Below are 70,787 nucleotides of genomic sequence, written 5' to 3' on the forward strand. Positions count from 1 at the left end.
ACGTCAAGCATCCTTATGAAATTTTTCCACTTCCAACCTCATTTAAGACATGTAATATACCTCATAGAAAAATCATAAACTCAGATTTGAAAGGGAAGTCCTTACCTTGCTCGAAACTCGTCAAACTCGTCGAAACTTACCTCGGAAGTTCCTTTAGCGCGCCTAAAATTTTGTGGCTGTTTGCTAACATTTTGGGCTGCTCCAAGTCATAAATTTTCATTAATAACACCTTCATAACATCGTGGTTCGCCCTAGATAATTAATTCATGGAATGAAATCGGAGACTCACCTTTGTTTCTCCCAAATCCGAGCTCTCTCTCTCTCTAGCTTCAAGTTTCTCTTCTTTCTTTTCTCTAAAATTTTCTTGTAGTTTTTTTTTATAAAGATGAACTTAAGGGATAAGAATGAGTTGAAAAGTCATCAAATATGTATATATATACCACCTTAGGGGGGTGACACATGTCAAGCCCCAAGTGGTGACATGTGTCAAGCCCTTGTTGGGCCAACACATCACACCACCCCTCATGGGATGCCACATGGTAGGTGGGGTACCACCCCCTTACTCCATCTGCTGCCATATGGCACTCACCCATGCTGCCATGTGTCACCTTCTTTTCTCCCTCGTGAGTTTGTAATCTCATCTTACTTTATGAACCTATGTAATCCTTGCTATGTAAGCTTGGTATATACTCCAGTAGCTTAAGTATGTAATATTTCCAAGTTGGAAGCTTACATAAATAAGTCGAGTCCTACGACTCATTATTTGGTCTTCAACTTCTTCTAAATTCTTCTAACTCAATTTCCAATCTTCTCTACTATGGGGTATCTCATTCTCCTTTCCTTAGAGTTGTTTGATGATGTCAAGGATTATTTGGCTCTCATGGTGACTTATAAGAAGCTTAAGAGACTTTTAAGCAACTTAAGAGCTTAAGAAGCTTACGTAACTTAGGAACCTTCCAAGGTACAAAAGTATGGGGTATAACATTTATTTTCAGACTTATGTCCTTTCATTATGTTGCGGTGAACTAGGAGCTTGTCCTATGCCCCATTTATATTAGTAGATGCTACGTTAGACCAGTATGATTTCTTCCATATTTTAGATCTTATTCTTAGACTATTCTCAAGTTGAGTAGTTATGATCAGATTGTCTTACTTTTGCATTTAAGATTTTTCTTTGAATTCATGCTACGTATAACATGCTATGTATGTTAAGAGGCTTGTTTGGAGTCCATAGGGATTCTAATCATCGTGTCACACCCAAGGTATAGCTTGGGTCATGACAAACCTAGTATTAGAGAAAGAGTTTAAGTATCCTAGGATGTCTGACATGCTGCATCGAGTAGAGTCTTATTCATGCGTATGAAGCATGTCACATTCATGAATTAGAAGCTATGAGTCATTTAGGAAACATCACTTCTTTCTTCAGTTTTAAAGTCATGTAATAGAGTTGAAAACTATAAGGTTTTCCTTCTAACTCTTGTTCTTTGCGATTATAGAATCATGCCTCCATAAAAGTTTACATTCAAAGGAATTCCAATTCTAATGTGAATGAGGAGAGACAATCTCCACAAGCTCATAATGATCCCTTAATCGAGCAAGTCTCCTATGATGAGTTCCGAGTGGCTTTTCAAGTACTTACACAAGATATGACGGCTCAAGCCAACCATGAGGTGCTCGCTTCTGTGAATCCAAATATGGGTATGATGGCTAGTAGGGTGTGTGACTTAACAAGAGTAAACCCTATGGAGTTCCATAGTTCTAGGGTGGACAAAGATCCACAAGTATTTATCGAGGGTATTTCTAAGATTGTGGACATCATGGGAGTTTGCCCCATTGAGAATGTGGACTTAGGTACTTACCAATTGAAAGGTGTGGCCTAAATATGGTTTGACCAATGGAAGAAACTGATAGCTAGGGAGGTGGGTCCTTTAGATTAGGAAGAATTCAAGGGTGCTTTTCTAGATAGGTTCTTTGCCCTTGAGTTGAGGTAGGCTAAGGTTCAAGAGTTTATAAACCTGAACCAAGGAAGTATGAGTGTGAGGGAGTATTCTTTAAAGTTCACCCAATTGTCTAAGTATGCTCCGTTTATGGTTGTTGATTCTAGAGCTCATATGACCAAGTTCATTTTGGGTATTTCAGACTTGGTGGTCAAAGAGTGTAGAACCGCCATTTTTATTAGGGAGATGGATATCTCAAGGTTGAAGACACATGCCGAACAAATTGAGGAAGAGAAGCTTAAGAAGAGTGTTTGTGGCAACCCTCTTGGGAGGATGCCACTTCTTAAAACATAGCCTTATATAATACTTGTGAAATCTCATAAGAAGATTAACGTAGGACATATTAATCAAAATCTAGTTGTGAAATTAGCCCCATTAAAGTAGCAAAAGGTATATAATATTTCCATTTAAAAATTAATTTGATCTCAATTTAACCAAATAGGTATTCCAATTTATGGCAGAACAACTTTTCAAAATAATTTAAGAAAATATCTTACAAGGTTTCCATGTATCATTTCATATCACTAGAGCTCATATTATAAACTATTACCAACTTACAAGTACCAAAGTTGACTAGTTCATGCTTATATAAACATTCGAAATCAAATAGTAAATTTAGTACATTACACAACTTGGGTTGACACACCCAAAACAACAAAACATGTCACCAAATTTAAGTTACAAATCATAATGACTTGATCAAACTAACCTTTAAAATTACATATACATGTACAACCTATGGATTATATACATATCCCAAGACTACTATAAAATATAGATGCCTATATGCAATTGCGATCTTCCTTAAAGCTCCCAAAATTCTATCTCCAATGGCCAGCTTCTTGTATCTCCTCGGATATTTCCTACGATAGGAACAACTATCGCTAAGTATAAAGCTTGGTGGTGTAAATACCACAAGTTTGAAGCCTCTATATTCTCCAATTACTTTTTTCAAGTCATGGGCAATAGTACTGAAATATAATGTAACACCCATCAAAATTTTCCCTAAGATTCGAACCCTTCTTGTATTCGGGTAGGGCCGAACTCAAGTATTGTGGAGCATTTACATGAGTTAAGACAAGTCCTTGAGAAATTGAGGAGTGTTGGAGGTGATGTGGGGTCACAGAGAACCCCTAGGACCAAGCTAAGTCCAAAAAGGTTCGTCCTGGCTAAGCTTTAGGATGAGTTCGTAAAAGGGATCGACTTCTAACGACCCTATCTTTTCAAAGATGACAATTTGGGTGGCCCACGACCTATAAAATTAAAGGTCATCGAGTCTTCTTTCCAACGCCACCAAGAATGTAATTTTTGGAGTTCGGAGTCAAAAGATATGATGATCCTAAGATGAACTAGCACAGTAGAGTTTTTAGGTCTGGGTTGCAATTGCTGGAAAACTGGGCTTGGCGCCGCAGTGGTGCGATGCGGCACTATCGCGCCAGAAATATGCCTCAGTAGTTTGGGCTCTGGCGCGGCGCACCACTAAAAGTTATGCAGGGTTTTTCAAGCCAAATTTCCAAGACCTAGGAGCAATGGCCTTAGCGCTATAAGGGCACGATGCGCCACTATCGCGCCAAGAATGTGCCTCAGTAGTTTGGTCCTTGGCGCGGCGCGCCACTATGAGGTGTGCAGGTTTTTAGGCAAAATCAGCCTGGCGTTGCAATGGCGCGAAGCGCCACTATCGCGCCAAGGGCATTTTAGCCTATTTTCAGAACTTTTAAGGAGGGGAAATTTGGGAACTTACCCAAATTATATATGTATTACCCTTGATATTTTGGGAACACATTTTTACAGCCTCACTCTCTCTCTAAAAGCCCTAAGAGCATCTCTCTCTCTTTCTTCTTCTTCTTCTCCATTTCCAACAAGAGATTGTTCCAAGAGCTTCAAGACTTCAAGCTTTCCATTGAAGACCCAACAACAAGGTTTATTCAAGAGTCTATTCTAAGGTATGTAAGGCTATCCAAAATATGGGTTGAGTCCACCCATGTGCCCTACTCTTGCGTTAAAGTTAGATGTCCATGAAAATAGAGTTTCTTGGTATGGTCTATGTTTGAATGAGTTTTATCCCCTATTTATTGGATGCTATATGTGTTGATGTTGTTGAGCTAAGAAGTTCCTAAAACCTTCATGATAGTATGAGTTGATGGAGATGACTTGCTATTATGTTTTGTTGATCTCTTTAGCCATGTAACTATGTTGCTTAAGTTAATTTCCTTAAATGTACTATTCTACTTGTATTGTTGAGCTAAAGTCATAGAGTTGTGATGAGTCTTGAGGTGATATCATAAATGCTTACCTAAATGAGGCTTGATTGAGTAAATTGGAGGATAGAATTGATGAGTGGACGAGGTCCTAAATGGAAATTGCCATTATGACTTAGTCGAGTTGAAATGAGAATAGAGTTGATGAGTTGGCAATGTCCCACATGAAACTAGCCGTGAGGGCTTATTTGAGATGATTGGAGGGAGTCTTATGAGCATAAAGTCATGGGAGGAGTATCGAGCACCGAGGCGGGAGAGAGTATAGTCCGTACTCGAACCCCAGGAACTACGCCGCCAATGTAGGTAGGGATAGAACCATTAAAGTCGGATGCTTACCATGAGATCGAACCGTTAAAGTCGGATGTTTCCCATTTATTTGTCCTGAAATGATAGGACTTGACTAATCAATGGTATCCATGATTAGAGAGGCATTCATGCCCTGGCAAGGTATGGACGGACGTAGAAACAACATCTGATTGTGGTACTATCACCGGCTCATAGGTGATGCTTGTCAAATAAGAGAAACTCTCATTTAGGTCTTGATAGTACTCCGAGTCAGTTGAGTTGAGTAGCTTATGAGTTAGTCCCATCTAAAACTATTCTTGTTAGACTTAGGACATTTGAGTGAGTTGTCATGTATGTATGAGTTGAGACCCTGAGTTTATGTTGATGTTTCCTTGATGTTTGTTTCATCCGGCCATTTTACATATTCGTACATTCCATGTACTGACGCCATTTGGCCTGCATCGTTTCATGATGCAGTGACAGGTACCAGAGATCATCAACCAGCGCATTGTTGATTTTCTACGCATTTCCAGCTACGTGGTGAGTCCTCCTAGCTTCCGAAGGATCTTGAGCTCCCTGTATAGCTTCATGTTGTCCCCTTTATTTTGATTGTGGTAGCCATGGGCTTGTCATTGGCACCTTCTAGACTTTAATAGAGGCTTCATAGACTAGAGTGTGGGGAGTTTAGACTGTTATTATGGGGAGTCCTATTATACTTATTTTGTTGAGTTAAACATGTTTGGCCTTCAGCCCCCATATTGTAAATAGCATGTTATAATTGAGCCTTCCTTTGAGCGTATATGACTGAATGACGGAATGATTGGGTTAGGTGGTTTGCTTGACGGTCAAAAATGGCTTTCAAGTGCCGGTCACATCTAGGGTACCCTCCCGGGGCGTGACAAACATGGTATCAGAGCCCAGAGTTCAAGTGTCCTAGGGAGTCTATGAAGCCGTGTCTAATAGAGTCTTGTTTATGGGTGTGTTGTGCACCACACTTATAAGCAGGAGGCTATAGGACATTAGGAATTGTTTCCCTTCTTTCATACTCTGAATTCGTGCGATGGAGTTAAACTCTATGAAACTTCCGTTCTAATTCGTGCGTTTATACGTTACAGATAATGCCTCCAAAACGTACTGCTAGCCAGAGGTATGCCGATAATGCAGAGATGCCCCAGTTTGAGGTACGCCCAGCAAGGGCTAGAGGCTGACCTGTGAGGTATACGGAGGCGCCCCAAGTGCCATCTACTCCACCTGCACCCACGTCAGAGGCAGAATTTAGAGGGGCGATTGCAATGCTTACTTAACTAAAGGCTGCCCGAAATGGTAACCAGAGTTCGCCGACTCTTAGCTCTAGTTCCCAAGACTCGTCTGCTGCCGCCAGAATTCAAGACTTTCTGAGAATAAATCTGCCGGCATTCACGGGTTCTAAGATTGATGAAGACCATCAAAACTTTATCGACGAGATGTGGAAAATTCTGAAAGCTATGCATGCTACGGAAATTGAGGAGGTTGAGTTAGTGTCTTATCAACTCAAAGATGTGGCAAACATTTGGTATAACCAATGGGAGAAAGGTAGAGGTGAGAATGCTGAACCTGCTATGTGGGATGAATTTGAGGGAGCCTTTCTTGACCACTTCTTTCCCTGAGAGTTGAGGGAAGCAAAAGTGGAGGAATTTGTAAATCTAAAATAGGAGGGTATGACTGTTAAGGAGTATGGCCTGAAGTTCATCCAGTTGTCCAGGTATGCTCCAGAAATGATCCCAGATATGAGGTCAAAGATGAGGAAATTCGTCTCTAGATTAGGGAGGCATGTGAAGAAGGAGTACAAAGCAGCATTGTTGATCTCGGACATGGATATTTCGAGACTAATAGTGTATGCTCAACAGGTAGAGGATGAGAAAAGAAAATACTGAGAGGAGCATCTGAGCAAGAAGGCAAAATCAGCGGGCCATGAGAATGAATAGAGGCAAAACAAGGGCAACAAGTCCTTCTTCCAGAAGAGGCCTCCCAATTATGCCTCATCTACCGTAAGTGCACCCATGCCGCAGAACAGGTATGACCGGTAAGGATAGAGTCGCCAGAATTTCAGACCCTAGGGTTCTCAATCCCAAGCCAGTGTAACTCAAGGTTCGAGGGGGAAGCCACTATGCGGCAAGTGTGGTAGGCTCCACTTGGGAGAATGTAAAGCGGGAAGAGTTGGTTGTTATAAATGTAGCCAAATGGACCATTTTCAGAGGGAGTGCCCAACAGGGGGAAATAAAGTCCAGCATTCTGCCACCGCACCACCGGCTAGGGGTAATCAGAGGGGAACTACTTCAGGTACGAGTGGAGGTACAAACCGCCTGTATGCCATGGGTAGTCGCCAAGATCAAGAGAACTCTCTAAACGTCGTGATGGGTATGATTCGAGTCTCTTCTCTTGATTGTTATGTGTTAATGAATCTGGGTGCCACCCTATCTTTTGTGACTCCTTATGTGGCTAGTAAATTCGATAAAGTTCCTGAATATCTTTGTGAGCCCTTTTGCGTAGCTACTCCTATCGGTGATTCTGTCTTAGCTGAAAGAGTTTATAGAGGTTGCATTGTGTCAATCCATCATAGGGACACCTTGGACTACCTAGTTGAGTTGGACATGGTCAATTTTAATATGATTCTTGGCATGGACTGGCTTTATGTCTGTTATGCCTCTATTGATTGTAGAACTCAGGTTGTCAAATTCAAATTCCTGAATGAAGCTGTCATAGAGTGGAGAGGTAGTCCTGTTATGCCTAAGGGTAAGTTTATTTCATACATTAGGGCTAGGAAGCTAATCTCAAAAGGGTGTGTTTATCACATTGTCCGAGTAAAAGATGACAATATTGAGTCTCCATCCCTTGAGTCGGTTCTGATTATCAACGAGTTTCCGGATGTTTTTCCTGAAGATCTGCCTGGAGTCCCTCCTTATAGGGAGATCAACTTTAGGATAGATGTTCTTCCTGATACCCAGTCTATCTCAATTCCTCCCTATAGAATGGCTCCATCTGAGTTGAAGGAGTTGAAGGAGCAGTTGAAGGACTTGTTAGATAAGGGGTTCATTAGGCCTAGTGTCTCACCATGGGGAGCTCCGGTCCTATTTATGAGTAAGAAAGATGGGTCCCTTAGAATGTGTATTGACTACAGGCAACTGAATAAAGTCACCGTAAAGAACAAATACCCTCTCCCAAGAATAGATGATTTATTTGATCAACTTCAGGGTATCACGTATTTCTCAAAGATAGACTTGAGATTCAGCTACCATCAGTTGAAGGTGAGGGAATATGATATTCCAAAGACTGCTTTTTGGACTCGTTATGGCCACTTTGAATTTTTGGTCATGTCCTTTGGGTTGACAAATGCCCCCGCAGCTTTTATGGATCTCATGAACCAGGTGTTTAAACCATATCTTGATATGTTTGTGATTGTATTCATAGATGATATTCTGGTCTACTCCAAGAATGAAGAGGAGCATGCCTACCATCTTAGAGTCATTTTACAAACCTTGAGAGACCAGGTATTGTATGCGAAGTTCTCTAAATGTGAATTTTGGCTTGGATCAGTGGCCTTCTTAGGCCACATTATATCTAGAGATTGCATTCAGGTTGACGCTCAGAAGATTGAAGTGGTGAAGAATTGGCCCAGACCCACATCCCCGACGGAGATAAGAAGCTTCTTGGGTTTGGCCGGCTATTATCGAAGGTTTGTAGAGGGATTCTCATCCATATCATCACCATTGACTAAGCTGACTCAAAAGAAGGCTAAGTTCCAATGGTCCGATGCTTATGAGGAGAGTTTCCAGAAATTGAAGGCCAAGCTAACCACTGCTCCTGTTCTAGCATTGCCCAATGGAACAGAGGGCTTTGTAGTCTACTGTGATGCATCCATAATTGGCTTGGGTTGTGTGTTGATGTAAAGAGGGAAGGTGATAGCCTATGCTTCGAGACAGCTTAAGGTTCATGAGCGAAATTACCCAACTCATGACCTTGAGCTGGAAGTTGTGGTGTTTGCGCTTAAAATTTGGCGCCACTACTTGTATGGAGTGCATGTTGATGTATTCACCGATCATAAGAGCTTACAATATGTCTTCAGCCAGAAGGAACTCAACCTGAGGCAAAGGCGATGGCTCGAGCTACTCAAGGACTACGACATGAGCATCTTCTACCATCCAGGTAAAGCTAATGTTGTTGCTGATGCTCTTAGCAGGTTGTCCATGGGTAGCACTGCCCATATGGAGAAGGGAAGGAGGGAATTAGCGAAGGAGGTACATAGATTAGCCCGATTGGGAGTTCGACTTGAAAAGAACAATGAAGGTGGAGTAAACGTTCGAGATGGGCTACGTCTTCACTTGTAGCAGAGGTAAAGAAGAAACAAGATCAGGATCCCATCCTCCTCTAGTTGAAGGAAGTTGTTCACAAACAAGGGGTGATGGTTTTCACCAAAGGGGGAGATGGTGTGTTGAGGTACCAAAGTGGATTGTGTGTACCTGATGTTGGTGATGCTCGAGAAAGGATTATGGCCGAAACGCATAGTTCTAGGTACTCTATTCATCCAGGCTCCACGAAAATGTATCATGACTTGAGGGAAATCTATTGGTGGAGTGGGATGAAGAGGGATATTGTGGAATTTGTTTCCAAGTGCCCGAATTGCCAACAGGTGAAGGTTGAGCATCAAAGGCCATATGGTTTAGCCCAAAACATAGAAATTCCAGAATGGAAGTGGGAGATGATCAACATGGACTTTATTACAGGCTTGTCGAGGTCCCAAAAGCAACACGATTCCATTTGGGTGATTGTGGATAGAATGACGAAATCAGCTCACTTCTTAGCGGTTAAGACTACTGACACCACAGAAGATTATGCAAAGTTGTACATTCAAGAGATCGTCAGATTGCATGGGGTCCCTTTGTCTATCATCTGAGACAGAGGAGCTCAATTCACTTCCCAATTTTGGAAATCCTTTCAGAAGGGACTGGGTTCGAGGGTGAACTTGAGTATAGCCTTCCATCCCCAAACAGATGGCCAGGCAGAGCGCACCATCCAGACATTGGAAGATATGTTGAGGGCATGTGTGCTTGACTTCAAGGGAAATTGGGATGACCACTTACCTCTCATAGAGTTTGCGTACAACAATAGCTATCATGCAAGCATTCAAATGGCTCCTTATGAAGCTTTATATGGGAGGAGGTGTAGATCTCCCATTGGGTGGTTTGAAGTTGGTGAAGCCGAGTTGATTGGGACTGACCTTGTTCACCAAGCCATGGAGAAAGTGAGAATTATTCAAGATAGGCTAAAGATAGCCCAAAGCTGCCAAAAATCTTACACCAACGTGAGGAGGAGAGACTTAGAGTTCGAGGTGGATGATTGGGTGTATTTTAAAGTGTCACCCATGAAGGGTGTCATGAGGTTTGGAAGAAAGGGGAAGCTTAGTCCTCGATATATTAGTCCTTACTAAATTTTGAGGCAGATTGGGAGTGTTGCTTATGAGTTGGAATTACCCTCGGAGTTAGCTTCTATTCATCCAGTATTCCACATTTTGATGTTGAAGAAGTGCTTAGGCGATCCTTCATTAGTAGTCCCCATTGATAGTATTGGAGTTAAGGATAGCTTATCCTATGAAGAGGTTCCGGTCCAAATTCTTGATCGCCAAATTCGCAAATTGAGGAACAAAGAGATCGCCTCAGTCAAAGTCCTGTGGAGAAACCAACTTGTTGAGGAAGCCACATGGGAAGCGGAGAAAGCCATAAAATCTAAATATTCACATCTATTCGTGCCTACCGAGGAGAATGTTGACGGTAATGTCTATCATCTTGACTTGAATTTATTTATGCATTTTGAGTCTTGATTGATAATTGTTTAAGAATTTGATTGATTGAATGACTGAATTCTTGATTTTGATTTGCGCCCCGAGTCCATTCTTGGTTACTCGTCATTCGAGGACGAATGATCCCAAGGGGGAGATAATGTAACACCCCTCAAAAATTTTCCCTAAGATTTAGACCCTTCTTGTATTCGGGTAGGGTCGAACTCGAGTATTGTGGAGCATTTGCATGAGTTAAGATGAGTCCTTGATAAATTGAGGAGTGTTGGAGGTGATGTGAGGTCACAGAGGACCCCTAGGACCAAGCTAAGTCCAAAAAGGTTTGTCCTGGCTAAGCTTTAAGATGAGTTCGTCAAAGGGATCGACTTCTAACGACCCTATCTTTTGAAAGAAGACAATTTGGGTGGCCCACGACCTATCAAATTAAAGGTCGTCGAGTCTTCTTTCCAATGCCACCAAGAATGTAATTTTTGGAGTTCGGAGTCGAAAAATATGACGATCCTAAGATGAACTAGCACAGTAGAGTTTTCAGGCCGGGGTTGCAATTGCTGGAAAACTGGGCTTGGCGACGCAGTGGCGCGACGCGCCACTATCGCGCCAGAAACATGCCTCAATAGTTTGGGCTCTGGCGCGGCGCGCCACTAAAAGTTGTACAGGGTTTTTCAAGACAAATTTCTAGGACCGAAGAGCAATGGCCTTGGCGCTGTAAGGGCGCGACGCGCCACTATCGCGCCAAAAATGTGCCTCAGTAGTTTGGTACTTGGCGCGGCTCGCCACTATGAGGTGTGTAGGTTTTTAGGCAAAATCAGCCTGGCGCTGCAATGGCGCGACGCGCCACTATCGCGCCAGGGGCATTTTAGCCTATTTTCAGAACTTTTGAGGAGGGGCAATTTGGGAACTTACCCAAATTATATATGTATTACCCTTGGTCTTTTGGGAACATATATTTACAGCCTCACTCTCTCTCTAAAAGCCCTAGGAGCTTCTCTCTCTCTCTTCTTCTTTTTCTTCTCCATTTCCAACAAGAGATTATTCCAAGAGCTTCAACACTTCAAGCTTTCCATTGAAGACCGAACAACAAGGTTTCTTCAAGAGTCTATTCTAAGGTATGTAAGGCTATCCAAAACATGGATTGAGTCCACCCATGTGCCCTACTCTTGCGTTGAGGTTAGATGTCCATGAAAATGGAGTTTCTTGGTATGGACAATGTTTGAATGAGTTTTCTCCCCTATTTATTGGATGCTATATGTGTTGATGTTGTTGAGCTAAGAAGTTCCTAAAACCTTCATGTTAGTATGAGTTTATATAGATGACTTGTTATTATGTTTTGTTGATCTCTTTAGCCATGTAACTATGTTGCTTAAGTCAATTTCCTTAAATGTGCTATTCTACTTGTGTTGTTGAGCTAAAGTCATAGAGTTGTGATGAGTCTTGAGGAGATATCATAAATGCTTACCTAAATGAGGTTTGATTGAGTAAATTGGAGGATAGAATTAATGAGTGGACGAGGTCCTAAACGGAACTTGCCATTATGACTTAGTCGAGTTGAAATGAGAATAGAGTTGATGAGTTGGCAATGTCCCACATGAAACTAGCCATGAGGGCTTGTTTGAGATGATTGGAGGGAGTCTTATGAGCATAGAGTCATGGGAAGAGTATCGAGCACCGAGGCGGGAGAGAGTATAGTCCGTACTCAAACCCCAGGAACTACGCCGCCAATGTAGGTAGGGATAGAACCGTTAAAGTCGGATGCTTCCCATGGGATCGAACCGTTAAAGTCGGATGTTTCCCATTTATTTGTCCTGAAATGATAGAACTTGACTAATCGATGGTATCTATGATTAGAGAGGCGTTCATGCCCTGGCAAGGTATGGACGGACGTGGCAACAACGTCTGATTGTTGTACTATCACCGGCTCATAGGTGATGGTTGTCGGATAAGAGAAACTCCCATTTAGGTCTTGATAGTGCTCCGAGTCAGTTGAGTTGAGTGGCTTATGAGTTAGTCCCATCTAAAACTATTCTTGTTAGACTTAGGACACTTGAGTGAGTTGTCATGTATGTATGAGTTGAGACCCTGAGTTGATGTTGATGTTTCCTTGATGTTTGTCTCATTCGGCCATTTTACATATTCGTACATTCCATGTACTGACGTCATTTAGCCTTCATCATTTCATGATGTAGAGACAGGTACTAGAGATCATCAACCAGTACACCATTGATTTTCTACGCATTTCCAGCTACGTGGTGAGTCCTCCTAGCTTCGGAAGGATCTTGAGTTCCCTGTATAGCTTCATGTTTTCCCCTTTATTTTGATTGTGGTAGCCATGGGCTTGTCATTGGCACCTTCTAGACTTTAATAGAGGCTTCATAGAATAGAGTGTGGAGAGTTTGGACTGTTATTTTGGGGAGTCCTATTATACTTATTTTGTTGAGTTAAACATGTTTGGCCTTCGGCCCCCATATTGTAAATAGCATGTTATAATTGAGCCTTTCTTTGAGCGTATATGACTGAATGACGGAATGATTGGGTTAGGTGGTTCGCTTGACGGTCAGAAATGGCTTTCAATTGCCGGTCACGTCTAGGTTACCCTCCCGGGGCGTGACACATAATAAGCAAATCAAGTAAACAAATATATCCAGAGTATCAAGTTTGATGTTTAAAGATTTAAGTGCCAAGAAATCCTAGAACCATCTTTACAAGAGATTAAATAACAAGTTTCGCCCAATATATACGTCATGTAGTCACACCAAACATAATCAAGTATCAAGAAGGAACGGAGCCCTATAACAAGAAGAGTCAAGACCCAATAATCAAAAGAATTAAGAACCATATTAAAAATGACTTTCTAGTTCGTACTTAAAATGGACAACTTCCATACATAAGACAAACAAAAATCCAGATTCAAGATTGAAAAAGGTCTGAATAAAGAGGCATATCAATAGTGACAACATTACAGCCACAAGAAGGACAAAGTACACAAGAATTCCCAGTGATTTAGCAATCAATACAAGTGAGCGAGTCAAACAAATGCCTTGCAAAAGATACCAACATGACAATACAAAGTGACAAGAAGTAAACAATGTATCAACATAGTTTTTTTAATATACCAGCATGTAAAAACATTATAAGTACAAGTTAATACATGAACCTTGGCTTTTTAGCACATAACAGCCCTACCACAGTTCAAATTATGGATCAACAAGTGCGTCAATTCCCTCAAACAAATTCCTTTAGCTTGTACAAGAGTATAAATACCTTGAATACATAATCAGATACTCATTTCATATTTAGCAATCTAGCAGGTGAAAACAAACAATATAGATATCAAAATCTAGCTATGTTTGTGCAAATCACACCAAATTCTCAAAAGCGTAAATCTGAAAAACCTGACTGCCTTATATTGTGATTAAATTGTATATAGATAAACAGTAAAACTAGACTTTTTATCCTTCATAAAAATTGTAGATAGATATCATGGGGTTGGAAATAATTTAAAACCATCACAAAATGGATTTTATACAAAAAGATATGCTTAAAATACCAACAATAGTATATAAGGATTTCTAAATAAAAATATGGACAGAAATTGTCCTATATTGCATCCCCTTATTCGAATCAATAACAGCAGAATTAGGTTCCAACATAAATAAAAGTTGTAGGTATATGTATTAGCTTTTTAAAACATATTTATTCACTAAAAAAATCTCTACACAATGATATATTCAAAAATTACTAACAGCTACACAGTTTCAAAAAAGAGTTTGGCTTACTTACCACAAGTGAGAGATTGCCTTGTATTCTAGCTGGAAGAACAAGTTTTCCTAGATGATTTTATGAGGAAATATGATTTAGAGAGAGTTAAAAGAGGTTTCCTTAGCCTTAAGGAACTTAAATTGGAGAGGAGGTGTGAAAATACATCTTACCAAAGTGACGTTGATCACTTAGTATAGTTAGAAAGTAAGGATTGCTCAAAATGAAAGTTGGTTGCCCAAAATTCTTAAAATATCCTACTTCAACTACTATTATTAGAAAGATATATATGTATATGATGTCATTTACATTTACTAAATTACCATAAGATAATCCTTTATAATACCGTCATAATTTAAGAAAATCAAGTTTTTCTCACGTAACAAAATTCGAGTCAAGGAAATCATGATGTAGGAGTTGTTTATATCAAGAAATAACCTCTTGAAGTATGAATATTATCTTATATAATTGGGGCATTACAGGGCTTGGGAGACTAAGAGGGCTCATACCGATAGTGGTTCATCTCTTACTAGTGCTCCGGGGTTTAAGTCTAAGAAGGATAGACGTCCCTTCCCCACTTGTCAAAAATGTGATAAGAATCACCTAGGGGAGTGCATAGCCGACAAGGATAGTTACTATGGGTGTGGTGAGGTTGGACATAAGATTAGAGATTGTCCAAGGGCTTCTAGGAGTAGGGAGATTACTAGTTCTACTTTTTTGGATCACCCGACTCAACAAAGTATGCCATTTGATCCTAGTGGTGGTCAGTGGCAAAACAAATTGTATGCCCTTCAGACTCGATAGGATAGGGAGAGTTCCCCTGATATAGGCACTTGTTTATGATGGATTGTTTGGTTTTGATGTTAATCGTAGTATGATTAAGGCTAAACGCAAAGTTAATAAGACTTCTTGAGAGATTTCCATTTTAGATGAAGTATTAGCTCCTCATGTCTAATCCTCCAAATTCATGCATTTTAGTTATTCTCATGTTTCCATATGCATGCATGTTCATGAAATGACTTTTAAAGACATGTTTTAGCTTTGGGTTGATTATTCTTTAGTTTTATGCATTTTAATATGTGTTGAATTTATGTTGAGCTATTAGATCTCATTCCCTACTTTATTCATGCTAGCTTGAGTCCTATTTGAGGAGGAATTTTCCCAAGGAGGGATATTGTAATACCCCATAAGTTGAAAATTCAAAATGACAAAGGAATACTGAGAAAACCTCTTCTGGTATGACTATTGGTCTTCTACAAGGCCCTTTACAAACCGTATTCCATTCCACAACCCACGGAGATCCTCCATGGAAAGCTTCAGAAAATGGAAAATTTAGAGTTAAGGTTCATGAGTGATTTTTATAGTCCGTGAAAAGGTTTGCGAGCCATAGATTAGCTTGTAGAAGTGGGTCTGAGTGATTTAGAAGAGGGTCAACTTTACGATCTATTCCTACAGATATGGTGGGCTCTATAAATCATAAAAGGGTCCGTAGACCACACCGCTAGACTTGGGAACCTGGACATGAGGTTATATGACCCTTGGTAAGTTTTACGAACCATAGACCCATCGTAAAGGTGGAGCTTCAGTGTTTTGGTTTGGGTACCTTCCACGAGGCCTTTCATGTCTCGTATAGTATTCCATAGATTCTAGAAACCATCGGTGGAACCTGTAGGGCAGAATTTTAAAAGGGCATTCTCAACTTTTCCCTCACTCTTTTAAAATTGAGTTTAGGATTTTTTAGGCTTTTTCCCACAAACTATAAATACGCAAACCCTCCAAATTTTCCTCATCCCCTCTCATTCACCTAAAATTCTCTAAGGTTCACAAGGATTTCTCTCTCAAGGTTTTTCTTCAAGTCCAAGCTAGGATTTCAAAAATCCAATTCTCCTTTTCAATTTCATAGATAAGTATTATCAAGATATGTTGTAATTTCATCCATTGATCCTTTCTATCCATGGAGTACCAAGGATTTTGTCCTTTTTTTATCAATTTCAATTCAACTGTTCTAGGGTTTTGATGATTTAACATTGGATTCATTCAACTATGTTTTTACTCATCTTCAATGATCTTATTATGCATGAATTGATGTTAATATTATATTTTTGAGGATTTTTACATGAACCCATACATTATGACTATTTTATTACTATGAGCTATGATTTGATATTATGCATGCATCATGAATTTATGAATTATGACTTAAGGATGCTTCTAGATGAAGTATTAATACAAATTTTATGAAAAAGCTTATCATGACTTTGATGTTTTAGATAAGTATCCTTATGAATTTGTTATGATTTCATGGTATATAAAAGGAGTTATTCTTATGTTCTTCAAGTATTTTATGATGAACTTGGTATTACTAGATTCTTACCAACTTCAAAAGTTATTTTATATTACATATGATATTCCATTGAGAGTTGATCTAGCACTAAGTGGACCTTAGAATAAATGTTCACCCATTAGTAGAGGTGGAGTTCTTTAGAAGTAATACTATTGTCCCATAACTATGTGCTACCCTAGGAGAAAGGATTACCAGTTAGTAGATGCTTGATTCCTTAAAAATGGTCACCCGTTAGTTCAGGCTTGATTTCTTAATAGCTTAGTGGATCCACTTAGGCGATGTTATGGTTCTTACCTTGGCAAGTATGGACCCTTTCTTTTTGGTGTGTGAGAAAAACACTGAACTCCATGTTATAGCTCACATGATTTATGTCAATTAATAGTATCTCTCACAAAGACTTATGGCTCTCATTATGACGTATGATTCTCTCACTATGTTACATTTGACTTATGATTTTCTTACAAGTCTACATTGACCATGTATTATGTTTCACATGACATTTTAAAGGTTTTTAACAATTAGCTTGGTCATTGCATTATCATGATTTACGACATGCATTGCATATTCTCCATACATAGTATATTTCATATAGTAACACATACCTTTACCTATATTATTTCATAATATAGGTCATGACGCCCTTGTCCAGCCTCATGGCTAGTTCGGATTCCACCCAGAGTTATCTAGTTTTAGTGAGTTCTCATATTTCGAGGATGAACCCATCATATCTTTTCTTTTATTTTCATACTTATGTTGTTTCATTATGTTGTGGTGAGCTAGGAGCTTGTCCTATGCCTCGTCTAGATGAGTAGAGGCTATGTCAAACCAGTATGATATCTTCTACATTTTAGATGTTATTCTTAGACTCTTTCTAATGTTGAGTAGTTATGATCAGATTGTTTTTAAGACTATTTTCTGCATTTAAGATTTATCCTTGACTTCATTCTATGTATGTCATTCTATGTATGCTAAGAGGCTTGGCTTGAGTCCCTCAAAATTCTAATCACCGTGTCACGCTTAGGGCCTAGCTTGGGTTGCGACAGTTACTCCACCCATGGAAGGAGTATAGAAGAGGTTGACTTTTCGATCGATAATTGATTCTGAAGATTTGATGGATCGTCTGTGAGGTCTACAGATCATATAATTCATTGTAGAAGACCTTTCCTAATTCATTTTTTAAGTGTACATAACTCTTCTTTGGTGTTTAGGTCAAACAATGACATAGAACATAGAATACTCATATTTTAGGTATTTCTTTGAGTTTGCTAGTACATTGCTATGATTTGAAATTCAAACTTTCAATTTATTTACATTATAATTCTCTGTAAATTTTATGCATCACAATTCTATATTTGTTATTACCTTTATTTTGAGTATCTAAATCTCTTGCTAGGGTTGTTAACTTGAATAATGGGAGTTCATAGGCTACGTAAAGCATTATACACGATTAGAAGAGCGTCGCTGGATAAATAATTCATAATTATTTTTATATAGGTTAACATTTGCAAATGTTGATCACACCATTACTCTAATTTAACTTGAAAAGGTGAATTGGGGTTGGACTAATTAACTATCAAGGACTCAAGGTGTTACTCCTTGTTTATTAAATCTTTCATAGGAATATGTTGGCTTTACTTGGCGAGTAAGATCAGTAATGTGTATCACTTAAATTTGTTTGGAAACTCAGATGAAGGAAAGTATGTTTAATTGTTGGAAGACACTAAATGTTAGAGTAAGAGATCATCGCATAACAAAAGACAGCCTTCTAATGTGTGTATTATTGTAAGTATCCGACTAACATTAACCATTAGGAAGGGAAACAACTCTAATTTTTACATCCAAAAGAAATAAACAACCATGAATCTTATGTTAATATTGCAGTAGATACAGTAGCGACCTGTTATACATATTTACAAAATAGGATCTGATAGAAAATAAAGTAAAATCAACCGTCACAAGTAATATTTCTTGTGGTATTTAATCCCAACCCATTCGGACTACTATATTTGACAACGATCGTTCGCACTAATTTTGTAATTTGAGTGTAACAAATTTTAGCATTTTTGTCGCAGAATACAGGTTTGAAATTTACTTAGTGATGTTTACTTTGCTTTGTGTTGCTTACTTATCTATCACGAATTGAGATTACCCCCTAAACGCGACATGATTCTTATAGCCAAAAGTTACCCCAAGCTAACCTCATGACATGGCATGACACTAAGATTCAAAAAACCAATCACAAGAGATATTGAAAAATGGAAGACAACATCAAAAGTCTAAAACAATCTAACATCATAAAAGACGAAAGATAGAACAAACATAGGCAGAATTTAACTATTTATCTAAAAGCCTCTACTATATAGGTGAGTTGCTAGGGAAATCCCATAGCTAACTCTAAATGTCTGAAACTAAAAGAACAATACTGAAAAGAAAAGATAAAGTCTTCCTCAGAACATGAGGACTCACCAACACTGCTAGCCGATTTGGAAATAGTACTAACCACGAACTAGATGGAATGTGTCAAGACCTATACTATGAAACAATATAGGCAAAAAGTATGTGGACAGTACTTTGAATGTACTGAGTATGAGAAAATTGTATAATGAACATGATAAGTATGCAAAATATGTTGATGCAATGATCAAGTAACATAACATGAAAAGAGAACTGAAATAACTAAAATACTTAATCAATGTAATAACTGAAAAGTCTAACTGAGGGAAATATCATTGAATGACACATAACTATGTGAGATACAACATGGAATATAGTGCATTGTCCCATCAAAAGGACCCAATATATTTGCCTAGGTATAAAGGCATGAGTCTTAGCTGATATGGATCTACTTAGCTAATGTCCAATCAGGACAAACATACGGTGGCATGTAGTTCTAGGAAGTAGGAATTACTACTAATGGACTACAGATGCTGATTAAAATCCTTCATCCCTAAATTCCCTCGATACTAAGTAATACTCCCATGGAAAACATGCATAAATTTGATATATTAATAATCTGATAATACAGTAATTTTGACAAACTGATATACATGAATTAGCTCCTAAATCGTGATTTAAAACTAATAACAACTGAAGACTTTTATCTAAAAGCATCATAAATCATGATAGCCGATAAATATTGAAAAATACTTTATCTAAAACCATCTAAAATCATGAAAATCTGATAACCATAGGCATGCATGGGAATAACACAATACTAGGTTATGAAAATACTTGTAAGATACGGGTTCATGAAATTATTATTAAAAACATGAAATTGTACTTGAAATCATGCAATTAGAGATTATACTTAAAGAATAACTTAAATTAAATAAGAACCCATGAATATCATAGAAATCCTAAGTTGAAAGATTCCATAAACTTGAGAACTAAGGGTTTCTTTGGGACTTAATGGGTGGAAGAGAACCCATTGATGAAATCTCGCATACCTACAATGAAATTCCTAGCTTGAATCTTGTATTGGATACTTGAAGCTTATGACCCTCATTCTTGCCTAGGGAGGAAGCTTGAGAGAGAAAAAATCTAAATTGGATGAGTTATGAGAGAATAAGAGGCTAGGTTCATCAGGAATTACTTAATCCCATTTAGAATAGTCTAAAATGACATAGTAGAGAGATTAAAAGAATAAGAAAAGACCAAAATAACCCTTATTAAAATCTGTCGAAGGTCTTTTATCGGTGCCTTCTACAGACTGTGATAGAATCTGGGGACCGTAAAAGGGTTCATAGAAGACAGAGGGGATTTTTGGTTCTAAAGTTCATCTCTATAGGCCCTTCTAAAATCTCTAAGAATTTATATGGTCCTTACAAGTGCCCGTAAAAGTTAGAGATGTCTGAGCTCTGAAGTCTCATTGTATAAACCAATTCAAGGCCCGTGAAATGTTCTACTACTCATACTGACCGTCCATAAGAGTTAGGAAAAATCTGAGTTTGAGGTTTGGTTTATGAGACCAAACTACAATCCATAAATCCTTTTATGATTCGTAATGAGGTTTGGTTTACGAGATCGAACTACAATCCATTAATCCTTCTATGATTCATAAACCCTCTCATCCTGTACAAGGAAAATATCCAACTTTTTAAACTTTGATATACGATCAAGTTAACGACCCGTAAAACTTTCTACGGCCCGTAACTTGACTCATAACTTGGACCCATTTTTCCTAATTTTTGAAGTTGATCTAGGATTTCCATCTATGGTTCGTAGTTCCTTTTACTGTTCATAGATGACATTCATAAAAGCCAATTCTTGCAAACTTTAAAAAATTTCTAAACTCCTTCTAGTTTGATCTGAGCTAGAAACTTTTTGAGGCGTTACACTATCCCATCACACTTGTTTGCTTTAAATTACGAACAGGTAGTTATGGTTGGGAGAGCTAGGAATGTAGCATAGAATGTGAAACCGCAGCTCAACGAGAACATTTTCATAATGTAGGTTCTTGAAATTCACTATGTTGGAGCCATTGTTCCCTCATGAGTAGACGTTGCCACATTCTAAATTGAACAAGGTGCCTATGTTATGCTAAAAACGAAGGGGCTATTCAGGATTCAACTGATAATGATACACACAAGCATCTAAAAACTTTATTCATGTGTGTTAAATCTATAAGCAGAATCATGTATTAGATGATGTAGTTTGGTTAAGGTTGTTCTGGTACTCCCTCACTGAAGTGGTCAACCTTAACCAAACTAATGAAGAAATTCTACAAGGGCCTGGATGCCATTACTCAGTCAATTGCTTATAAAATTGTCAAAGGTTACTCCATAAATAAGACTTTTGGCAGAATAACTCACCTCCTGAACAAAATCACGTCTCATAATCAGGTTTGGCATTTTGGGGGATCCAATGAAACATATATGCCTTCATCTTTACTAATCTGGTTAAAGAGAATCAAGATAAAGCTCAGATCATTGTGCAATTGTCCACTAACATTAGTTTAGTCGTGAAGAAGTTTGTAGAGAGTGAACCCAAAAAGAGAACGTAGTGGAAAGCATGCCACATCAACCAGTGAAAAACTACCACCCGACTGAATATGCATATCAAGAGTCAACTGCCATGCGGAGGATACCAATTACATCAACAACTCTCAAACTGGTAATCAGAGACATGGATTTTAGGGTCAGAATACAAAGGTTTAGGCTATTAGATCAGTGGAGACCTCATGAATAAGGTCTAGGGAAGAACTACAATCGAATAGATCAGGATAGTCAACACCAAGGTAATTGAAAAAATAACAAAAACTTTAAAAACATGAGCTCTAATTTGTATATTCCTCCAAAGGGACACATCAAGATCAAGGCTCATCACAAATGGAAAGCCTCCTTGAGAGGATTTTTGCGAACAAAAAAAGACTAATATGTTGGTGAGAAATTTCAGGAATAAAAGGAAGGAGAACTTCAATGCTATGAGATGTAAGCAATAGGAAATTATAGCTGTAAACTGCTACAGAAATCTAAAGATGTAGATGAAGATGGGAAAGCTGAAGTTTTCTTTTTAGTTCTATTTTATTCTAGATGTTTCATTTCATAAGCTCCTTATCACACACATATATATAAACTATGACTCACACTATGTACATATGTGGCTCACTAACCACCACTCATTTTAACTCAAAAGACTTGCCTACTACAAAAATATCTACAATCTAGGAGTTTCTAGAGAAATCTTAATTTTCTAACACTCCTCCTTAAGATATTTCATTTAAACTCCTTGCAACATCCTTTGAAACTCAAAATTGTTGGTGGAAAGATCCTTAGTTAGAATATCAACTTGTTGTTCTTCACTGTTGTAATGCATTAACTTAACTTCACCATTCTTTCATCATCTCTTAAAGCATGAAATGTGATGTTGATATGCTTTATTCTTCCATGTTGCACCGAATTTTCACCTATCGCAATAGCTGATTTACTATCCATATAGATAGTTGTTAGTTCATTTGACAATAGATCCAATTCAAACAAGATCTTTCTCAACCAAATTGCTTGATTGTAGTCGATGCAACAGCCACGTACTCTGCTTCTACTGAAGATTGAGCTACAATATCTTGCTTCTTTATGCTCCAAGAAAAAGTGCCTGAACCAAATGAAAAGGAATAACCATATGTGCTTTTGTAATTGTCCAAAATCCACCCCAATCACTATCTGAATAGCCAATAAGAGCTCCATTTTCCACACTTATATACTAGATTTCATAATCAATGTCCCTCTAATGTACCTTAACACCCTTTTAGCATATCCAAAATGCTTAATATTGGGACTCTGCATATATCGAGATAACAAACCGGTTGTGAACATGATGTCTGGCCTAGAAGTAGTCATATATAATAGACTTCCAATAAGACTTCTATAGAATTTTGGATATTCCCTCTCTTCACTATCATACTTCATCAATTTTTAATTCACAATAAGTGAAGTTGCAATAGATTTGCACTTGTCAAGCTTGAACTTTTTTAACAGATTCAAGGCATACCTTCTTTGAGACAAGAGAAATCCTTCATAAGATTGAGAAATCTCCATTCCCTGGAAAAACTTTATTTCTCCTAGATCGGACATCTCGAAAGTGTTTAGCATTTCATTTTTAACTTCTTGAACCACAAGAGGATTTTCACATGTGATTATCAAATCATTGACATAAACTGATATCATAATTAACATCCGATCAGCTTGCCTTTTGAAGTACAAAGTAGGCTCATTTAGTCTTCTGTTGAAGCCTTGACACAACAAATGGGAATCCAGCCTACTATACCGATCTCTTGGAGCTTGTTTAAGACCATAGAGAGCCTTTTTAAGCTTGTACACCCTGTCTTCTTCACCTTCAACATAAATGTCTTCCTCTAGCAATCCATTGAGAAATGCATATTTGACATCCAAATGGAAGATTTTCCACTTGTATTGTGCTGCAAGAGCGACTAGAAATCTTACTGTCTCATGCCGTACAACAGGAGAAAACATATCTCCAAAGTCCAATCCAGCCTGCTGAGAATAGCCTGTAACTACAAGTCTAGCTTTATGCTTGAAGATGGATCCATATGGATTAAACTTTATTCGATAGACCCATTTGACACTAGTAACTTTCTTCTCTTTTAGCCTATCAATCAACTCCCAAGTATCATTTTTATTAATCATGGCAAGTTCCTCCTCCATTGCTGAAATCCAAACTTTATGACTTGTTGCTTCTTCAAATGAGGATGGTTCAACAAGTTCCAAATTGCATTGCTCATAAACTTCAGTAAGCGAGTCTTCAAAATAGGAGAATTTGTAGTCAACTCAACATCTGAATTATGTTTTGTTCTAGGAATAGGACTAGAAGAAGCATCACTTCTTGGCAGATTTGGAGTTGCAAATAAAGTACTCCCACCTTGGTTCTTTATAACAGTATCTCGATCCCAATCATAGTGGCTATACTCATCCACTATAAGATCTCTACTGATAAAAATCTTCCTGCCACTAACATTGTACACTTTGTATCCTTTTGCAATTGTGCCATAGCCCAACAGAATACCACGTTCTGCCTTGCTATCTAATTTGCCTCTTTTAGCATCAGGAATATGTGCATAGCACACCGAACCAAATACCTCCAAGTGTCTTGCATACGGCTTTATACCTTTCCATGCTTCAAATGGTATCATGCCTTAGACTACTCTAGTTGCTAATCTATTTAGCAAATAGACAATGGTATTGACTGCTTCAGCCCAAAAGTATTTAGGCATCTTCTTTTCTGCCAACATGCAGGCCATCTCCATCACTATTTTGTTCTTCCTCTTAGAAACTCTATTCTGTTCTGGAGTGTAGCTAATTGTAAATTATCATTAGATACCCAATTCTTTACAGTACTTGTTGAACTGATACAAAGTATATTCAGTTCCATTATCTGATCTGATATACTTTCAACTGGTAGCCACTCTCCCTTTCTACCATAGCCTTGGATTCTTTGAAACCAGAGAACACATGAGATTTGCTAAGAGAATAAAGTATTTGTTTCAACTCAAAGAAGTCGTCCTCTAGTCCACATAAATTTGTATGAACCAACTTTGGCTTTTCCTTAGCCATACAAAGACTTCCTTTAGGAAAGGATCGTCTATGCATTTTATCAAATTGACATGACTCACAAACATCTCTGCACATGTCAATTTTGGGTACATCAAGCACCATACCCCTTGATTGCATATACATCAGCGAGCTAAGGTTATAATACCAAAATTTTTGTGTCAATTCCAAGTATTATTTAATTCAACATTCAAAGAGCAATTATCAACAAAATAGCATAAAATTGGAAAGGAATTATCAATTATGCTAATTTTAGCTACTTCACATCCTTTAGGATCATAAATGACACATTGTTTGTCCTTAAAATATAGAGAATAATTTTTATGAATCAACTGAGCAACACTCAATAAGTTTTGAGTCAAATTTGGCACATAAAGAACGTCATTAATAATTTTCATACCTTCGTCAGTAGGAAATTTTACTGACCCTCTACCGTGAGCTTGCACCAATGCACCACTTCCAAGCTTCACTTTAGTTCGGATTTGTCCAATGTAACAAATAGATTTTCATCAATCTCCATATGCCTTGTGTACGCGCTATCAACATACCATTTATATTGATCAACATGTGATATGTGTGAGGCAGTGAAAACCTCCTTTGATTTTTCAACTTGGTGATCATCCACGAAATTAACTCGTTGGGAAGACTGACCACTTTGATTTTTCTTTTTCCTACAATACTTCTCAATGTGCCCATACTTCTTACAATATCTACATTGAATTTAAGACGTCTTTGACTTCTGTCAACAATTCTTCTCTAAGTGGTTTGTATTCTTACAAATACCACAGAGTGGAAACTTTCCTTTTCTCAATGAATCACCTTGGTTTCCACCAGATTTTACCTCTCCACATTTATCCGAGAAGACTTTTCTTCCTTCCTTTTGATTCTTGAATTTATGCCTTGCTTGAAAGGCATCTTCTACTATCCCTTCACTTCTCATAGTTACTTGCTGCTCTTGGACTTGTAATTTGGAGATTAGTTCAGCTATTATAAGAGTAGTCAAGTCACAAGACTCTTCAATAGATGAGATTTTTTATTCAAATTTGTCTGGAAGGCTGATCAAGTTCTTCTCTACAACTTTTTGATCCGAACAGTTTCACCAAGTATTCTTATTTGGTTTACAATCTCCATCAGCTTTGAAGAGTATTCTTTCACACTATCTGACATCTCTCTTCAAAGCTAAGACTTTAATAGATTTTACTCTGTTGCTGCCTTCAAACTCCTCATTTAACTTATCTCAAGACTCTTTGGATATTTCATATGCCATAATTCTCGTAAACATCATGTCCGTAAGAGTTGAATGAATGCAGGTGAGAGCTCTTGGAGATCTAGTCACCAAATCATCATACTTTTTAATTTCATTGAGAGTTACATTAGCTCTCAATGGCTGGATAGCAGGTTCACCACTCTCAACAACTTCCCATAAGTTGAGAGCCTTTAGATAAGCCTTCATCTTGATGGCCCAAATATGATAGTTCTCCCCAGTAAAAATCAGAGGATTAGTCGTTGGCTGATTTTCAGGTGACATGAATTTTTCCAGCAAATAAATACAAGAAAAAACACAGAAATTAGATGAGTCAAACAACTAGATTTGATTCAAATACCTTAGGAAATGGTCTCTGATACCATGTCAGGAAGAAAATGAAGGAGAACTTCAAGGCTATGAGATGTAAACAATAGGAAATTGTAGCTGTAAATTGCTACAGAAATCTGAAGATGTAGATGAAGATAGGGAAAGCTGAAGTTTTCTTTTTAGTTCTATATTTCATTCTAGATGTTTCATTCCATAAGCTCGCTATATATAAATAAAATGTGACTCACACTATATACATTTGTGGCTCACTAACCACCCCTCATTTTAACTCAAAATACTTGCCTACTATAAAAATATGTACAATCTAGGAGTTTCTTGACAAATCTTAATTTCCTAACAAGAAATATGACAAAGGTGGTTGGTTCTCACGCGGCTTCCATCCAAAAGTTAGAATTGTAGTCGAGGGATCCATCACGTGAATAGAATCCAAAGATAAAAGGACAACTCTCTAGCGACATAGTTGTGAATCCAAAGGGAGTGGTGGTAGTCAACCATCACATTGTATGGCCATTACTACTTGAAGCATCCGAACAACTGTGAATGGCGTTGTGATTGAAAAAGTTACAGTGGAGGCTGAGAGAGGATGAGCAAAATATTATTGATGAAAATAGTGATTGTAAAAGCACTGAACTCGGTACCAAAGCCAGTGAACGTGGGAAGGACAAGGAAAAAGGGCTAGTAAATTCGTTGCCCTAGTCTTTCAAGTGTCCCCTCCTTTTCCTCAACGGTTGAAGAAGAAAATGGAAGACTCTAAATGTTTGAAGTTCTATAATCAACTGAACATTCCATTTCTAGATGCATTCAATGAGATGTCGAGTTTTTCCAAGTACCTAAAGGAGCTACTCAAAGTGAATTATTAAAATGATGATGTTCAACTTACTCATCTTGTTAGCTCTATTATCTCAAAGATTTTGGTAGAAAAGAAGGATCATCTGGTAGTATTCACCATACCCTGCACTATTGGCATCAGGGACCCTTTTTTTGGATGTTATATGATGATGGTGATTGTATTAACCTAATGCCCATGGCTATATATAAGTAATCAGGGTTAGGAATGTTACAACTCGACTAGAATGAGATTGCAGATGGCTAATAAGATAGTGAAGCAACCTGTGGCAATAGGCGATGATGTCTTAGTAAAATTGGAGAAAATCTCACTACCAGATGACTTTGTTATACTAGATTACACGATCGTCATAGATATTTCAATCATTTTTGGCAGATCTTTTAGCCACAAAAAGAATGTCGACTCAAAAAAGAATAAGATCAAATTTTGGGTTAATAACAAAGTTACTTTCCAGGCTAGAAAATGGATGAAGCTCCCTAGTGAGTACCATAATATATCGTTTATTGATATGGTAGATGTAGTTAATGAGGCAGTGGAGTTGAAACTCAAGAAAAAAAGCTTCGGAGAGGTTCTGGGGACTATCTTGGTTAACTTTGATAGAGAAGACATGGAAGGGTACACTGAGACGGTCAATTTGACAAATGTGTTGTCCAAGAATCTCTCATTGGACTTAGAAAATTGGGTCATTCCACATGCAAAGATATTTGTTAGCAATCCACCAAAGCTGGAACTGAAAAAACTTCCGTCACATCTTATGTATGAATTTTTAGGACCGATTGACACCTTACTCGTAATCACATCATCTTTTCTTAATGATGTGCAGGTGAAAAGGATGTTGGAGATGTTGAGGAAGTATAGATGGGCCATCGATTGGACAATAGAAGCCATCCATGGAATTTCTGCGGGTATTTGCAAACAAAAAATAAATTTGGAAGAAATAGCACACCAAGCGCTGAGAACCAGTGAAGGTTGAACCAAACAATGCAGAAGATAATAAAGAAAAGGAGTGGTTTATTCTATCACAGACAATCCATAGATCAGTCAAGTTCAGTGTGTACCAAAGTAAGAGGGCATGATAGTAGTCCCAAATGCAAAGAACGAATTAATTCCCACCCAGACAATCACATGATGACAAATATGTAGAACTACAGGAAACTGAATGCAACCACTTGCAAGGATCACTTTCCAATGCTTCTCATTGATCAGATGCTCAACAAGCTTGTGGGAAGGTCATACTATTGCCTCCTGGATGGTATTTTGGATAAAACCAGATTAATATTGCACCATAAAATTAGGAAAAGATCACCTTAACGTGCCCCTATAGAACATTTGTTTTTAGCCGAATGCATTTTGGACTTTGCATTTGCCCAGCTACATCCCGGCACTGCATGATATTCACCTTCTCATATATGGTTGAGGATTACTTAATTGTCTTCATAAATGATTTTTTGCTTGTAGGAGACTCATTTGAAGACTATATCGAACATCTTGGGCTAGTCATGGAACGATGTTAGGTAACAAACATCAATAATCGAAGTTTTCTGAGTGAGTACCATAATATATCGATTATTGATGTGGTAGATGATGTAGTTAATGAGGCAGTGGAGTTGAAACTCAAGAAAGAAAGCTTCAGACATGTTCTGAGTACCATAATATATCAATTATTGATGTGATAGATGATGTAGTTGATCCAAAGAGAGGCATTTTATCCTTGGACACAAAGTCTCTGAATGAGGTATTGAAGTGGATCAGGAAAAAGTAAAAATCATCTGAAAGCTCTGTGAAAGGTATTAGTGTTTTTTAAAAAAAAGATGGGGCAACAAAAAAAGAGTTCAAATGACTCTCTGTTGGGTTTAATTGATAGTTTGAATGGGAAATTGAAGGAAAAAGAAGTGGAGAGGAAAATGATTTGTTCTCTCTTGCTTTATTAAATAAGTTTTGGTCCCACATAGGTGGTGGAAAGGAAAAGTCTCCTACTTAATAGTAGAAGGACTCCTTCATGTTGCTAAAGGGTCAAGAAAAGGGTCTCCGCGCGTCGTCGCTCACTCGGTTCCGGCTTCGGCTTCGGATTTGGTCAATTGATTGATAATCTTTTTGGACCAAATTTCCTTTAAATTTTAATTAATTAATATTATTTATTTATTTAATTAATTAAGTGAAAAAATCCTGACCCGCGACCCGCGATATGTCTCTTAATCCTCAGAATGTTCCATACGAAAATTCTGAAACAACATTTTCTTCTTCTTCTTTCTGCACTTCCTAAAACTCGTGTGAGATACAGCCTTCAAGTGGTTCACAGTCACCAAAAATTTGCAGTACCTCTACTTTGGTGAGTAAATCGTTCTATCCTGGGAGAAAAGATTCCAAAACCTCGGATACTTTGAGGGGAATAATTTCCTTAAGGACACACTGTGTATTCAATGGGCTCGATTTTGTTCTTATAATAATTGTTCATATATTGTTATTATTTTTTGATTAATTCCAGATTCTGTCTTTATTACTTTCAGAAGTTTCTGTTACTGTTTAATATTTTCCAATACAGTTTTATAACACTCTCTTTGTATTGAAATGTCTTTAAATTACTTTCAATAATTTTATTAAGCATTGAAGGGCTTTAAATAGCCAACATAAAATACATCTGCATATTTGAAATTGAAAATAACCTAAAATATCTCAACAACTTAGACAACTTAACTAAAATTCAAAATTCATATTTATCTTAAACTAAAAATTTATTTTGCTAAAAACTAGTGTCATAACTAAAAGCAAATTTCAACACTCCTCCTTTGCTTTAGTTACTGTAATTTTAAAAATTGCTCCTCCTAAATTTTTGCTCTAGCAGTTGACGTTGAATTTTTCTTGGTTATTTTTTAACTTGCACATTTTTTGGATATTGATCTTTCAATTTTTTCTTTCTTTTTCTTCTTTTGATTTTGTGCTTCAAAAACATATTCCAAGACATTTTCTCATGTAGAGCCTCTTTTGGAAGTGCTTTTATTTGGACAATTGTAGGATTTGCAAAGCATTGTTGTAAGTATTTTTCTTCTATCACAACAACACATATGGCATAGGTTATAAAATATGGTTTCATTTTCACCGACCAAATCTGATAATTTTTGTCAATGAAACTTTTTTGGGCATTCAAAGAGAGACTGTTGCTTGACATCGATATTTGTTGAAAATAACTCTATACTTTGAAAATAAGCAAGGGTTGAAAATGGTAGCCCTAATGGGTTAAAATGGGTAGCCTTGACGGGTAAAAAAAAATAGCCCTTACGGGTTAAAAATGATATGGTAGTTCTTTGGAAGAACTTACAGATCCCGTAAGATCAATAAAGCTCTTGATACCACTGTTAACTCTCTTTGGATTGAAATATCTTTCAATTGCTTTCAATAATTTTATTAAACATTGAAGGGATTTAAATAGACAATATAAAATACATCTGCATAATTTGAAATTTAAAATAACCTAAAATATTTCAACAACTCAGACACCTTAACTAAAATTTAAAATTATTTATTTTGCTAAAAACTAATTCAGTAACTAAAAGCAAATTTTAACAATTAGGAATTTTCTAAGACATGCAGGTTTTTATAGGAGGTTCATGAATAATTTCTTTAAGATCTTCAACCCGATGTGCAAGCTTCTTCAAAAAGAAGCAAAGTTCAAATTTATTGACTGAGGGACCATTATAAAATCTCCAGACTGGTCACTACCCATTGAGATGATGTACAACACAAGTGAATATGCTATTGGTGTTGTGCTAGAACAAAGACATAACAAGATAAAGCATCCTATCTACTATACAAGCAAGTCACTAAATAGGGCTCAGAAGAATTACAATGGTACGGAACATCAACCCAGACCAAAGGAAAGTACTCTTTGAATTAGTGAGCCATGCATATCTGAATAATTCATCCTTTTTATTGGCACTATTAACTGCGCTATGAGTGTGTTATTGGAAAAAAGCACCGACTAATTTCCGTCCATTTCAGACCGCTTTCAAACAGAAAATAAAAAAAATTAAAGAGAATAACAACACAAAAATTTAACGTGGAAAACTCCCAATTAGAGAAAAACAATGAGCCTCTCAGAAAAATATTCACTATATAGAAATTATTATACCATAAAATGTACAATATTTTCCCCACACACCCCAATTCCTAAAATAATATTTCCAAAAAGATATTTAAGAGAATTATCTCTAAACCTCTCCTCTAATATACAAGGAATTGAATTTTTGATAGTGTTATAAACCAAGGAGCTAAGCTCTTTTTATAACTGAAAAAGGAATTGGCCATTCCTTTTTCTTCGATGTGGGACAAAGATTTTTTTTTCTTTTTCTTCTTTTTCAAAACTAATATCAACAAATATCTACCTTTCGAAGAGAAGAAAATGCAATCTGTTGGCCCTTTATAGTTGTCCAGCTACACATAATAAAATTAATTTTCCACCTAACTTTAAACTCGGTCAACCATGTGCAACTACAACTTTCACATTGTTTTATACTAACAATCATAATTCTAAATTCATGAATTATCATACCCCCACCATAAAGAGAACATCCACTCATATTGAAAAACCAATCCAAGAATTCACTTGAAATCACTTCCCAATTTCAAGAATTTCAATTTCGGCTCATGTCGAAAGACTTGCTAATAACTTATGGTGCAACCCTCTTGTTGATTTCTTGAGAGTTCATTAGCCATCGACATCCTTTCCACCACAATCTTGCATCACCTATCAACCAACGCCCATGTGCAAACTTATGGACCAACTACCAATTAAACATCCTCTTCCATGGCAATTCTAAAGGTAGCATTCATGTCATGAGGATTTTCATCTTTCTTATAAAAGAATATCATCCCCCTCGAAGACAACATTGGCAGCATTTTCTTTGAAGCTTCCAGCCGAACTAGCCCCATTATTTGGATATTTACTCTTGACATATCTCGGTTGAGCACAATCCGAGCAAACGACCTTCTTGTTGGAACTTTTATTTTTCTTCCATTTTCCTTTAACAATAAGAGCTGAATTTTCTTGAGTTTTTTCATCTCCATTCTTCAATCTGTTTTTTCTCAGAAATCAATTTGCTCGTCACTTCCGAGAAAATCACAATTTCCTTCCTATACATTAAAATGGGTTGCATTTGCTTATAGGAAGATGGAAGAGACCAGATGACTCGAAGTGCCTTATCTCCATCATCAATTTTCACTCTAATAGATTCTAATTCAGAAACAATCTGATTCAAGACACTCAGATGATCAGAAATAGTTGTACCTTCATCCATTTGCAATTTATGAAATTGTTTCTTCAAATATAGTCTATTTGAAATACTTTTAATTTGGTACAATTTTTCAAGTTTCTCCCACAACTCCTTTATTGTAGACAATCTAATCACATTAACAAAAATATTTTTAGCTAAACACAAAAGAGTCTGACTTGCCGCTTTCATGTCTAGCTCTTTCCATTCTTCATCACTAATTTTGGATTTTTTTATTTTCTGAACCCTTGTCATCTTTTCCACTAGTTGGTCTCCCTTTCAATGCCTTGTCTAATCCAGATTGGATTAACACATCTTTGACTTGCACTTGCCACAAGCCAAAATTAATTCTCCCATCAAATTTCTCAATCTCAAATTTTGTCCCCATCTTACTTATCAGTACTAATAGATGGAGAATAGCAATGAAAAGTACCCACTAAATTAGTTCTCAAGAAAGAGAGGTGGATCACAACGGATACACTTAAGTACCAAGTCTTTCCTTAGTTAGAACCTTTTTAGATTGTACTTATTTCCATTATTACCAAATATACAAGTAGGGCTGGGCGTTCGGTATTCGGTTCGGTATTTTCAAAGTCAGGGTTCGATAATTCGGTAATCGGTAATTCAAAATATATACCAAATACCGAACTTTCAAATTTCGGTTCGGTAATTCGGTAATCGGTAAATTAAACTTCGGTTCGGTACGGTATTCGGTAATACCATATTGAAGTACATTTTTTCAAATATTTTTTCACAACCCCTTGCTATGCCAACTGCAATTGACAGCCTTTGTTTCCATGGGAAATTCCATTTCCCCTCAACATAATCTGCAACAATAAAGAACAACAATATGATAAAGAATTACAAGATGAGAAATTTGAAGTTCTTGACTACTTATAATTGGCTTACTTTTGAAAAGTGTTAGTAGACTTCCACTGTTTTGATATTTGTAGATAAGCATTTTTTCATCATTGCTAGAGTAATAAGAAACAAGTGGAAGTACATTTTGATGCTTCAAGTTCCTTATCTTTTTCATCGTTTGCGAAAATTCCTTGAATCCCACTTGTAGAGTTGTAGTTTCTTCAGTCTCTTGACAGCAAACACACCACTGCTGCAACATTAATAATATGACGGGTAAAAAATGCAGAATATACCATGTGTCACAGAAAATAATCAATCACAAAGTTAAGAGAACAAAACAACTATGAAAAAGAATCAACATAAGATTAATTAGTTCATATGCTTTTTGATAGATGAGTACCTAGACCTTGATGGAAATAGAGTCAGCAGCCAGTAAATATCATATCAAAAGGTATTTTTGACCCTAATACAACTTGAAAATTAAGGTGTTGAAAAATCACAAGACTGTCAAATTGCGTAAAAAAAAAATAACGAGACATCAAATCTATCCAGTTTAGCCTGAACAAGATAAGCAAAAGAACTCACATAAGATAGTCCACTATATAACTTCAACAAATCAATCATGCCATGTTTCTTAGCTCCTTCTGCATCAGCTAAAGGCTGTAATCAATAATAGCATACCCAGATAGTGAATCTAATATAGGACCAATAACTCCACAGAAAAATCAGGGTCGATATATGCATCCAGATATACACAAACATACATATCTCACAAGCATAGAAAGGTATGGGAATACTAAAGTATTGAGGTCTTAACAGCGCTACAGCCCACAGGTGAAGGCAAAACTATTAACTGAAGTATTATTTTTTTTAGCAAAATGTCACAATCTTAATGAAAATTCAAAGCCACAAGTAGCTGTCACAGAGAGTCTAGAGAATTTCATAGCTAATTTAAAAAGATAATGTATAATAACTAATAAGCTCAGTTCCTCAATTGTCAAAATAAGGATAAAGGTTTCACTTCTTCTTTTCACCACCTCCGGTGGCCCTCATCTTACGGAGAACGCTAGACATCTCCTCTATCTTTTTCTTTGCCCTCATGTGAGTACCCAACTTTCTCTTGGCTACCTTCAATGCACGCTTGTCCTTGCCAACTTTAAGAAGCTCAGTAATCCTCTTCTCATATGGAGCAAATCCAGCGACTTCTTTGATGAGGTTCCTGACGAAGTGGATTCTTTGCCGCTTTGGATGAGAAATTTGGAAGAAGCTGCTGTCTAGGGTTGGGCATTTGGATGAAATGAAAGGGAATGTAGATGTAGGTGATTTTTATGGATTTGGGCTGCAGGGGCAACGGATTTGGGCTGGAGGGGCACAAGGCTGGTCTTAAAATATTTATGGGCCTTTAGCCCTTTACTTCTTTAGGCAATTAGGCCCAACAGACTAATTTATTTTCGGTATTCGGTATGTTACCGAATACCGAACAGTAAAATTAAAAATATCGAATACCGAAACCGAATACCGAACAGTAAAATTATAAATACCGAATACCGAACCGAATTACCGAATACCGAATACCGAAATACCGAAATAGCCGGTTCGGTTCGGTAATTCGGTTTTCGGTATTTTATGCCCAGCCCTATATACAAGTACCCTAAAGCAACTCCACCAGAATAGCAAACTCCACCGAAATCAGACTTTACTTGCTACTCCACCGGGATAAAACTTGAAAACAATAATTCTAATTCAGAAATTTTTTCTGATATGGAAGATTAGACAAAGCTGCAACCACAGAGCATACTAAAATTTCAAAAGAATTATTCCACACTAAAAGCTCAATAATTCTAATTCAGAATTTTTTTCTGAAGTGGAAAATTAGACAAAGTTGCAACCACACAGTATACTAAAATTTCAAAAGAATTATTTCACACCAAAAGTTCTAATATCACTTGTTGGGAAAAATTACCAACGCCTTCAAGCAGAAAATAACCGAAAAATTTAAAGAGAATAACAACACAAAGATTTAATGTGGAAAACTCTCCAATTGGAGAAAAGCCACGAGCCTCTCAGAAAAATATTCACTATATTGAAATTATTACACCATACAATGTACAATATTTTTTCTCACACAACCCAATTTCTAAAATATTATTCCCAATGAGATCTTCAAGAGAATTATCTCTAAACCTCTCCTTTAATATATAAGGAATTGAATTTTTGGTGGTGTTATAAACCAAGGAGCTGAGCTCCTTTTATAACTGAAAAATGAATTGGCCGTTCCTTTTTCTTCAATGTCGAACAAAGAAAATTCAGCTCTTGTTGTTAAAGAAAAATGAAAGCAAAATAAAAGCTCCAAGAAGAAGGTTGTTTGCTGGGATTGTGGTCAACCGGAATGTTAAGAGTAAATGTCCAAATAATGGGCCTAGTTCGGCTGGAAGCTTCAAAGAAAATGATGTCAATATTGTCACCGAGGGGGATGATATTCTTTTGTAAGAAAGATGAAAATCCTCATGGCATGAATGTTACCTTTAGAATTGTCATGAAAGAGGATGTTTAATTGGTAATTGGTTCACAAGTTTGCACATGGCCATTGGTTGATAGGTGATGCAAGGTGTGTGGTGGAAAGGACGTCGATGGCTAATGAACTCTCAAGAAATCAACAAGAGGGTTGCACCATAAGTTATTTGTAAGTTTTTCGACATGTGCCGAAATTGAAATTCTTGAAATTAGAAAGTGATTTCAAGTGAAAATTCTTAAATTGAGTTTTTTCCATCTAAGTGGATGTACTCTTTATGATGGGAGTATGACAATTCTTGAATTTAGAATTATGATTGTCAGTAGCAGACAATGTGAAAGTTGCAGTTGCACATAGTTGGCCGAGTTTAAAGTTAGGTGAAGAACTAATTTTATTATGTGTAGCTAGATAACTGTAAAGGGCTTTCTCTTCAAAAGGTGGAGATTTGTTGATGTTTGTTTAGAAAAAGAAGAAAAAGAAAAAAGTTTTTGTCCCACATCGAAGGAAAAAGAATGGTCAATTACTTTTGTAGTTATAAAAGGAGCTTACCTCCTTGGTTTATAACACCACCAAAAATTCAATTCCTTGTACATTAGAGAAGAGGTTTAGAGATAATTTTCTTGAAGATCTCTTTGAAAATAGTATTTTAGAAATTAGGGTGTGTGTGGAAAAATATTATGCATTGTATGGTGTAATAATTTCTATATATTAAATATTTTTCTGAGAAGCCCGTGATTTTTCTCCAATTGAGGAGTTTTTCATGTTAAATCTTTGAGTTGTTGTTATCTTTAAATTTCTCTGTTATATTTTGTTTGAAGAGGTCCAAAAGAGACTAAAATTAGTCGGTATTTTTTCCCAACATGTGTTGTCTAACTCTAACATAGTGTGGCAATGCCACAAATATGAAAAGCATCATACGTGCCAAAGAGGTTTTCTCTCCACTGTCCAAACGAAGAGAAGAAAATCTAATGAGAATAATATATAAATGTGTCTTTTAACCTGGTCTCAACTGACATTTATGTCCTTCAATTTGGGTTTGCATAATCAGGCACTTAAATTTGTATAAAGTTGAACAAGTAGTTACACACGTCCTAAATGGCATAATACAAATTAGTTCGAGTGTATCTTACGCGAATTACCACGTAAAACGCATGTGTCTACCTGTTCAACTTTATACAAGTTTAAGTGTTTATATATGCACACACAAAATTGAAAGGCATATAGATATCAGTTGAAGTCAAATTAAAGAGCATGTTTTTATATTTTTTCAAAACCAAAATGTGCCAACGGACACACACATAAGGGCTAAGGCCATCATGATTCCTTTGTTAAGTCGTAGTTTGTTTCTTCTTTCTTTTTGGTGGACTGGCACCAGTCACCAAACATTCAAACATATCAATAAGCAAAAACTAAGTTGCTTCTTAGCAGATTCAACTTGTATCCTACCTTATTATATATAGAGAACGATCTCAACAACAACAACAACAACCCAGTGAAATCCCACAACGTGGGGTCTGGGGAGGATAAAGTGTACGCAGACCTTACTCCTATCAAGGTAGGACGGCTATTTTCGGAAGACCCTCGACTCATTAGAATCATAAAAAAAAGTCAGATAAGGCTAATGAGTTCAAAGCGATATGAGAAAGCAAATAGCGAAAGCGACACAGATAGTATAGAGTAATCAAAGTACAAAAAGTAATAGAGAGATAATAATAGAAGTCAGAGCATAAAAAATTATAGTGCGCTAATGCGCCTACTAATACAGAAGAATAACGAGACTATGTACTAGCCTTCTACCCTAATATGGGTCCTCCACACACTTCTATCTAAGGTCATGTCCTCGATAAGCTGTAACTGCGTCATGTCCTGTCTAATCACCTCTCCCCAATATTTCTTCGGCCTACCCCTACCTCTTCTGAAATCATCCATGGCCAACCTCTCACACCTCCGCACTGGGGCATCTGTGTCTCTCCCCTTCACATGCCCAAATCATCTCTGTCGTATTTCTCGCATCTTGTCTTCCACCGAGGCCACTCCTATCTTGTCCCAAATAGCCTAATTTCTAATCATGTCGTTCCTAGATGCCCACACATCCATCTCAACATTCTCATCTCGGCTACTTTCATATTTTGAATGTGAGAGACCTTAACTGGCCAACACTCCACCCCATATAACATAGCCGGTCTAACCACCACTTTGTAGAACTTGCCCTTAAGTTGTGGTGGCACCTTCTTGTCACATAGCACACCGGAAGCGAACCTTCATTTCATCCACCCTGCCTCAATACGATGTGTGACATCATCGTCAATCTCCACGCTGCCTTGCATGATAGACCCAAGGTACTTGAAACTACTTTTCTTTTGGATGGCCTGGTCATCAAGCTTAACTTCCGCACCAACCTCCTGAGGTGTCTCACTGAACTGCACTCTAAGTACTCTATCTTGGTCCTACTCAACTTAAACCCTTTAGACTCCAAGGTATGTCTCCAATCCTCCAGCTTAGCGTTAACTCCGCTACGAGTCTCATCGATCAGGACTATGTCATCCGCGAAAAGCATACACCATGGCACCTCACCTTGAATTTATCGCGTCAATCCATCCATCACCAAGGCAAATAAAAATGGATTAAGAGTTGATCCTTGATGCAACCCCATCACAACTGGGAAGTGCTCTGAATCCCCTCCTACTGTCCTTATCCTGGTTTTGGCACCCTTATACATGTCCTTGATCACCCTAATGTACGCCACAGGTACACCTTTAGCCTCCAAACATCTCCATAGTATCTCTCGTGGAACTTTATCATAAGTCTTTTCTAGATCAATGAATACCATATGCAAGTTCATCTTCCTCTCCCTATACTACTCCACCAGTCTCCTCATAAAATGGATGGCTTCTGTAGTTGAGCGTCCCGATATAAATCCGAACTGGTTCTCTGAAATAGACAACGATCTCAAGTTAATATATAATAATCGCAAGCTAACGAATGAGTATATTCAATATATATTTAAAAAGACAATGAACCACTTAAAACACTATATACAACATTATCATTACAATTACACTCAACGACTTGTCACTTATCGAAAACAATCAATAATGCATCATTTAGACATAAATAGTGTTTATAACAAATCTTATGCTTTCTTTTAAATAAAATAAAATTCTTTAAAAATATCTGCATACCTAACTAAAAAGAGAATGTAACTTGAGGTTTTCTTTAGCAAAATGGGAGTTTCTATATGGGAAAAGAAGCGGATGAAAATGGGTTTTGAACCTACGATTCGAGGCTCAAAGAGCCTTTCCAGCCTCTTCCTTGCCACTGCATAATTATCCAATCTTATTTGTGGGTGCACACGTAATTTATTGATACTACAAATATATGATCTATGCAAAACCTTGTGGATTTGTACGAACTCCCACGTTACACTGTAGTTTTGCCCCTTCCTACCCTTGATCTCTTCTCTTATTATCTATGCCCTAGGACATAGCTTCAATTTATTTATCTAAAGTTATATATAAGTTATGTAACATTTATAATTTTTGTGTTATAACTTAAAATTAGTAGGCGCATTAGCGTACTATAATTTCTTGTGCTCTGACTTCTGTTATTATCTCTCTATTACTTTCTGTACTTTGATTACTCTACTCTACTCTACTTTATTTGTGTCGCTTTCGTTATTTGCGTTATTCGTTATTTGCTTTTCCATATCGCTTTGAACTTCTTAGCCTTATCTGACCTCTTTTTATGCTTCTTTTGAGCCGAGGGTCTCTCGGAAACAGTCGTCCTACCTTGGTAGGAGTAAGGTCTGCGTACACTTTACCCTCTCCAGACCCAAGCTGTGGGATTTCACTAAGTGGTTGTTGTTGTTGTGTTATAACTTAAAATTCTGTACTTTTTATGTGTGCATATATCACAGACCCGTTTTGTACTACTACCTTCATCATTGAACCAAAAGCAACTATTTCTAATCATTTTATCTTAGTTATATTAATTAAAAGTTATAACTAAATGAGCTACACGAGGAGTTTATTATACATTTGTAACGATCAATTAGACATTTTATACATGAACATTTCTAGGAGTTCGCCATGGACTAATGGCTAAAGTTGGTGAGGCTCAAGTGCAACTAGCTCGTAAGATTCTCATCTCATTTGGTGCTAAGGGAGCTTGGTGTTTGCTTTAGAGGCAAGAAGTTCATTTTGTCATTAGCATGAATTGATGTAATTTGTACATTAACTATGTGAGCTCTCAAAGACTTGAAAGACAACCCATTATGAGAAAGAAAAAAAAAGGCTTTTTCCAAGTCGTGTAAGATAAAAACTGAAATTACCTTTTTGAGGGTTCTTTCCAGCTCTTCAGAGGCAAAGACAAACATGGAAAACCATCTCAAATGTGAGTACAACATTGCAAATTTGACTAGTAGGCATTCACCTTTTTAACGGGGTTTCAATATCAAAGTTCAAAGATACGCCAATATCATTGGAAAAGCAAATGTACAATTATTTTTCATACAAAGGCTACACAGTAATTTTAAATCTCTTTTCCCTTGCCTTAATACAATTGATGATCTTACATCCCACGTTTAATGAAAATATTGATCCCTTATTGTGCCACTTCTCCTACATACCATCTGTCTTTCATATTACCCAGTAAATTAGAAATATAGAAACTACAGTTTCTTTCTCAAAGTTTCAGATTAGCTGGTATCAGTTCTTTTTTCGAAAATTTCACAAGCTAATAACAACCCAATCATTAAGAAACTTGTCCACACTTTCTGTAGCCTAAAATTTTATATAAAGAGGTTTCTAGTATTATATCTTCTAACTAATTCAATGAGATTTCTCTTTCGTCTTCATTTTCGCATGGTATCAGAGCCTAATGAGAAGCAGAATAACTCAGAAGAGAGAAAATACATCCAGCATTGCACAACCCAAGGGCGGGAGTTCCAAATACCTCTCCCTTGAGGCATATTTGCCTGATTAAGCAATCTGTAATACACTTCCAAGAACAAACTTCATGTGTTCCATGAGCTCAATGTCCTTTTTTCTTTGATCAGTAAATCTTGATGATATTATAACAAAATGTTTCTCGACATATTCCTAGAAGCATTGCCTATTTACCGCTCCAGAAAATTAGATCATCTTGCTGCTTCTTTCTCTCCATTCAAAATTTTCCTAGTTATGGCAAATAGGTATTGAACAACTCTATTATGGTGCAGAGCATCCGGTAGTTGTATACCTCAGTCAAAATTATCAATTTTGACAGGGGTAACTTCATCGGCCACTTCAAAATGTCCCACCAAACGAGCAAAGAACACCATCTGTTGTTCAAGGGTGAATTTAATATTTTCAGCCTGCATATGAAAAAAAAAAAGTTAATTTCCTCCAAGGCGGCCAAATTAAAAGTTATCTCCAAAGTCCGAAAAATGCTACATACCTTACGGAAACCATGCTGCTCTCCTTCATATTCAATGAGTGCAACAGGCAAACCTTTTTCCTTCAATGCTTGGTAGATTTTGCGTGCTTGATCAGGTGAAACAACCTGCAACAAGGGATGGAAAGGTCAATTCTACCAACAAGCAACAGCAATGAAAAACAGAGGTGATTGCTTGATTTCTCTCATTTCCATCATCATGTTGTTCAAGGCAGAGGCCATAATAAACCCATATGAAATTCAATTGAAGTGTTTTAAAGATCCAAAAGTTATATTAGCTAAATATCCAACACTTAAAAGACCATGCACTTCAGTGCAAGCTGCATTTATCAATTGAATGTACTTGCATCAAAAATAAATTTTCCAGAAAGATGGTTTTAAGTCACAGAATGAACATGAACAGAAGGTTTAAGCACGTACTATTACTGACAAGTGACAAGTTTAGTAGACCAACCTATAGCATAAAATACAAAAAGCATAATAAATAAACGTGTCCCTTAACTTGGCCTCAACAAACATCTATGCCCTCCAACTTTGGGTTGCACAAGTAGGCAATTAAACTTGTATAAAGTTGAATAAGTAGACAACATGTCCTAAATGGCATAATATAAATCAGCTCGAGTGTATCTCACGTGAATTGCCACGTAGGATGTATGTGTCTAACATCCAAAGTTGGAGGGCATAGATGTCAGCTGAGGTCGAGTTAAAGGGCTCGTTTATGTGTTATGCCAATACAAAAATATATCCAAAGAAAGCGGAAATATGAAAGAGTGAGCTTGCCAAAGACTAAAGGAGGTAGTCAAATCTTTATGGGGAAGAGAGAGTTAAGGGAAAAGATCAATGTAGACAATTCTTCTACAAAAGAATGACATATGCAGGAGATTATGGGGTAAATTTCACATATGGTCACATAACTATCACTTGTTTTTACACAAGTCACTTAACTATTTTTTCCAACACAAAAATCATCAAACTTTTAGATACTAACTAAAAAGTCACAAAGCCGGAAAATACTAACCTTTCTGATGCTAATTCTTTTTTAAAAATCCAATAAATAAAAATTCAATTAAAAGAACTCTGACCCAATCCGACCCAAAATCCAAACTCATATGAAAGAAAGTAAAATATCAAAAGAACAGAACAAAACCTTGCTTCCCAGCTTAAGTAAAAAAAAACTTGAGGGGGTTGATCAAAGTTGTGAAGGATATGTACCCTAATGATGAACATAGGAATTGTGTTAGGCATTTGTATCACAATTCCAGACAAAAACACAAAGGCAAGACTTTGAAAGACTAAGTTTAGAATGCAGCAAGAGTGAGTAATGAAGCCTTGTTTAAGAGATTTATAGACGAATGGGAAAATGAGGATACGGACAGTTCTTTTGATATTTTACTTTCTTCATGTGGGTTTGATTTTTGGATTTTGGGTCAAGTCAGGTCAGAGCTTTTTAACTTAATTTCTATTTGTTATATTTTAAAAAAACAAAGTAAAAAAGAGTTTGCATCGGAAAGTTTAGCATTTTCCGGCTTTGTGATTTTTTAGTTAGTATCTTTAAGTTTAATGACAAGTAATAGTTACGTAACCATATGTGAAATACCCCAAGATTATGACATTAAAAGGGACATGTTGTGCTTGCCTTGTCCTCCAATCCTTGAAATAAAATAATGGGGCAGGAAAAGTGGTCTACAAAATTGATCGGCGACCTCTCAAAATATGCCTTTTCGTCCCCTGCAATTATTCAAAAGGCCTCAACACATACTGATAAACATCAATCAGCAGAAAGACTTTATGCAAATAGATTGTTAACATTAATTGATTTGATAATTACCAACTAGATTGTCAGTATAGTGAGATTCAAACTTGTGAGTTTCTGTTCTCAGTAATTGCAGATCACCAATCTGTTCAATGAAAGATGATGGCATAAAGCATTGAAACTAAAAATTGGACTTGATACATGAGGAGCTTTGAGTAGGCTTATGAACCAAACTGATGCTGTTCTACATTGAAGATGATCATATAAGATAACAGAATGCCGACATATATAGGCACCTTCAAATTTTTCTATCATTTATTTTATGACCATGGTGCCTGGCCCAGTTATACAGGTACCAAGTCACTCTATCCACCAAGGTTAGAACAGATGGAAAGAAATCACCTAGTGTTTTTGTCTCTGCTGGGATTAGAACCTGAGACCTCATGGTGCTCAACCCACTTTATTGACCACTAGGCCACACCCTTGGGTGCATTTTCCATATTTTTATTATCAGTTTCTGGTTGCATACGTGAGATCACATAAGATATGGGAATGCGATATTACTTATCACAAACAAATTTTATGATTCACTCACACCATACAAGGAAGCTCCAGCCTTGAAAACATCTTTAAATGCTAGTGCAGCTAATGTTGTATAACCTCCAGCTGAGCTCCCTGTAATACAAAGCCTTTCACCATCAACTCTTCCACTGTCAACCTGTATGAACAGACCAATTTACCATTACTTACAAAATTAACAGCAGCATTAAAGGAATATTTGAGTAAACTCAATTTTTGATGTTACCAAAAACTTGGCACAATTGCAGCAGTCGTTAACATCCACAATTCCCCACCTTCCCAATAGCCTTTCTCTATATTCTCTGCCATAACCTTCATATGAGCAAAAACAAAAAGATATTAACAAACTTAACAGCAACTAACTAATCTACCACTGTGCCATACGCCATCCTGATTCCTTGGCCGCCTCTGCTTTTTCTACCAATATAAAGTAATTTCGTGTCTTTCCTTTTTATACATATCAATAAGGTTCTGACAATCAGTCAATAAAAACAGGAAATGATGTTCCCTCAAAAAACTTAAACTCTCAAAATAGTTCCCTAATCAAGAAACAATATAGAAAGAATAGCAAAAGCCAACAATGGAAGGAGTAAAAAGACAATGTGTACCAGTGCTTCCACCATAATTCACATCCGCATAGGCCCAACCACGACTGGTCCAATATTGAACACTAAGATTTAAACATCCCCGTGTTTCAGCTGTAGGACCTCCTGGATCATCATAAAATATACATTCACATCTCATACAGAAACCAATTATTCCCTGCATTTTAACTAAGAAAACCAATCAGGAAGAAGCAGTTCTAATGAGGGAAACAATAACCATGACTTCGCAAGAGCAATGGAGGTGTTTCTCCATGACTAGCTTCAAAGTCGGAGTTTGTTGGTGGATAAAAGTATGCATATGCACTTTGACCTCGGACATCTGTTGGGAACTTTATCAACTCTGGCCGACTGTAATACAAGTTATACATCTCACTAACAGATGACGACGACCACATAATCTTGAAATCAATTACTTTTGTTCTCTGATCATCCAAAGTAACCTGCAGAAATAACAGAAAAAATGTTAAAAGAATGATCTAGAACAAATTTATAAGTACTGTTTTCAAAATTTCAAGCAACTAGAAAGTTTGTCTAAGGAACCTTAGCTATTGACGATGGATGAAAAGCAGATGCTCCTTCAACATACAAGCTATGAACCCCAGAAGAAGTCTGTTTAGGTGATAAGGGTATTTATCAGGACCAGCACAATAATAAAAACTCATACAGGACACTAAGTGCAGCAACTACAGCTTGTGCTGCCAAGATCTTACAATGTTGTTTATATCTGTGAAAGGAATATCAAGCACTGATACTTTGCCTAGGTTAACATCCAAAACTCCAAGATATGACTTCCCATTCTCCCTGCACATATTTTTCAAACTAGATTAGATGAACTACATCAATTTTCCTCCCAGAATGGTCCCCTTCCCCTGAGAAGGAAGCGGAAAGTGAGAAACCATATAAAGAACTTCTGTGTTACCAAAACAATCAGAATAAAAGTACTATGATTTCAAACATCATGATACACACAATTATTAAAGAGCAAACTACTTATCAGCTTGACCTGTAACTGCAGGCAATTGAAGTATCTTGGTCGTGGTTCTTAAGAAAGTCATAAGACTTCATCCCAAATATCCACAAGGGTCTTGTAAACTCAGCATCGAGGGAGTAAACTGGTAGCACCTCGTTAAAAGACTCTACCTGTCAACAATAAATAAAACAGGCCAATCAAGTCTACACTTTCTCACTTAATGTACGAGTTCAGTGCGAGCAACAATAACAAGGATGTGTTACTGATAGATATTTCATTATTTTTCCACATAGATGCTGAATCTTTGATGCATAATCCAGGCCCAATATGCAGCACCATAAATAACACGAAAAATGGAAGTCTGCTTGTGCAGGGATTGAAACAAGCACAAAAGTTTGTTTTCCTTTTTCACTTTCCCTCTGTACTTCATTACTGGGTCAGGGGAAGGGGCCATGGCGGAACTTCGGATTAACTTTTTGGCATGTAGTATCCCTAAAGTTGGATTATGGTTAGCTTGGGAAGGGTAAGGTGAATTCTCTCTTTTATTATGCAAGAATTCATGTAAAGTTAAATGTTTTGCAGTTTCCATCCAAATAGTGTTTCAGCAGAGGGCTGAAAGTGTAATGCTTATGTGGAGCCAAGTCGTTTAGCCATGAGAATTATTCACTTTTATTCTGGAATACTTTTTCACTTTAGTTTAGAATCTGTGTTAAGTTATAAAATTTCCAAATCCAACTTGGAGTTGGATTCCAAATTTGGAAAAGTGCTCCAACCCTATTTTCCAACAACATCTTTATAAATTCCAAATTAAACGTTCTCCTCTTCTTAGCAAAAAGTACAACCAAACACAAGTCCATCTTCAATTTCAACATGATAAATTCCAAATAAAGTGAAAAATATTTGAAATAAATGGCCAAACGCTTACTAAGGAAGTCTCTGTTAAACACTAAATAATATGGACTAAGTTAGAGTTGGAGGCCACTATAGCAATAATTTTTTTCATATTCTTAAAATTGTAGTATCTAGTTAAGTGAAATTCTTAAGACCTCGATCTCCAAAATATCAGAGTTTTAACCATTCCATTTCTTATTAGTGTTATCAAAGGCGAAAAGCGCAAAAAAGCTTTAAGGTCCATTGGGGCTTTAAGCACAAAACGAAAATAAAGCGTAGGCTTTAATGAAAAAAGGCGCAAAGGGAGAAAAAAATACAAATATATATGTTTAGTCCAAGACTAATAATTATAAACATGAATGACAAATATATGACCAAAGAAATTGAAAACAAATTATGATAAAGTGAAATATCAATTGTTTGGTGTCACTTCTTAAGAAGGGGCTCATTGGCAAGGAAAAGTTTGCCTTAGAACCTTGATGACGACACTGAAGCACACATAAAGCGAGGCAAAGCGCTCAACACGTTTTGAGCCTCGCTTCAGGGCTTAAGCGCGCCTTTGACTACACTGTTTCTTATTAATGCAACTTCACATCTTCGCGATCAAGAATGTGGTTAATAAAGGGCCAGACTGAAGGTTCCCCATATTTGTAATGCACTGGAATTAAATGCTAATGCAACATCTACCAAGTATCCACAACTTTAAGTCTTTAGCAAGTCAAAAACACTAGGGTCAGATTTGTAAAGAGCAAAAGAAACACTAGTTTAGGCTAGAACTCAAAGAAGAAGATATGGTTATTAAGAAAGCGTTTAAGCAACTAGATGCAATCATACCCCAGAAGAGGAGTTCAAGTTAAGCCAGTAGGCTAGACGGAAGATAGACATAAGAAGTTCAAGTTTAGACATTAGGCACGATAGAAGATTATACAACAGGTGGCAGAGATTTAATCAGTATGACACTATGACATCACACAGGATGAGGACTTACCCATTTGTAGATATTCCAAAACCCACTTTTCCTGTCAGTTACAAAGTACAGTTCCCCTGCACCCCAAAAGAATAGCAAATAAATGCAAGGAACAAGAGAAATCAGTCTCGGCATATTGCAAGTCTAGAGCTAATCATGAAACAAGATCTAACATGATCAAATCACAACATAGGAATCAGTTACAGTTGCATACTAAGGCACACATGAACTCAGTATTATCAGTCAAAGTATATCCCTTTTTTGTTGATTATTTAATTAGAATTCAAGGAGATTTTATCTCCAAGCTTAATTATAGATCTTATTTATTTGTGTAATTAGCACTGATTATCATCCCTAAATTAGAGATAAGACTAATTGTATAAATACTCAAAGCTCATATGTTGTACAAATATATTGAAATAAAAGAAAATTTTCTAATTCTCAAAATCTACATGGTATTAAAGCCATTGTTGTCTTTTTTAGGCGAGTTTTCTCCCTCACAACACTAGGGTTCCAAGAGGTTTGAGTTTTTCTCTCTTTTACTGCTCCACTTTGTTTGAAAAGGTTGTGCATGTCAGAGTTGCTTTCTGACAGTGGTGTCCAAAAACCAACACCACCACAAGCATCCCCTTGCACCAACGACCAAAACCCAGCAAGAATCTCTGCCAAAAACCACTACACCCCGCTGTTGACAACACTATCAATCAAGCACCGGGGAGTAGGCCCTTTTCCAACGACTTATTCAGGGAGATCTTTCCTCTGCTGGTTGCTGGCCTATTCCAAGCCTACCTATCCAGGTTCTACTATTTTCAAAATATTTTTGCCGAGGGTCCTTCGGAAACAGCCTCTGTATCTCCACGAGATAGTGGTAAGGTTTGCATACATTATACCCTCCCCAAACCCCACTTAGTGGATTTCAATGGATATGTTGTTGTTGTGTTATTGGAGATAAAGTTTTCCTGCATAACAGAGCACTGAAATGCTGGGAATTCTTATTTGATTTTTTTGAAAGTCTTCCTTCCTTGGATTAGTACTGGGAAGCATATATAAGAGAGTTGACGACGGTTCATGCTGTATTGACACCAACAGAGAAGTCTGGGCTAACTGTCTCATGAGCAACCAAGGGCAATCAATTCCGATAATGACCACCTTCACTATGATTATTGTGGAAAGCCAAAGCATACAAAGGACACATACTGAAAACTACATGGTATTACTAGAAACTCTTATCCTTTGAATGATAATAAAAGTACAACTCCTTTTGTGACTATTCATTTTGATGTATAAGGTCCTACTCAAACAATTTCTTTGTCTGGTACTCGATGGTTTGTTACTTATATTGACTGTTGCACTATGATGACTTAGGTGTATATTTGTTAGAGGCCAAAGTTGAGGTTTTCTCGTGCTTTTAGTCATTTCAAAAGATGATTTATACTTAATTTGTGGCTAAGATAAAAATCTTGCAAACTGATTATGGCATAGAGTACTTGGTTACAAGATTTGGTGCTTATCTGGAGTTCAATGAGATCATCCATCAAACTAGGTGTCCCTATACTAGTGCACAAAATGGGGTTGCTGAAAAGGAAAAATAGGCATTTGTTAGAAGTGGCAATCTCTCCTATGTTTACCATGAATCTACCAAAAACCTATTGGGGGTGCCATTCTAGTTGTTATCTTATCTATAGAATGCTACTTAAAACCCTCAATTTTCAAATTTCTCTAGAAACTTGAATGGGTGAGAATAAATATATTGTTCCTATGGAGGTGTTTGGCCGTGTGTACTATGTTCAGACCATGATTGGGAAACTTGATACTAGAGTCCTTAAGTGTGTCTTTACTAGGTATTCTCCTACATATAAAAGATACAAATGCTATCATCCTCCCTCCAGGAGATCCTTTGTCAGCATGGGTGTTACCTTTCGAGAGTTAGAGCCCTATTTTAGTATTACACCGTCACCTCTTTAGGGGGAGAGCAATAAAGAGGAAGAGATTATTCTCCCCATTTCCATTATTGAAACCACTACCAGGGGAAAGTGAGATTGGAGAAAGAATTCAAAGAGAGACTATTGGGCATTTGAATAGGCCTAATTTGATAACTTACACAAGGAGAAATAGAGCAGAACAAGAAATCCTGCAATTTGCTGAAGTTAAATCCTCTTCTACTTGTGAGTTATCTGCATTTCCTAATGAGTTAGATTTGCCTATTTCCCATAGAAAAGGAGCCAAATCTTGAACCAAATATCCTTTATCCAATTTTCTGCTATAATTCTGTCTTTCTCCTATAAATCCCTTAGCATTGTCTATTTCTTTTATGTCTATTCTCTAGAATTGGAGGGAAGCTTTGGAGATCCTAAATGGAAGCAGGCTATAATTGAAAAACTGAAGGCCTTGTCAAAAAATGAGACTTGGGAACATGTCACTTTACCACCTGACAAGAAATTGATTAGATATGAATAGGTTTTCACTGTAAAGACAAAGTTGATTGTTTGATTGAAAGATTCAAAGCAAGATTGACGGCTAAGGGATGACTCAGACTTATGGAGTGGATTATCAAGAGACATTTGCCCATGTTGCTAAAGTGAACACCACTAGAATTCTTTTGTTCTGTGTAGCTAATCTTGATTTGGACTTACAACAATCAAGTAAAAAATTGCTTTTCTTCATGGAAACTTAAAAAAAGAGGTGTATATAAAGATCTCTACAGGATTTGATACTGAACAAAGTCAAAGTAAAGTGTACAGATTGAAGAAAGATTTATACGGTCTCAGGCAATTCCCTAGAGCTGGTTTGATAGCTCTTGCAAAGCAGTGATCTTTTTGCTACCAACAAAGCAATGTTGACCATACCCTCTTTGTGATAACAGAGGAGTAAACTCACTCTTCTCATAGTTTATGCTAATTTCATAGCAAGAGATGACAAAGAGGAGATAAACCGATTGAAAAAGTTGTTGGCACAAGAATTTGAAATCAATGATCCTGGAAAATTGCAGTTATTGGGAATTAAGGTTTCTATGTCAAAAAGAGGTTCTATTTCTCAAAAGGAAGTATATTATAGATTGCTAAAAGACTTGTATGATAGGTTGCAACTTTTTTTTTTTTGAGAAAGTAACAACTTGTATTCTATTTCCAAAAAATCCGAAACTGCCACAACAAGTTACAGGTTTCCTAATTACAATTGAGGTAGAGTATCCGGAAGATCTTCAACCCTTTACCAAAAAATTACAAAGAGCTTAAGACATCTATAACTGATTCTAGATCTTCCATACACTCTTGTTTACACCAAAAATGAAACAACACTAAACAATTCATCTTCATCTTCTGGATGCTGTTGCTCTTGTTCTGGGAGCACCTGAGGTTTCTTTCTCTCCAAACGGACCACCAGATGCAGGCTGGTATAATTTTCAATCTATCCTTGTGGTCAAAGATGTTAGCATAGCTGCTCCAGATCTTCAGGGTCTGAGCTATTTTTCTTGGCATCACCCAGCTCAGACTCTTCATATTTATGAAGACTTTCCACAGTAGATAGGTAATCCTGCAGTGTAGAAATAGGTGAGTAACTGTCTCAACCTTTTCTTCACATAAGAAGCATCTAGGGCTTAGATGGATCCCCCTCTTCATGAGATTTTCTTGGGTTAACACAGCTTGTTTAGCCACAAGCCAAGTAAAACAGGATACTTTGTAAAGAATTTAAACTTTCCATTTAAGCTTCCAAGGCCAGTCATCAATCTGATTATCATAAGGATTAAGCTTTTTGTAGGCCCCTTTCACACTGAATCTGCCTTGACTGTGACCCTGCCATTCCAATCTATCTTGGTCATTAGAAGTTCCTTTGAATTGATGCAACTTGCTGTAGAACTCAACTAACCTCAAAATCTCCCAGTCATTAAAAGGTCTTCTAAAACTCAAGTTCCATCCCTGTTCTGACCAAACTTCAGCCACAGTTACCCTTTGCTGCTGATTTAGAATGTAAATGTCATAAAAGGTATCCTTTAGATAAGCTTGTTCAAGCCAGTTGTCTTCCCAGAAAGAAACCTTCCTGCCATCTTCTGTTCTTATACAACAATTCTCTCTTAGCTTTGGCCACAAATTACTGATGGACCTCCAAAATTGATTCCACAAGTGTTAGTGACCATTTTTGTGGTCCAATGGTTTGCCATTCCAACAGTAGTTGGAGGGCAAATTGATAAGGAGAGATTAGAGATTAGTTGGAAGAATCATCTCTCACACGCAGTAGACCAACATAGCCTATTCAGTCAGCCTGATGAGTCAGTTTTTAAATGACCCCAAAAATATCATTATATCATCAGCATACAGTAAATGACATACCTCCATTGTCTGCCCCCTACTGTCTCCTATCTCAAAACCTTTGACCCACCTATTCTGCAATGTTATCCTCATCATGCTATCAAATCCCTCCATTGCTAGTATAAAAAGGAAAGGAGACAAGGGATCACCTTGCCTAAGGGCCCTTTCAAAAGCAAAAAAACCACAGGTTCTAGTTTCTCCATTCACCAGGATAGAGAACCTAACAATTTTAATGCAAAAATTTATCCATTTCTCAGCCCATTTGTCTAAGAATGTTCAGCAAGAATTTCAAGTTGACATGATCATAAGCTTTTTCTATGTCTAGCTTGCACATGACACCTGCTTTTGCACCTTTAAGTCTAGAGTCCACACACTCATTGGCAATTAGAGTTGCATCCATGATGTGCCTCCCTTTAATAAATGTCATCTTATGCTTGTTAACCAAATTGTTGACTACTTTCTTAAGTCTTTCAGCTAGTAACTTTGCCACAATCTTGTACATTCCACCTATGAGACTTGTAGATCTAAAGTTTTTCAACTCTGAAGCTCCTAACATTTTTTGGAATCAAAGTTATGAAGGTTGCATTGAAGCTTTTCTCAAACTTCTGATTTTCGTGAATGTATTGGAGTGTCTTCAAAACGCCCTCTTTCATGAGCTAAAAAAAGCTAGAAAAAAAGACATAGGAAATCCATCAAGCCTAGGTGCCTTCTCCATAGCACACAATTTATTGCTTTCTAGGATTTTTGCCTCATTATATTGTCCTTGTAAACCATCTTGTTCTTCCACAGAGATCTCAGTAACTTCATGTAGCACTAATTCTGGTCTTCACTCTTCTGTCTCCGTGCAAATGTTCTTGTACAAATTCTGAATAGCTTCATAGATCTCCTCTAGATTTGTCACCTCAACACCCTCCACCTTCAGGTTATCTATGGACTTTACCCTTTTATGAGTTGTAGATACCGTATGGAAATACTTTTTACTTTTGTCTCCTTGTTTCAACAATTGTATCCTCGATCTTTGTTTCCATGCTATCTCCTCATTTGCTACTTCTTCAAACTCCATAGCTGAGTTTGACTTTCCCCATTATCTCATCATCTGTGAGACTTTGTTCTTGAATAACCTCCAAGTTTGCCAATTGGTTGAGAATGTCTTCCTTTCTCTGTTTTTTTTTTCTTTGACAAAAGTACTGTTGCATCCTTTCTCTGTTTTCAGTTGCCCTGTTATAACTATACTTTACAGAGTAAACAAAAGAAATTGTTCCAACTCAGTGCAGTCATTGGCTTACTTTGCTCTCTCAAGCTAAAATACAAGCTTATTTAAGCGCTCGTCTACAGCAAAAAGAATAGTGACTCAATTATTAAACTGAAGATACACTTTTTGCAGGCGTATTAGAAATAGTATAGAATACTAGTTCTAAATGTAAGTGGATCAAAAGTACACTCCATCTTCTACGAATTTCATAGAGAAATGGGGCGAATCAAAGAAATAGTTACAGGCTAAATAACATTTCCAGATTGTATGAGAAATCAACAACCAGTCCAGTGTTTGCTGAAGAAGAACTTAGTTAGTCCAAATTGCAGAGTGTACATATAAAGGCACCTCCCAAATTGGTTGTGTTGCTATGTTTTGCAATGAGAAGTTATGCTTCAGTTCCAAGAGTTGACACAATTTCTCCCACAACAAAAAGCCTGACCCCCTCCAAGCCCAATTTTCAGATATAAAAACATTGAATTCCAATTTATGCTTTCCAAAAAACCAATAATATTCACTAATGCGCAGGACTAATTTTAATACTTGTCTACTAAGACTAATACTAGAAACAGAGAAGGACAATTAAATTTTATACGATGCACATGCTGGCATTTATTCAAGAGTACCTTCAAAAGACCATTGGGGTTCAGTAGGAGACTCCACAAGAGTAGGATCACCACCAGCAACACAAATGCGTTTTTGCACATCCCTAGGGGAAAGACAAAGAATCGCAAAGGGCAAATCAACAAGTAGATGGTGATGCTCCTCATATACCAGGACTCATAATTTAATGTTTTATTTGGAAAATGGTAATAACTTATGAAGGCTTGAACAGAATGTGATCTCTAGGTGGATGTTCCTCCTCTTGTTGGTAGGAGCGTAAGTGTGTCTTATAGCTGTGCATGTGTGTGTGTTTGTGACTGTGTGCGCATGAGGGGGGGGGGGGGAGAGAGAGAGAGATTTATTATGGCCATACCCATTGCCTGATATATAACCAACCCAAAGCTCCGATCTATCCCAAGGCATATTTGGGTGACCCCATTCAATCCATGCCATACGTTCTCCTTTGGGGTCAATCCGAGGCGAAGCATAAAAGTCATTGCCCCCAACTAATAGCCTTGGTTCTGCATTTATGTAAAAAAAAAAGTTAAGATCACAAATTCACTCATTGTACAGTCCAACAAATATTGTCTAGGGAGGGAAGGGGCAAACAAAAACAATCGAATAGCCCTTCACAATGTACAAACATTTTTTGACAGTTTTCTTGCCCAATTCACCTAGAAACAGATGTAATAGCAAGGAAAATTCGAATTGAATAATGGTAAGCTGATACTGAAAAATTCTCACCTTGAGCGTTGTTACCGCTCAGATCGATAGATACAATTGTGGTAATCGCATTTATACCACTTTCACGTTGATCTACAAAAGGAGCAATGAATAGGATAAAATTCTCATGGAATCAAGCTAAAATTTTGAAGGATAATGAATATTGAAAACTTACCTTCTCTAACTGTCACATAACGGTTAAAGCGAGAGTCAAACACTCCATCAGCATAGCATACACTTCGTCCACCATAATCTGGAGTGAGTGGCAACGGAATAGAATCTAGTACCAAAATAACAGGGATCAATTGGAAAGAAACATCTCAAAAATATTGATAATAAATATGATGAAACAACAACAAGAACATCCCCAGTGTAATCCCATGGGTGGGATCTGGGGAGGGTAGAATGTACGCACACCTTACACCTACTTCCACGAGGTAGGGAGTAACACATATCAAAGAAGTTTAAAATTATAAAAAATAAATAAAAAAGTAAAGCAGATATAGCAAATAATAGAGAAATCATTACAGAGCATGCAGGAAAAGGAACAGCAACAACAAAAGAATGTCATAACCAAAGCAAAGAAACAACAGGTTTTAACAGAAATCGAAGGACAAGAAATTATGAGACTAGTACTTACGCTACTGGTATGCATATAGTAAATATGATGAACTATATGCTAAAATGAAAGAGCTTCAAAGTTCCAAAATTAATATGAACCAACTTGCTACCAGCGAGACAATTTCTTTTTTCTTTGTTTTTTCTTTTCTGGTTATTTAAATTCAACAATCACCATAAAAATGGAGAGATCAAATATGGCATATTTGCAAACGAGCGGTTAATAATAAACCCATTTATGTACATAAACAAATTTTATCTCCATCAAAGCTTATGTTAAATATACTACAAAATGGTAAAAACTGGAAGCAATTATATTCAACTGCATTCGATGACGTAGAAAACAAAGGAAAGTGAAGACCTATGGACGAAATGGACTGTTTATAAAGTCTCTGATCCTTGTAATTAGAGAAGATCAGAATATCTCCTTGTATACAAAAATCACCACCACCATACTCCTGAGCCAACGTCCTCACAGCAAAATCTTTAGGAGTTATATCTATAGGGTCTTCCCCTGATTTCCCTGGTTCCTTCACAATAACCGCTCGTCTGAATGCATAACAATAAAAAATCTCAAACTTCACACAGAACCCACAAAAAATATCACAAACTTTATGGGATTTGGGGTGTAAATACAAAGACAGTAAACATGAGTTTATATGCAAATTATGATCACGAACAAGGAAAAATTCGAACTATACATGAAATCCAGAAGAAGAATATCACAATCTTTATGGGTTTTGGGATGTACACATGACAACAGTAAACATGAGTTTCAAATGCAACTTATGAAGGCATATGAATAAGTTTTCAAACTCAACATAAAACCTCCTCAAGAAAATATCAAAATCTCTATGGGTATTTAGATTTAAGAGCGAAGACAGGAAACATGAGTTTCATATGCAAATCAAGAATGCATAAGAATAAATATTGAAACATGACAGTAAATTCCATGAGAAAATTTTACAATCCATTTGGTTTGACACAAATCCCTAAACATGAGTTATATAGGCAAACTAACTTTTTTTTTTGGTTTAACCATTCAATATACAGAACCCACTGGTCCTATTAGTCTGCATTTGTGCCTGGTCCATTAAAGGGAGTAGCCTGTTTACTCCATTCCCAAGGCTTGAATTGGTCGAACCCCAGACCTCTAGTAAAGGTGGAGGGATCTGCTCTATGTCTCTATCTCACCATACCCCTTGGTGGTGTTCATATGCAAATTATGAATGAGAAAATCAAACTTTACATAATCTTCAAGAAATATCACAATAATTATGAGCTTTGGGGTTTAAATATGAAGATAGTAAACATGATTTCATATGGAAATATGAATGCACAGGAATTAATACTTACGATAAAACCCACTAAACATGAGTTTGTATTCAGATTACAAATGCATAATCAAAATATCAGAATCGTTTTGGGGTTGTTAGACTAAAACACAGATGTACCCGGACTCTGTAGGTCGTGATTCTAGCCAGAAAAGATGACCAAGTGAATCTAGCGCAAAGCCACCTAGGCGTTTAGTGGATCCAGAAACGATATCAGAGGTGATGGGTGACTTCCAAGAACCATAGGGTGCTATGTGTTTCGGTTGGGTTTGCGGTGGCGATGAATTGGGATTTGTAGAAGACATTCTGATGTGACGAGAGAGTAGGTTTATGTGAATGAGTGAAGATGAGTATGGTGATATAGAGTAGTAGAAAGCATAGTGACGAGTGAGAGTGGCTATGCCTGAAAGACCCATTCAGTGTTGATAGTTCTATGTACATGGGAATAATTTTGCTTTTGGGTCGAATCTTTTTGTTCATAATTTTTTGTTTTATGTCATTTCTAATTTCTTTGCCATTGTTGATCTTAGTCTCAATTCTAAAATCTCTTTTTCATTTATATTATTTGACCTATGTTATCCAACACACTTAGTGAATTGGTCCTCGCTTTGCGCGATTATTAAAATTTTACTAAATTTATGAATTTAAATATAAATAAAATTATTTTCTTCACAAATATATAGTTTTAAAGTAATCAAATATTTATAATAATTTCTTCGGACTTTTAATTGTAAATATACTACAAAAAAGCTACAAAACATTATCTTGTTTGGATTCAATCTTCTACATAATTTTGAAATTTAATCCTTATATTATAAATATTATATTTTAATTACTCATATAATTAATACTTTAATTTTTTTTGTGGTATATAATATGTAGTTATTAAACATGTAAATTTTCTTTTTTAAAATTCTATATTCGAATGCAAATAAATGAGAAATTATTTTTTAAAATCCTAGATTTTGAGATGCGTCACCTCACCTTCTTCTCTCTCTTTATTTAGCAATGAATGTGGATAATAATAAACTTATTGATATAGTTATTTTAAATTTTCAATAAATATTTGGAGGAAAATATAAGAGAAAAAGATTAGGAAAAAAAATCATCAAAAAAATAACAATAACGGCCTTAAAGAGGTGTTACATTATCAGATTAATATACGTTTTTATAAATAAATTAAAAACAATTATAGAAGCAGTGAAAAAGTTTGAAACAATAGGTATGTGTTAAATTATCCAATAAATAAAGAATAATGAGGGAAGACAACAATTTAATTAATTAACCTTTAACTAAAAAACTGCAAAGAAGATAAATATAATAATGAAGTTATTAGCATATTCTAAACATTTTTCTCTCATAAGTGCTACTCCCTTCATTCAATATTAAGTGAATTTTTGAGAGATTTTTCATTATTTAAAATAATTGAATTTTTCAAAGTTCAAGATAAATGTTTGAAACTTTTTCCATATTTGTCCTTTTATTTATTGAAGTTTTATATTTTCTAGGAGATAAATCATACTACTTGCAAAGTTATATTTATGATTATACAAAGGGCAATAGTGAAAAGTATAGTTCAAATTATGTCCTTAAATATTTTTTTTAATATGTGTGTATTGTCTTACAGATTCACTTAATATGGAACGGAGGGAGTATTAAGAGAGTTAAATGTAGCACATTTAAAATAATAAAGAGATAGTTAAGAGATAATTAAGAGAGTTAAAGAATAATTTTTAACATCCACATAAATGAGAAAAAAAGAGAATAAAAGGCAAAAATAGAAGGAAAAACAGATAATTGTATTTCTTGGTCATAAAGAAGTGTCACATCTTTCATTTTTTTGCTTTATCAATTATTTTTTTATTGATCGATACATTTTTCTCATGTTAGTTATAAAAAGATTCATTCTTTTTGAATTTTTTTAATTAGTTTTCTTCTTTTCATTCAATTTACTCGAATTCTCTTGATTTTTACTCTCTTATCAAGAATTGATTTCCGCAATTAAAAGCTTCAATGAAATAGTTTTTCTTAAAAAGTAATAAATAAATAAATTTGGCAAAGTGTAAGACTTTTGTTAAGTCATTTAGGCAGTAGATTATTTCTAAAATTTATTTATTTATTTTGGTATAGGAAAAAACATAAGTTTAATTTCCGACCACGTTTTTTTTAAATGGTTGTCATTTTTTAATGTTAGGTTATGAGATATTGGATTTATTTATTCTAATACTTGAAGAAAAAATTATTCAAAATTGCGGCATTTAATTGTAAAAATTCATTTTTTAATAAGAAAATAAAAGAAAAAACCAAGAGAATTGCACTAAAAGGAAGAACAATTACGGGTCTATGTGATATACCCTATCATCCAAAATAGAGTGAATTGAACAAAAAGAAGAAAAGTACTGAAAAGAGTTATAAAAAAAATATGATGTATTTTTTATCAAAGAACTATGTCACATTATTATGCTATGGACTATAATTAACATGCATAAATAGATAAGGTGTATATTTAAAAGGTAAATATTTATATGAAAACAAAATAATCGCTTGAACGCCATTTTTTGTTGTCTTTATACACAAAATGTAAAATTTTGTAATAGAGTCTTGTCTTGGAGGATACATATCTTGTATTTGGAGTAATTAATTGAAAATACTAAAATAAATAGCAAAAGATGCAAATATACATATTTATAAATCATTTAAACTTCTACTTCACCAAACTAATCTAACAATCTCTCTTGATGAATCTTCAAAGACCATTAAACTTTGTTTTTAATCTTGATGAACTTGTATTTATCTATTGTGATACAAAAAGAAATCTTGAAGAATATCTTTTATCTTCATCAAGGTAATAACCATATTTTCACATCACCTTTTCTATGACCTCTCTTTTGATGATTAAACACATGATTTATGAAAAAAATAAAGAAAAAAATAAAAAAGGGGAAAAAGATATACTAATAAAAAACAAGATAAGGGAAATGAACATCTAACAACTCCATATATGATAGATATTTATAAATTGATTAAGCTATAAAAATTAGTAGAAGGAAGTTGATGAGACATGCTAATTAAGTAGAGAATGTAAATGAATGGAGGTTTATTTGTAACTCATAAGACATAATTAGATATAATAAATAATAGAATTTATTTTAATTATATTAAACAAATTGATTGATGAAAAGAATGTAGGAAAAAATTCAAAAAAGGAGAAAAAAGATAAATATAAATGGTGGTCTTAGAGAGGTGCCACATCAGCTTGTGTACATTTTTTTTTATTATATATATATACACGTGTACTCGTCCGCTCTTCGCGCGGTTGTAAGAAGAATTAAAATAAAGTTGAATACTATGTCATTATTTTTATTTAAAAAATTAATTTTGATTAATCCAACATATTTGTATAAAATTCTCAAAAGAGTATCTATAAAAGAATATAGACTAAATAAGAAAATACTCATTGAAGAAATGAGTATTTGTGAACTTAAAAATAGATTAAATATGAAAAAGCTCAATTAACTGCACCGTTTCATTGATATTGATGGAGCATTAAATTCTCCGATTAATATTTAGTATTTTAGTTTTTTTTTTCTTTTTCTTGGCACACCTCAATTTTTTTTTCTCTTCATATTTCAATTCGAATAATTTCAAACTTCATTTCCAAAGTTCACTTGACATATATTCTCCTTTTTTTCGCCCACATGCAAATATTGTAGATAAAAAATATAAATGAATTAGACTTAGAAAACTTACAAAAATCAAAGGACTTTTTGTAACTTATGAATTTAAGAATTATCATTAATTTATAATAAATTTAATAAATAAGCTAGAATATGATGAAATTTAAAGTCATTAAAAATTTAAATATATTTTTTCTAATAGACATCTTTGAAAATGAAAAGTATTCAAACAAATACAACTATATATCAAACAAAATAAAACTTCAGAAGTACACTTTACTCTATAAATTTTTACTTGTTACGTATTAGTTAAAGTTGTCATATATTTTAAATTCTAATGTTTAATGATGAAAAATCATGATTAACATATCAAGTGAATAAATTGATCACAAAATAAGAAAAATTGGCCCCTTATCCTGCTTATATGTAGGATGCTTTCACCTCATCTTGTACCTCCTCTTCACGATCTCAATAATTCATCTTTAAAATTTAAAGTCATTAAAAATGTAAAATACATTTTTTCGTATAGTTCATCTTTGAAAATGAATATTTCGATAGATTTTATTATATGCAAGGTATTTAAGTAATTAAATTTATTTCATACTGATTATATATATACTCTATTGCTTTATTGGATTGCCATCAAAATCATAAATTATGCAAATTTTAAAAATTAAAAAATTTACTTATCATTTACTTGTGTTTTAGTCTATCTTCTAAAATCAAAATTTGTCAATTACAAATATAACAATATATATATATATATATATATATATATATATATATATATATATAGAGAGAGAGAGAGAGAGAGAGGCTTATTTTAAAGAAAAATAATACACAATTCTTTCGTACCTTGTCTAAAACAAATGCAGTTATATATCAAACAAAATGAGACTTTAGAAGTACACTTTATTCTATGAAACTTCACTTATTACATATTAATTAAAACTATATTGTATATTATATACGGCTTTTTCAAGAGGTTATGAACATGAAAGGAATGGAAGTTATGAATATCATCAATTATGATAAATAAAAGGTGTAATTTATGAGATCAATAAGATAAAATGTAGTAAATGAAAAATAATGCATTTTTTTTCACAATTATTTTATTTAATTGTTTCAACATTCCCTTTAAGCATATTTAACATAATTAAGAGAGTTAAATGAGTTTTTTTTCATAGAATATAATATAAATGAGATAACTAAGAAGATTTCAAAAAAAAATATGAAAAGAAGAAAATAAATATTATTCTAGGCCATAAAAAAGTATTACATCACATTGTTTATGCGAAAGTTTATATTATATATAGATTTTTTAATATAATTAAACAAAATGGGTAAAAACTACTTTTAGAAACACACAACAAAGAAAGCATGGTCTAATTAAGAGAAAGACATGACCTTTCAACTTCTTAGAAACGTTGCTGGAAGAGTATTAATGGGTAAATAATTTTGCACATAAATGAATGAATAAGAAAGAGAGATTTGTTTATTTAAAAACAAATTAATAGAAAAAGGTTTAAAAAAAATAGAGACACAAAAAATATAATACCTTCCTTAATCTATGAGGCATGTTGCATCAACTCTTCAAATCTAGCTTTAATATATATAACGAGATTTGATGTAAATACTTTACACAGATAACTTTTTATCCCATTATAAATCAAAACAGAAAGTTTTTCTTATAAGTTCCAAAACAGATGAAGCAATTTAAAAAAATCACATTATTTGAAAATTATAATCATCTTTCAAAAACAACACATTCATAAATCACCAAAAATGATTAATACAATTACATCTATCGAATTAGAAAAAATTTAAGCAAAGAACAATAGTGAAAAATAATTATCCTCGGGCAAATAACACATCAATGAATTACATAAAAATATAATAAATAAATTGCATCAAAGTAACAAATTTCTAACTAAGCTAAAAAAAAAAAGACTAAGTTGTAAAAGAAAAGAAATGCAAAAAAACTTACCTGCATCAAAATGAATCAAAGATCATTTGGTAAAATAGGAACTTGTTAGATATTGTACTACTTGGTGGAGTATATATAACTTCCACACTAAGAGGTTTTAAAGATGAAAGGTTTGATAATCACAAATATTATTAATTACTAATTAAAAGTAGTCATAAAGATGAATAGATGTGAGTTATGAAGATGATTTTTAAAAATAGATTATTTAAGAAAAATAAGAAAAAATGTCAAAAAAAAGGAGAAAAAAGATAAATAGGATCCTTGGCCAAAGAGAAGTGCCACATCACTTTTTTAATATCTAGCTTTATATTATATATAGATTCTTTAAGAAAGTTTTTATTAAAGATGTATTTTATCAAATTAATTTTATTTTGGAACTATATACTTGACTACTACTACTTTATGGAGTTATTTAATACTAAGGATAGTATAAAAAAATAAACTTGATTTGTTAAAATGAATAAATAAATAAATAAAATATTTATTTTTAATATAGGAATTAAGTAAAATGAAACAAATGGAGTACTTATTTTCCTTTACATATTGTGCAAAGGAGTATAAATTCGAGAATAAAGTTCAAGAAGAATTGAGTGATCAAGGATTGTTTTGATTATCAACGCTTTGGAATCGAAATTTATTGATTACTACCTTGTTTTAAGCAAAAAAAATAATATTGTCAAATATCAAATATTTTAACTTTTCTCTGCCATGAATTTTTTGATATATCAGTGAGGCTAAGAAATAGATATTGTAGTATGATTTTGTTACTTTCTTTAGTTTGATGTTCGCGTTGAGGTAGAGTTGAGCTTTCTCTAGTTCGCTTTTATCTAATCCGATCCACTCATATTTGATCTGACCTACTCATTTGCCAATAATATGAGTATCCTTACTTATTTTTTAACCCCCTTCGTTTAAATTTTGCGTCTGCATTGATGTTGAGTGAGTTCATCAAATTGACAAAGGACCCAACTTCAAATACACTGCTCTTGAAACCCAATCATAACCATTGCGGAGTCACAACACACCCTTACACTAGCTTTTTAACTGTCCAAGTACATTCATAGATAATTTGACCAAAACATTTGTCGAGTATCTGTTTAAAAAAGTTACTAGTCCATCAGCATGTGTGTGCCGAGTCATATAGTATTCCTTTTGAAATAATATAGATTTTATCAAAATAAAGTTTTTAATATATAAATAGACACGAAAGATTAAAGTATAGTTTATATGAAGAATCACTATGGATCGTCGATGATTTATTTGTCGATATCAAGATAATTATATATCGTTTGAACTTATATAGTTGAACAATCAAACATCTAAAGAACAGGGAAAACTAAGCGTGAAAACAACTTGAACACAATTATAATTATATTTAAATTATAATCATTTCGTTTAATATATCTCAGTTTAATAATATATTATAAAAATAAAATTCATGAGTTATAAGCCTCACAATGTCCCTATATATTGATTGAGGGGCAGATTACATAATAAAAGAACATTATATAGCCCAATTTTAAGGACACTGAATAGCAAGAGAAGAGTTCTACAATGATTATCCAAATATAATTAAAAGCAAAATATCATTTGATTACTTACTTTCTACCCTTGATATATAAATATATTACTTAAGCCCTCAAAATTTTATTGTTACACGCCAACATGTTCTCATTGCTGTTATAAGTATCATGGGCATATGTAAAGACTTAAATACAGGTTTATGAAAGTTTGTGAGCATACATATACATATTAAGAAATTTACTAAATATCTAGAATACTTAATTAAAACAAAGTATTTATAACACACAACAAATTCTAAGCTAAGATTCGAATCATTCTTTGTATGTGTGTGACCCAAATTCGATGATTTTTAATTGTACATATGTGTAAGAAAGTCGAACAAAAAGAAAAAATTGCAGAAAACCATTGGTGCCAGCTTATACGAGCATCTTTACGATCCGTACAAAGGTATACGAACCATAGAAATCAATCGTGGAACTAAGGGAATCCAAGGCTTAGACAATTTTGACACTGATGACATGTACGAGACCCTCTATGAGCCGTATAAAGTTCCACAGTCCATAGAAGGTCCTTGTGAAAAGGGTCCTAAGAGTTTGAAAAAAATCAAGGTTGAAGGGTCTTTGTACGGGACAACCTACGGATCGTATAAGGTCCTACGGTCCGTAGGAGTGGATGTAGAAGGAGATTTAGAGGGTAAGTTTGAGGGTTGTGTAGGACGAGAGGGACTACAGTCGGTAATGATTTCCATGATCTGTAAACCCTGCCGTAGAAAAAAGGTTCAATTTCAGTAGCTCCCATTTGGTGACACGAGTTCTACGGACAATCTTCACACTCTATATAAGGTTCTACAAGCTGTATAAGAGGTCCCGTAGACCTTGACCCCAAAACTCATAAAGTGAAGGTACTTTCTACTGATGGCCCTCTACGGACCGCACAAGCTTCTATGGTCCATAGAGTTGCTCGTAGACCTTGATGGACAGTTAATTTCAGGGGTATTTCAAACTTTTTTCATTTTTTAAATATTAAAATCATGTCCTTTTGGAACTACTTTTAGATGACCTATAACTATCCAAACCCTTCAAACTAACCCCATTCCCTCTCATTCTCCTAAAATTCATCCAAGGCACCAAAGTTCTCTCCCAAGGTTTCTCCTCAAGTTCAAGGCTAGGGTTTTCAAGTTCAAGTTCTTCAAACTTAATTGCTATTAGGGCTTTGATTTCCAGGTATGTGGGAATTCACCAATGGATTCCATTCATCCATTAGGTCCCAAAAGAATCTTAATTCTCCAATTCAACTTCATCCAATTCAATAAGGGTTTCATGTCAATTCTTCACGGGTCTTTCTCAATTGATTTCAATTAATGTTATTCTACTATATTATGCATGAATTTAATATGATACGTGATTTAAAATTGATTTCACATGGACCCATGCATTATGTCAATGATTTTCACTATAAATTATGAACTATGATCATATTTTATGAAGGATTTACGAATGATTTATGAAAAGCTTAAATTATATTTCAAAGTAGGTTTTCAAGTATGAATGAATGAGTTGTGAAAGGTTTTCTCACAATATGAATGAAATCATGATTTAAATGCTTAGCAAGGTAAGTGTCTAGATGAATATATTAGGAATCGTGATTTAAGGAGCTACTCTTATAATATTTTATGAAAGTGGATTGGTACATGTTTGCCCTTTCTAATGTTAATAATTTTATCTATTCCATTTGGATTTGACCTAGCACCAAGAGGGATTGAGGTGAAGGCTTTGTAAGGGAGTCTCTAATAGCAATCTCAATTTCCAACTACGTTGCTCCCGTAGGTTGTCTTAAATGACTTAGCTAGTGGATCCACATATAGCACATGATATGAATGATACAGAGTCTACCTTAGCAAGTAGCCTTTGTTTTTCTAGTGTAGGAGTTACATCGGACTCCATGTTACAGCTCACATGATTTTATTATCAGTTATGGTCCATATCCCACAAAATGATTATATTTTTCTTATAAGCTCTTAAATTATGTGTTTATGATGCATAGACCTTATTATATGTTTTCATGATTTACTTCACGCTTTTTAAAATATCTTGTCATGCATCTCATGCTCATGCTTATTATGTCTGTTATTCATGTCATACATATTTCTCACATGCTTAGTATATTCCATTTACTAACACATATTTTCACCTATATTATCTCATAATATAGGTCACGATATTTTCGTTGTTCCTTGTGGCTAGTTCAGAGATCTATTCATACTTAACTATTTTGGTAAGTACTCATGCTTTGAGGGTGAATCCGTCATGTTGTTTCTTTAATATTCAAGACTTATGTACTTTATATTTTTTGGTGAGATAGGGCTTTTCCTATGTCCCGTCTAAAGTTTAGTAGAGGCATGTCTACACTATAGAAGTATGTTTCTTTCATGTTGAGATTTATGTTTGAATTCTCCTTATTTCAAGATTGCATGTTGAGACTATTTCCGTGTTTAAAGTTTATCTTCTATTTCATGTTTTGAATGTCATGCTATATATGCTAAGAGACTTGGTTGGAGTTCTTGGAGATTCTAATCATTGTGTCATGTCTAAGTTCTAGCTTGGATCATGACAAACTTGATATCAGAGCATGAGGTTTAAGAGTCCTAGGGTGTCTAACATGCTGCATCAAGTAGAGTCTTATTCATGTGTGTGAATCGTGCCACATCTATGAATAGGGGGCTATGAGGCGTTTAGGAAACTTCACTTCTTTTATCATTCTTGAGTCGTGCGATAAAGTTGAACACTCTAAGTTTTCCTTCTAACTCTTGTTCTGTGTGATTACAGAATCATGTCTCCAGGGAGAGGTCCCGTAAGAAGGAAAGTTAAAGATGAGCAACAAGCTCCAAATGATTCCTTGATCGAACAAGTTTCACATGCCGAGTTCTGAATGACTTTCCAAGTGCTTGACCAAGCTATGGCGGCATAATCCAACAGAGAAGTGGTTGCTCCCGTGAACCCAAATGAAGGGTATAACGGCTAGTAAAGTTCATGACTTCACTTAGATGAACCCTTTGAAGTTCGGTTTAAAGGTGGAAAAGGATCCACAAGAGTTCATTGAGGGGATTTATAAAATTGTCAATATTATGGGAGTTAGTTCGATGGAGAAGGCAGACTCGACAGCTTATCAATTGAAGGGCTGGCCTAAATTTGGTTCGAATAATGGATGAATGAAAGTGCTAGAGATGCGGGTCCGGTAGATTGGGAAAAGTTCAAAGATGCCTTTCTCGGTTGCTTATTCCCACTTAAACTAAGAGAGGCCAAAATAATCAAGAGTTTATTAATCTAACTCAAGGCAACATGAGCGTGAGAGAATATGCCTTAAAGTTCACTCAATTGTTAAAATATTATTGCCGACTCTAGAGCTTGTATAAGCAAGTTTGTCTCGAGTGTATCGAATTTGGAACCTCCATGTTGATCAAAGAAATGGACATATCGAGGTTGATGACATATGCCAAGCAAATTGAGGAAGAGAAACTCAAAGAGAAGGCTAAAGAGTCTAAGAGAGTGTAATGACCTTGAAGGTCATTTTTAGAATTTTTGCATAATTATCATTTTAATTAGTGTTTTCGAGTGTTATTTGATCAGTTTGTGTGGTTGAATGTGTTAAAGTTTTAATAGTTTGTGAATTGGACAAGTTCTTGAGTTTTATAGAGTTAAGATGTTAAAAAGTGGTTTTCGGTACCAATCAAAGTTATGTGTCTCAGAATGGGATTCCGTCAGGTCCATCAGATCCAGAATGTGGAAAAATTATTAGGGGAGTCGTCAAAATCATATTCGGGGTTGATACATAAATTTGAGGTCTTAAGTTGAAAGTGTGGTTTTAAATGAGTTGGTTTGATCTTGGTCAATATTTTGAGATACGAGCATCATATGAGAATTATGTCAGTTCTGTTGTATTCGAAACATCAAGTTTGGTCTAGTTGAACATTGACTTAGAGCCCCGGGACCTTAATCGTTGTTTTGAGTTTTTAGGCCAAAAGTTGAGTTTAGGCTAATAAGGGATCCGGGAGGGTATTTTGATCAAAACAACTTCTTTTCAGAAATCTAACGATTTTATTGAGTCCAAAATGTCAAATTCAGTGTAGTAGCATATTCAGTTTATTTTTATCGGACCCTGAATGATATTTGAGGGTCCAACAGAGAGCATTTTTAGACTTTGCAAAGTTGTTGTGATCTGGTTTCTAGTGCAGCACATTTCGTTCATCGCGATTGCGACATCGGGTCACGCGATCGCGATGCACTACGTGTATGGGCTCCATGATTGCGAGATTGGGTGGATGCCAAAATCGTGAATGATCTTTTCTTCCATTGTGCTTCGCGATCCCGAGGGGGGTCTCCGCGATCGCGAAGGGGGATGTCTTTATGCTTTGCAATCGCAAAGTTTAATGACTCGCGATTGCGATGTATAAAAATGAACTGAACTGAGTTAAGTTGTGAAATCAGCCCTATTTCCGAAAACTACCATTATTATCGATTTAGAGCTTGGAGAAGGCAATTTTGGGTAGAATTATTGAGGAACATCTTGTGGGTAAGTCTCTTTTTCAATTCCACATCATTTATCTATGCATTTCTTTTCCTAAATCCTTGAAAAAGTCTAGTTTTAAGTGAGAATTGCTGGGGGTTTTAGTTCTTAAATTTCAATTTGGTTTCATTGATTTCTACCTTATTTTTTGGCCTATTTTTATAGGTTTTTCACCCACAAACTCCCCTCAATGAGTAGAACACATTTTGAAAGAAATTTTCAGATTTGACCCTTTTCGAAAATTATCAATTTTTGGACTATTTTACCACTGATTCTGAAACCTATCAATATGTCTGTCATTGGACTCCTTATGACATGAATGTTTAATTCTTGATAGTGGGTTGTTATTTCGAGCGTTGAATCCAAGAGTTGATCGTTTGGTGGAGGTGTTCGAGTGTGGTTTCGGCTATTGAGGTAGGATTGACTATCCTTTTTGAGGATGAGTTGGGGTGATTAGTCAAATTTAATGTTATAGACTTTGGGATGGGTGGTAGTGTAGTTTGGAACTGTTAATTATATTATGATGCCCGTGTGGGGGCTTATATGTGCTGTGTAGCCGTGTGGGGGCCTTATTTGATATCATATCTGTGTTAAGACTGTGTAATCCGTGACTTACTAAGTTAGAGATATGAAACAGTTATTTGACTTGAAATGCCCGCATGAGGGGTTGAGTTAGGGGTTTTGAGAATGCCTGAGTATTACAATATTGTCGAAAGAAAATGTGACACCTTTCATATATCCTTGACCATGAGTAGGTGGCAAGCGGATGAGATATTAGTATCATGAGTCCTTGGCCACGAGATGAGTGGTGAGGTAGTTGATATATTGAGATTGTAACAAGGTATATTGTCTACAAGACCCCATGGGTCCTGTTTGTTATCACAGCTCGACAGGTGTATTCAACAGGTTGTACTACAACCTTGTTCCCACCGTACCATTATATCATCGCATCATCATATTGCATTGCATTGATACCTGTGATACATGACCTATCTGTTTAATTGTGATATTGAATTGTATTTACGTGTTTACTTTAATCATGTCGTTCTATATAAATTGGCGGCAGTGTAGCCGGAGTGGGACTTTTCTTCATGTAGGTGGAAGCGTTCCTTAGCCTATTTCATAGTTTTTGATTAATTTCTTATACTCAGTCGGTTAAACCTATTGATTACATATGGATTATACTCACCCCTGCTTCTGTGATCCTTTTGATGCCAATACTAGCTAGGGTGTCCAGCGCGATAGTTGATTCTAGCGGATACATCATCATCGAATCAGTGGTAAGATCTTGGGATCCGAATCACCACTAGTCCATCTTTCATTTACAGTCTTTTCTATATTCAGAGACTTATACTGTGTATTCAAACTTATATTTGTATATAGATTCTCTTAAACTTATGACACCAGGTTTGGAATAATTTCATTGTTGTCCTTTTATTGCTTTTATTTGTAGCCTGACTTCCCTTTGGGAGTCTTGTATGGTTTTACTTAGGCTTACATATCGGGATGGAGTTTGGGATGTGTGCCATCATTACCTTGGGTTTTGAGTCGTAATAAATTGGTATTAGAGCCCTAGGTTCACCGATCTCATGAGTTAAAGAGCAGGATGTTTAGTAGAGTCTTGCGGATCGGTATGTAGACGTCCGTACTTATCTTTGAGAGGTTACAAGATACTTGTTAGTATAAATTCATTCTTTTGATTCCTTTCGTGAGAGTTATTCATATCAATTGTTGTATACCTCTAATCTATTTCTTATGCGCAGATGGTAAGGACTAGAACCAGAATCACCAAGAGTGAGGCTGTACCTGCTACCTGAGCCCTAGTTCGTGGGCGAGGCAGAGAACACGATAGAGTGATGGGAGAAGCACTTGTTCATGGCCGAGCTAGAGAGCCATCTCCAAAGCCGGTGTATGAGCAAAATGAGTTATTGGTTAGAATATTGGCTAAGTTGGATGGTGCTCCGACTCCTTGTGTTCTCCCAGGTACTTCAAGCTCTCCTATCACAATTGGTACTACACCACCAGTTTAGGGGCCTAGTGTTGGATTTTAGACTCTGGGTTCTTCTTCTGTGCCTTCTATCATACCTTCGAGATTTGCAGCTCTGCAGTTTTTGCTAGTACTGCCATATCAGTAGCTGAGCAGAAAAGCTTTGAGAAATTTTTTTGATTGGCACCCCCAGATTTGATGATACGGCCGAAGAGAAGGTCTATGATTTTCTGACTGAGTACCAGGATAGGTTGTTCAATCTGGGTATTCTTGAGGCACATGGAGTAGCTTACACTTCATATCAGTTTACAGGGGTGGCCAAGGAGTGCTGGAGATCAATTATTGCTCGTAGGCATGTTGGTTCTCCTATGATAAGTTGAGAGCAATTTTCAGAGGTGTTTCTTGTAAGGTTCGTGCCTTATAGCCTCCGCGATCAACGCAAGGATGATTTTGACAAATTGGAGCAGGGCTCCTTATCCGTATATGAGTACGAGGCTCGTTTTCATGAGTTGTCTCGTTATGCTATATCTAGTATCATCGCTGAGTTTGATCGGATTCACAAGCTAGTGGAGGGATTTGCTGGTTATCTTTAGGAGGCTACAACTTCTCTTGTTCTATCTGGTGGTACCTTTTAGAGTGTTATTGACCACGCCAGGATGATAGAGAGCATTCGGTATGCTAGATAGGGCGGGGCCAAGAGGTTCTGTTGGTAGGGTCAGTTTGGTGGGCATTCCTCTAGAGGCATAGGTACCCCATGGTTATCAGGGCAAACCAGTCTAGGTAGCTATTTAGGGCTCACATGGTATAAGTGAATCTAGATCGGGTCACACTGGTTATAATGGTTCTTCGGGCTCCGGAGGACGTATTGACACTTCTAGTTACCCTCCATAGGGTTTAGGTCCTCGAGGTTGTTTTGTGTGCGATGAGTTTGGGCATAAGGCCTAATGTTGCCTCAAATGCGCTCCTTCTACTGGATGGCTCGGGACACCGGTTGTTCGTTCTACTTTCGCTCGAGTTGTTCAAGGTACTACACAAGGTACTAGAGGTTGCAGCAAGGGTGCCTAAGGCGGAGCTAGAGGTGACACTCGTGGTGGTTCGTAGGATAGAGGTGACCGTCAACTATGCTATGCTATACAAGGTAGATCTGAGGCGGAGGCCTCTGATGCAGTTATTACATGTATTGTTCTGGTTTGCCAGCATCCTGCTTCAGTATTATTTGATCCAGGGTCTACCTATTTTTATGTTTTGACCTATTTTAATGTGGGTAGTGATTATGTGTGTGAGCCTTTTACTGTGCCTATTACTGCTTCTACCTCGATAGGTGAGTCCTTAGTGGTGATATTTTTGGGTAGAGAGACCCCGTGCAGACTTGATTTTATTAGACATGCCTGATTTTGATGTGATATTAG

General features: G+C 35.9%; 2 protein-coding genes across 3 annotated transcripts; both read right to left on the reverse strand.

The window, feature by feature from the left end:
- Nucleotides 1–32,022: 32,022 nt before the first annotated feature.
- LOC129892696 (pollen receptor-like kinase 2) lies at nucleotides 32,023–33,355 on the reverse strand. Its single transcript, XM_055968279.1, has 3 exons — nucleotides 33,145–33,355; nucleotides 32,969–33,062; nucleotides 32,023–32,365 (listed from the first exon to the last, which is right to left on the reverse strand). The coding sequence occupies exons 1-3, from the start codon at nucleotides 33,353–33,355 to the stop codon at nucleotides 32,023–32,025; spliced, it is 648 nt and encodes a 215-aa protein (XP_055824254.1).
- Nucleotides 33,356–40,060: 6,705 nt separating this feature from the next.
- LOC129886313 (uncharacterized) lies at nucleotides 40,061–56,112 on the reverse strand. 2 transcript variants are annotated; one of them, XM_055961344.1, is made up of 18 exons: nucleotides 55,761–56,109; nucleotides 54,668–54,855; nucleotides 53,864–53,968; nucleotides 53,710–53,781; nucleotides 53,339–53,486; nucleotides 52,989–53,071; nucleotides 46,828–46,883; nucleotides 44,982–45,118; nucleotides 44,689–44,779; nucleotides 44,519–44,587; nucleotides 44,196–44,418; nucleotides 43,982–44,083; nucleotides 43,600–43,685; nucleotides 43,390–43,512; nucleotides 42,870–42,939; nucleotides 42,678–42,769; nucleotides 41,045–41,149; nucleotides 40,061–40,961 (listed from the first exon to the last, which is right to left on the reverse strand). In XM_055961344.1, the coding sequence occupies exons 1-18, from the start codon at nucleotides 56,054–56,056 to the stop codon at nucleotides 40,848–40,850; spliced, it is 2,160 nt and encodes a 719-aa protein (XP_055817319.1). In that variant the 5' UTR covers nucleotides 56,057–56,109; the 3' UTR covers nucleotides 40,061–40,847. The 2 variants fall into 2 exon arrangements, with proteins under 2 accessions (XP_055817319.1, XP_055818077.1); XM_055962102.1 differs by lacking the exons at nucleotides 40,061–40,961; nucleotides 42,870–42,939 and having other exon boundaries at nucleotides 41,046–41,149; nucleotides 55,761–56,112.
- Nucleotides 56,113–70,787: the final 14,675 nt, after the last annotated feature.

The sequence above is a fragment of the Solanum dulcamara genome, chromosome 1 (assembly GCF_947179165.1).
Source record: "Solanum dulcamara chromosome 1, daSolDulc1.2, whole genome shotgun sequence".
NCBI lineage: Eukaryota > Viridiplantae > Streptophyta > Magnoliopsida > Solanales > Solanaceae > Solanum > Solanum dulcamara.

What these genes read in the sequence shown, in the direction of transcription:
- LOC129892696 (XM_055968279.1), bottom strand. Translation starts at nt 33,355, where the DNA reads ATGTTGCAGCAGTGGTGTGTTTGCTGTCAAGAGACTGAAGAAACTACA. An exon ending in TCTACTAACACTTTTCAAAA is followed by an intron (nt 33,063 to 33,144) that starts GTAAGCCAATTA and finishes TTATTGTTGCAG; the next exon opens with ATTATGTTGAGGGGAAATGG. An exon ending in GAAAAAATATTTGAAAAAAT is followed by an intron (nt 32,366 to 32,968) that starts GTACTTCAATAT and finishes TAATGTGATTAG; the next exon opens with ATTGTCTACAATAAAGGAGT.
- LOC129886313 (XM_055961344.1), bottom strand. Translation starts at nt 56,056, where the DNA reads ATGGGTCTTTCAGGCATAGCCACTCTCACTCGTCACTATGCTTTCTAC. An exon ending in GAGCGGTAACAACGCTCAAG is followed by an intron (nt 53,487 to 53,709) that starts GTGAGAATTTTT and finishes ACATAAATGCAG; the next exon opens with AACCAAGGCTATTAGTTGGG. An exon ending in GAATTATGGTGGAAGCACTG is followed by an intron (nt 43,686 to 43,981) that starts GTACACATTGTC and finishes GCTCATATGAAG; the next exon opens with GTTATGGCAGAGAATATAGA.